At 42.8% G+C, this 72,089-nt stretch overlaps 1 protein-coding gene across 1 annotated transcript; it reads right to left on the bottom strand.

Moving 5' to 3' along the window:
* Positions 1-48,869: 48,869 nt before the first annotated feature.
* Positions 48,870-65,441, bottom strand: LOC137544036 (aquaporin-2-like). The gene is made up of 4 exons (XM_068265105.1): positions 65,073-65,441; positions 59,209-59,373; positions 52,363-52,443; positions 48,870-49,145 (listed from the first exon to the last, which is right to left on the bottom strand). The coding sequence occupies exons 1-4, from the start codon at positions 65,439-65,441 to the stop codon at positions 48,924-48,926; spliced, it is 837 nt and encodes a 278-aa protein (XP_068121206.1). The 3' UTR covers positions 48,870-48,923.
* Between the last annotated feature and the right edge of the window lie 6,648 nt (positions 65,442-72,089).

Genomic DNA, 72,089 nt, shown 5'->3' with positions numbered 1-72,089 from the left:
CAAAACACATTATACTACTTTTCCTGAGTACGGCGGTACCACATGTGTGACACTTTTTTGCAGCCTAGGTGCGCTAAGGGGCCCAACGTCCTATTCACAGGTCATTTTGAGGCATTTGTTTTCTAGACTACTCCTCGCGGTTTAGGGCCCCTAAAATGCCAGGGCAGTATAGGAACCCCACAAGTGACCCCATTTTAGAAAGAAGACACCCCAAGGTATTCCGTTAGGTGTATGGCGAGTTCATAGAAGATTTTATTTTTTGTCACAAGTTAGTGGAAAATGACACTTTGTGAAAAAAAAACAATAAAAATCAATTTCCGCTAACTTTTGACAAAAAATAAAATCTTCTATGAACTCGTCATACACCTAACAGAATACCTTGGGGTGTCTTTTTTTTTAAAATGGGGTCACTTGTGGGGTTCCTATACCGCCCTGGCATTTTACGGGCCCAAAACCGTGAGTAGTCTGGAAACCAAATGTCTCAAAATGACTGTTCAGGGGTATAAGCATCTGCAAATTTTGATGACAGGTGGTCTATGAGGGGGCGAATTTTGTGGAACCGGTCATAAGCAGGGTGGCCTTTTAGATGACAGGTTGTATTGGGCCTGATCTGATGGATAGGAGTGCTAGGGGGGTGACAGGAGGTGATTTATGGTTGTCTCAGGGGGTGGTTAGAGGGGAAAATAGATGCAATCAATGCACTGGGGAGGTGATCGGAAGGGGGTCTGAGGGGGATCTGAGGGTTTGGCCGAGTGATCAGGAGCCCACACGGGGCAAATTAGGGCCTGATCTGATGGGTAGGTGTGTTAGGGGGTGACAGGAGGTGATTGATGGGTGTCTCAAGGTGTGATTAGAGGGGGGAATAGATGCAAGCAATGCACTGGCGAGGTGATCAGGGCTGGGGTCTGAGAGCATTCTGAGGGTGTGGGCGGGTGATTGAGTGCCCTAGGGGCAGATAGGGGTCTAATCTGATAGGTAGCAGTGACAGGGGGTGATTGATGGGTAATTAGTGGGTGTTTAGGGTAGAGAACAGATGTAAACACTGCACTTGGGAGGTGATCGGACGTCGGATCTGCGGGCGATCTATTGGTGTGGGTGGGTGATCAGATTGCCCGCAAGGGGCAGGTTAGGGGCTGATTGATGGGTGGCAGTGACAGCGGGTGATTGATGAGTGGCAGTGACAGGGGGTGATTGATGGGTGGCAGTGACAGGGGGTGATTGATGGGTGGCAGTGACAGGGGGTGATTGATGGGTGATTGATAGGTGATTGACAGGTGATTGACAGGTAATCAGTGGGTTATTACAGGGGAGAACAGATGTAAATATTGCACTGGCGAATTGATGAGGGGGGTCTGAGGGCAATCTGAGCGTGTAGGCGGGTGATTGGGTGCCCGCAAGGGGCAGATTAGGGTCTGATCTGATGGGTAACAGTGACAGGTGGTGATAGGGGGTGATTGATGGGTGATTGATGGGTAATTAGTGGGTGTTTAGAGGAGAGAAGAGATGTAAACACTGCACTTGGGAGGTGATCTGATGTCGGATCTGCGGGCGATCTATTGGTGTGGGTGGGTGATCAGATTGCCCGCAAGGGGCAGGTTAGGGGCTGATTGATGGGTGGCAGTGACAGGGGGTGATTGATGGGTGATTGACAGGTGATTGACAGGTGATTGACAGGTGATCAGGGGGGATAGATGCATACAGTACATGGGGTGGGGGGGGGGGGTCTGGGGGGGGTCTGGGGAGAATCTGACGGGTGGGGGGGGTGATCAGGAGGGAGAAGGGGGCAGGGGGGGGGGATAAAAAAAAATAGCGTTGACAGATAGTAGTTGTCCTTTAAATATATACCTATCCTGATGTTTAACCATGTCATCTTTGGTTTTTTAACAAAAATGTTCATGTTTGTATATTGGCTATGCCATTTTATATACATATTGTATGTATTTCTTTAAGAGCCAAGGCCATGCCCATTGTGGGCCGGCACTTGACTACTTATACCTGTGATGATCATGTTATTGCTGGCTATGATTAAGGAGCCTTGAGCTCCGATACGCGTCAGCCTTTTCTACTGATGTGCTAATAAAATTGAAGAATACTTTTTACCCACCCATGGTGCAGCGGGATTTTTTCTTTTGCCTGAACGTTGACAGATAGTGACAGGGAGTGATTGATGGGTGATTAGGGGGGTGATTGGGTGCAAACAGGGGTCTGGGGGGTGGGCAGGGGGGGGTCTGATGGGTGCTGTGGGTGATCTGGGGCAGGGGGGGGGGAATCAGTGTGCTTGGTGCAGACTAGGGTGGCTGCAGCCTGCCCTGGTGGTCCCTCGGACACTGAGACCACCAGGGCAGGAGGCAGCCTGTATAATACACTTTGTAAACATTACAAAGTGTATTATACACTTTGTATGCGGCGATCGTCGGGTTAACATCCCGCCGGCGCTTCCGTATGGCCGTCGGGATGTTGCGGCGGGTGAGCGACGCCAGGCGGAGGATCGCGTCACTGATGACGCGATCGCTCCGCCCATGCCCCTACAAGGACCGCCGCCATTTGTCAATACGGCTGTCCTTGTGGGGTCCACCTCCCGGCCGCCAATTGTATATACGGCGGTCGGGAAGTGGTTAAAACTTTATTGCGGCGCTTTCCCAGGGGCGCACGCCTGCTTTATCAAGCATATGTTTGATAAAGCAGGGGTGCTTGCCTGGGATACACATCGCAAAAAAAGTTTTAAAACACAACCTTTGCATATCTTTGTGGCAAACACCGCCTTGCTTTGCTAGTTATCTTTATGTCCTACTTCACTCATAGCCGGGGAATCAGGCTCGTAACGGCCGAGCGCAGAAAATTTTTTACACGCCCACCGCAGCGTGTTCCAAATAACCACCATGGAATCCCGACCAGATCACCATCCAAGACTGTGAGGATATCCGTGCAAGCCAGGTCCCCGGCATAAGAGGGACACAAGCGTGACAGCTGGTAAACTTATATATGTTTCTCCAGACTCAACAGGCAGGTGAGACCTTTCCTATTGGGCCTAGAACCCTTATTGTACAGTGACTGTACAGTGTTTTAAACTTTTATGTATCTATGTCATGTTTTTGTTTTGTACTATGTACAGCACTATGGAAAATGTTGGCACTATACAAATAAAAAATATTAACGTGGTTACTATGTAGCCAAACTTCTTAACCACTAACTTAGGGCCTGGATTAATTACCGCTAATTGTCCACCACTAACTGGCGTTAAAAAGTAGCCTAACTCTGGCACTGGGTTCCCCGACACTACCTCACACTTATCTGATAACTCCGCCCCCCCAACCTCTGCCAGCTCCACTGCAACCACTAACTGGAGTTCTCTTGGCACCAATATTATTCGTCCTCCCCTCTTTCTCTCCATAGACCAGAGAATGCTGCTCTGAGACATTCTACAGCTGTGCTACATCATTCTATTGCAACAATGGAAGATGGTACTGTATCTTCTGTTTGTCTAGTTCCCATAGCATCTGCAATGAAACCAGTCTGAAGTATCGGTGGTGAGAGGAGTGGAAATTCTGTTCTCCTTTATGGCCACCTCTACTGTTAAAAAATATCCATGTTTGTCACACACCTATGCAGCAAGCATCGGCTGGAGGCATAATACTGCTGCCCAGGCTTTGAGAAATACAGATATGTACTCCCTTTTAAGTTTTGTTACCTGAAACAATCTTTACAGACCATTTCATGTGACAGCTGTTGCAATCATTGCTGTACAGATTCTAGCAGTGTGTCCTCTCTGTGGACGTGTGTGGAGAGAAATCCACTGGACTGCTAGAAGAAAGGCCAACAGCATCATGGGATATCAGCACACATTAGACATTTTCTGCAAAAATACTAACAGAAGAAAATCTAAAAAGTGTGTAGTTTAGGGTATGGTGTTCAGAGAATGTTTGATACCTGCCCTGCAACTGAATATCCTAATGAAAGCACAAAATCATGAACTTCTTTTCTACATTGGACTGTGTTTTAGGTTACAAAGCATTACACAATGACTTAATAACAGATTCCTTTAAGAAGTGCTATTACACAAAGCCTGAGCTATCTCCTTGACAGTCTGGACATTCTCGTTTCCACAGAGAACAGAACAATAGAAACTTCATGGAGCGTGATTGCATCAGTCACTCTCATCATCCCAAAGAAGTGTGTCCCAACAAATGAACTGTTACTTAATGATCCACTATATCTTCAGAGCCAACACACTGCCAGAAATAACACATTAGCAAATGGGCAGGTTTTACCACAAGGTCTTTTCACTTGGTGCAGCACAGAAGCACGTAGGTACTTGAGCTGAGCATATGTATTCAGTGGAAACCTGTTAAGCATTTATACAGGTTTAGTGCTATTTCTTATGGAGAGTGAAACTGGGAAAGAGCAGCAAGAGATTTCCTCAATTTGGTCAGTTTTCTGGAAAGGCCACAAAGTCCCAGGCCTTGGGTGGCTGCAGCACAAGGGGGCAAGTGAACATAAAAGAGGAGTTGCTACATATGAAAGAAGAGGCTGAAAATGGGGAGGAACACATAAAAAAGGGAAACTGATGCCCAAGGGAGCTGTTCATGAAAGAGAGGGGCTACAGTACATGGATGTTACACATGGAAGAGGGGGCTTCACATGGAATGGGCAAAGTCTAGACAAGTCACAACATAGTTGGCCTAGGGGCACAAAAAGTGAAAATCCGTCCTTAATTCTGGTGCAACACAATACAAATCGGTAGAGCAAAATCCAACCTGATCAACCTCTATTCCTCCCACTCATTGTTAGAAAATAGGTGGTAAAGTTTGGGCTAAACACGTGTACAGACCAGGGATTCCAGGGAAGGCCAATGAGATGCAAATAATTTCGAAGTCATACAGGATTATACAGATTTTGTATGCAAATACATGCTGCTTGAAAATGGACCAATCAAATTCTACCTTGGTAGAATTTAATTGGCCCATTTTCAAGGTGCATAAATTTGCATATACAATTTGCATAATCCTATATGAACTCAAAGCAATTTGCATCTCATTGACAGTGCCTTGTAAAGACTTCCAATTGTTTCCACATCTGAAAAGTGCCACTATCTGTATGTCTATACCTAGTTAACACTTCAGTATCGCCAACTCCGACAGCTAAGTGAACCATGAGAGGAGTGGGGATTCCCTCACATTACATCTGTTAACCCTGTGTGTGAGAGAAAGCTCTCACTCCAGCTGCCTGTGTGTCTGAGAGCTGTCTGCAGAAAGCAGATGAAATATATCTTATGTGCAACATAAACATTTCAAATAGTATATGAAACCTGACACCAGAGGCATTTCATATAACTCTGCTTCAATGTTACACTGTTCTTAGCATGTCAGACTACAGAGATTCACCTATGCAAAGAAGACATTTCAAACGTAGCTAAAATCTACACACAGCGAATTACAGCTTTTGCCTCTGATATTTAACATGAAAAGTAGGAAAATGTTTACACAGCTACTTAGACATTATTTGCACGTTTTCATTTTAGAACACTTGGGGCCATATGCAATTCTCTTTTTCACCTGAGTTTTCTCCTAGGAGATAATTTTTTATCATTGATTTTAAATAACTTTCCTGCACTTTTCAACTAAAAAGGTACCAAAAAAATAAGTAAAAGAGTACTATCCAAATAGTTTTGAGCATTTTCTTGCTTTCTGGTGGCTTAAACGGCATTTTATTGACAACAAGTTTAAAAATATCACCTAGGAGAAAACTCAGGAGAAAAAGTGAATTGCATATGGACCTTGGTTTGATAATGTTCCTTTAACTACTTTGGCCTCCTGGACATACTAGCTACGCCCAGGACGCCATGTGCGCGTCCGCGCGCTCCCGTGGCCGATCACGCGTGTGCACGCGCACTCCCGGCCCGCGGTTCATTAGCTAGGCAATCAGTGAATCGGGCTATGGTGCCCGATCACTGATTGCTCTCCCCGCAGAAAAAGCGACAGCTTCTCTCAGAAGCTTTGCTTTTTCTGGCTGTTGCGTCCCCCACGCTATCCCTCTAAGCGTATGTCATGTAAACAAACTCATGGCCGCCATCTTGTGGCCAAAAAGTAAAACTACAACTAAAAGTAAAAAAAATAAAACTCAACACACATTTACAATATAAAACAGCTGTTTACATCCCACCCTCCCAAAAATACCCAAATAAAATGTTTATTATAAAAACAAAAAAAATTACAATAAAAAAAACATGTAAATATCTACCTAAGGGTCTAAACTTTTTAAATATCAATGTAAAGATGAAATATTTCTATATTTTTTTTTATTTTAAACTTGTAAATAGTGATAGATGCAAAACGGAAAAAATGCACCTTTATTTCCAAATAAAATATTGTCGCCATACATTGTTATAGGGACATAATTTTAACAGTGTAATAACCGGGACATATGGGCAAATACAATATGTGAGTTTTAATTATGGAGGCATGTATTATTTTAAAACTATAATGGCTGAAAACTGAGAAATAATGATTTTTTTCAGTTTTTTTTTAATTCTTCCTGTTAAAATGCATTTACAGTAAAGTGTCTCTTAGCAAAATGTACCACCCAAAGAAAGCCTAATTGGTGGCGGAAAAAACAAGATATAGATCAGTTCATTGTGATAAGTAGTGATAAAGTTATAGGCTAATGAATGGGAGGTGAAAATTGCTTGGATGCGTAAAGTGAAAACGACTGAAGGCTGAAGTGGTTAAGGAAAATGGATAAAGGAGGAACCTTTATTTTTTTCCCTATACGGTTATGTTCACATTATAAATCTCCAGCGATATTTCAAGAGCTGAGTGATTTATTGCTATTTTTTTAATCACCTTTCCCTGCGCTTTCTAAGCGCTTTTTTAAGCACTTTTGCAGAGCTTTTTTTTTTTTTTTTTAAGTCAGTCAGGAAGTGAACTCTTTCACCTGGAAATGAATAAATACAATGTACTTATTCATAGAAGCGCTTGGGAAATCGCTATACATGGCACTTTTTAAGCGCTTTGCGATTTCCCTATACCTTCCATTGAAGCAAAGCACTCAAAAAATGGTACAGGTAGCGCTTTTCAAGGCGGATCGGAATCGAACCGCTCCTACTCTCATAGGTAATCATTGCACAAGTGCTTTTAGGGCGATTTCTAAAATCGCCAGCGCTTAAATAAATACGGAAACGCTCATAGTGTGAACAAGCCCTAACTGTTGTTTTTTTCCCTCTAATTTTTGTTACCATAGCTTCCACTTGGCAATTATAAATTGCATCAATTAAATACAGCGGGGAAAATTATCGGATGCGTGTGTCTTCATTTTAGCTGCAAAACAGCAAACGTGAGGGTGTCTTTCCTTTACATGCCCACTGTACAGAGATCTTTCAGATGATTAGATGTACAAATACCACATTACTGAGATGGAGAGGTAGAATTGTCTGTTCCCCCAAATATTGTTATTATGATTTATACAGCACAATCATCTTCAGTAGGGGTGCTCATTCGGATTTCGCGGAATTGAAATCTCGGCATTCAATTTCCAAACTCGGAAAACAGAACTCGGAATTCAGATTTCGCTGGAAATACTGCATTACCAAAACTCGTTAACTTTAGCTCAATCACAGAACTCAGAAGCATTGGACCAATCAGAGAACGCAGAGTCAACTCGGAAGGATTTGGCAAATCAGAGAATGCTAAAAATGACCCAAAAAAGGCTACTTGAAAATCAGAGCTCAGAAATTAGAACTCGGAAATCAGAAATCAGCTGAATCGGTAATTGGCATTGGCGGAGATCGGATTTTCCACAGAATCGGAAATCGGTATTTCCGACCATACCTAATCTTCAGAGGTGTTGTACAAAATAAGATGAAAATGTGTCTATAATACAAAGAGAATATACAGCATAAGGTCCCTATATTCATTGCCTATATATTCTAAAGAAATCTGATGCCATCTTAAGCAGTAGCATTACAAAATGATTGGCTGTTTTTAATACGCAGAGGTATAGGGGCTCTAATAAACCCTTTATTCTGTCTATTTTAGCAGGACAGTGGTACAGATGCACATTTCCCTACCCCTTCTGTGTCTGATGCTTGAGAGGACTATCTCCACTATCACTCTTAAGAACTTTGGGTTTTGCATTTTAAGACTTTGAGGGGCCTTTCACACTTGTGCGGTGCGGTGGGTCATTTTACTGCACCTCACTGCTATGCCAATGAAAGCATATGGGTGCTTTCATACAGCATATAGTGCTGTGCGGTGCGCTGGAAGTCGCCGATCTACCGTATACGCATACCTACGTTGCTGCATGACCTCTGTGGTGATGTGCGGTGGACTGGAAGTCATGTAAGTCTATGACAATGCAGGGATTTAAATAATGATGGCGGTGTGGCATGCGGAATGTATTTTTACAATACGCTTCCGTGCACTTCCGTATTTCCAAAACAGGAAGTGAGTGCAAATGAGCGTCACTTCCTGTTTGGCTGTAAGCTGGAAGAGGATTACTGCGTACTAACGTGGTAATCCACGAAGGCCTGTTTTTGACGGCTCGGTGCAGCCCCAAGGCTGCACCACATACCGGTTTTCAGTGTGAAACTGGACTGAACTTAGAATTTAAAAAGTACATGAAACAATAATTAATGTGCTACAGCTTGGAATTCTATTACTACCACTGTCCGTCTTCCTCATCATTCAGCCAGCCTAGGAATCCTACAATACAAACATAGTTTTAAGTGGATTCTTAAATTATTTCACTCTGTGAATAACAATTCAGCACCTTTCTCTCCAATTTCCTCGCACGTTCTTCCCAACAATTATACAGCATTCAGAAATTAGGAGTCATAGCATGCATCTTTAACCACAGAGAGAACAATTAACATTCTGAGCTTAATTATCTAAATGCTCCGTCGGAACGAACTGGAAATGATCCATCCCTAAAGGGTATTTCTCTTAAACATCTACAGCTAGTTTACTAAAGTCATTTAACTTAATGTAGTCTTTTGGTTGTTATGCAGCTGTTCTTTCATTTCTCAGTATTATTAAAGTCTTTTTTTATTAGATCACTAATTGACTTTATTGCATCCCTCTTGGCTATTCATGTCACAAATGATACAACATCCATTTTTATGTTTTGCGCTAATCAGTATTTGCATCTATTATCCTTGATCACGTGGACAAATCTATTTTTTAAACTAAGTCATGCCAAATGTTATATAGGTCTGTAAGTTTCTGTGTAACTGATAGCCCGGCTCTTTTTGTGGGCCAAGCTATTACCCAGAGTGCAGGGGTGTAACTACAGGAGAGCAGCCCCTGTGACTGTAGGGGGGCACAGAGGTGTGTAGGGGGGGCCAAACTACTAAACTTCCCTCCCTCCAATGCTCCAGATCAGGTGTTTTTGTGCATAAACATGCTATGTGTGTGAAGATACTGATGGTGACACTTGTTTTATAAGATGGACTCCCATGTTGTGAGGGTCACCAAGGGAAGGCAAGGGAAAGGTTGTGAACATTAACCACTCTGGCGTTCTATTAAATGCGCCAGGGTGGCTGCGCAGCGCTATTTTTAATTTTTTTTTTTTAAATCATGTAGCTAGCCTAGCGCTAGCTACATGATAGCCGCTGTGCAGCCGCATCCCCGCGCCCCTTCCAATCGCCTCTGGGGCTCAGAGCAAACAGGAAATCCCGTTCACAACGGAATTTCCTGTTTGGCTTCCCCCATCGCCATGGCGATGATCGGGATGTCGTCAACCACATCATGGCGTCGGAGGGAGTCCCAATCCACCCCTTAGCGATGCCTGGCACTGATTGGCCAGGCTGCGCTCGGGGTCTCGGGGGGGGGGGGCCTGTTACGCGGCGGGTAGCGGTGCATCAGCGGCGTGCAGCGGCGATCAGTACAAACACACAGCTAGCAAAGTGCTAGCTGCGTGTTTGAAAAAAAAATTTGAAAATCGGCCCACCAGGGCCTGAGAAATCCAGCGCAGTGGTCATGGACGAGCTGAGCTCGTCCATACCGCTAAGCTGGTTAAGGGGAACTCATCAAATGTTTGTTGAGGGGCCTCATGATTTGTAGTAACGCCCTACCAGAGTGCTAATTTTATTACAAATCTGGAGGAGGGGCACTGAAGATCCCCCTCCCCTTTGCAGCGTTCGCAGCTATGAATGCCCACACCTATTTAACTCCTTCCTTAGGGTGTTAACAGCCTTACCAAGTCTTCCTTTAGCATCTCTTCTACTCCAGTCCCAATGTCATGTGATACAGGGAAGGATGAGCGAAGCAGATGAGATATTGAAGATCCAGGCCAGGACTTGGAAGGTGATAGATAGCATGCAAACAGGAGCAGGGGAGTGATGTAAATATAATACCTACCAGCATGCTCTGCTGCAGGTTCTTTCAATGGGAAACAGACACTAAAAGAGCAGGTACTATAGCAGAGACCGATACAGGTGCTGGAGAACACTTGTTGGAAGAGAACATTTAAGGGGGAACTAACAGGAAGCTCTATAGTAGCGGTCGCTATAAGGTGAACACTAATCTTGAATCACTGTAGTAGAGGGCAATAGGAGGGAAACACTATGGCAAATGATACTACAATAAGAAGTAGCACTACAGAAGAAGACACTATAAAAGTACGAACTCCAGTGTAAAGCACTATAAGGTTGATACTATAGAGGAGGGCATTATAACTGTCACTACTTTAGTGACTATAAAAGATACACTGTAAGTGCAGTACTATAGCAAAGGGAACGGTAAAGGAAAGCTCTATAGCAAAGGGCATGATAAAGAAAAGCATTATTATAGTGGAATTGCGCTATTTGGGATTACACTATAGCAGGGCAGTATCATGGGGGGTACTGTAAATGAGGAGACTTTGGAGGGATGGGGTAAGACATACTATAGGGGGAGAAATAAGAGCCACATTTGTTATATGAGTTATTTTTGTTATTTTATTCATGCTCATTGACTTCAATGCATTTGGCAACACGCACCCTTATTCAATCCTCTTTCTCCTAGGAAATAATTGTATATCTTCTGTAACTTTTCAGCCCTCTGCAATTGAAAAAGTACCAAAAAGTAGGTGAAGAATTACTGTCAAAAGTATTTTCTTGCTTGCTGGTTTCTCAAAGGGTATTTTATTGATAAGGGCCCCTATGCAATTCATGGTTTCACCAGAGTTTTCTCCAAGGTGATATTTTCAAACTTGTCAATTAAATGTCTTTTAAGCCATTAGCAAGCAAGAAATTACTCAAAATAATTTTAATAATTTACCTACTTTTTGGTATTTTTTCAAGTGCAGAGTGCTGAAAAGTTATTGTAAATAGAAGATGAAAATGTATCTCTTGGGAGAAAAGTCAGGAGAAAAAGTGAATTGCATATGGGCCCAGGTATGACAATATCACCTAGGAGAAAACGTATGAGAAAAGGGGAATTGAATACGGGACAATGTATTCTCATCTATGCAAAATGTATTTTCTCAGGCACAAATATTTCCTCAAATATTCCCATTTTTAAAAAAATTTGAAATTTTCACAAATATTTTGTCAAAAAGAAAATGGCCATATTTACTTGTCACTACAGGCCTGCAGCCAAACCCTTCTATATTCTTGCCGGGTACCCTTCTGGACTCTTCTCTAAAGCAACTGCACAACTGTCACCTGAGAGTCTGTCAATAGAAAAAAATGAGCACAACTAGTAGATCTTTGTTGGGCCTCTTGCACACTACATGCGATTCCGATTTTCTATACGATCCGATTTTTTATTCCAATTGAAAAATATAGATTGCATGCAGAGCTTTTCAAGAATCAGATTGTATAAAAAAAATCGGAATCGCATGTAGTGTGCAAGAGGCCTCAGAGTGCTCGCAGTACACGGTGGATGACTCTACTTTCCTTGGAAGGGGACTTTACAATCTCCCCAACCTTGGAAAGTTCCATATAAGTAATACCTTAACACTGTTATATATGATTCAAAATAAAGGAAAGCACATCATTTCATTGCAATTCACAACATCAAATACGAGCAATTGTATCAGTGCCGATAAACCACTTTTTAAAATAGGAGTAATGCTTGGTTCACACTTGATCTAAAAAAATTGGCATTTTTGCCCGTTTTACAGTTAGGAAAAGGGACTTGTCGATGGATCCTATGATATTAATAGGATTCATTCACACGAGTGATCAGCGGAATGCAAAGTCGTAGGCCTCTTGCACACTGCACACGATTCCGATTCAGATTCCGCTTTTTAATCAGTTTTTACATCCGATTCACATTCCGATTTGCAGTGTGCAGGGAGAAAACTGCAAATCAGAATCTGAATCGGATGTAAAAACTGATTAAAAAGCGGAATCTGAATCAGAATCGCGTGCAGTGTGCAAGAGGCCTCAACCTGCACGATTCTTCTGGACAAGCTGATGTATTTATTATCATAGAAGCCTAGGTTGAAAATGCATCCACCTCCAGATTCCAAATGGACCACCAGAGGGGATACTGCACTGTCCGCTCCAGCTGGCTGTTGGAGATCCATCACAAGTGTGATCCGAGCCTAATTCACATTACACCAATTAGCTACAGGATTTTATCCTTAGAAGAAATATTGTTCTATTTCTGTGACAAGAGCTTACTTTCTATACTTCAAGGATCCTGTGATTAGAGATGGCCCGAACCTCCGATTTTAGGTTCGCGAACCTTCGCCAAACGTTCGATTTGCGCGAACTTTCGCGAACGCAATAAACTTGAATGGGGAGGCGAACTTTAAAAACTAGAAACACTTATGCTGGTCACAAAAGTAATGGAAAAGATGTTTCAAGGGGTTTAACATCTGAGTTTTTGCATGGATGAGTGGGATAGACGCCAAAAGTCCCGGGGAAAAAAATCTGGATTTGACACAAAGTGGGTGCACAGTGAACACCAGGTAGGTATATGCAGTGGGTATTACAATGTGCACCTGTCACACACAGATAGGTACCGGACAGGCACAGTGACACTGCGTGCGCTCACTTAGGTGGGTGGGTGCACAGTGAACAACAAGTAGGTATATGCAGTGGGTATTACAATGTGCACCTGTCACACACAGACAGGTACCGGACAGGCACAGTGACACTGCGTGTGCTCAGCTCACGTAGGTAGGCGGGTGCACTGTGAACAACAGGTAGGTATATGCAGTTGGTATTACAATGTGCACCTGTCACACACAGACAGGTACCGGACAGGCACAGTGACACTGCATGCGCTCACATAGGCGGGTAGGTACACAGTGAACAACAGGTAGGTATATGCAGTGGGTATTACAATGTGCACCTGTCACACACAGACAGGTACCAGACAGGCACAGTGACACTGCGTGCGCTCAGCTCACGTAGGTAGGTGGGTGCACTGTGAATAACAGGTAGGTATATGCAGTGGGTATTACAATGTGCACCTGTCACACACAGACAGGTAACGGACAGGCACAGTGACACTGTGTGCGCTCACGTAGGTAGGTGGGTGCACAGTGAACAACAGGTAGGTAGGTATATGCAGTTATGGGTATTACAATGTGCACCTGTCACACTCACAGGTAGTAGTCACTGAATGTGCTGGGCCTGGCAGTGGAACACACAGTAGGAATTAACAAGGCTTACTATGCACCACAAGTGTCAGTGGGACACACACACACAAAACAAAAATAGATCACAAGAACAAGATTAGCTCTCAAAATAGCTGTTGAGGGGTGCTTTTTTAGCAATAAGAATCAGCAAGGAGCAAGCTAAGAAGCCTACAAGAAGCAAAATAAACTTTCCCTATGAGAGTCTGCAGCAGCTCTCCGTTCTCTAATTATTGCAGGCACACGAGTGAGTCCAATGCCTGACGCTGCCTGCATTTTATAAGGGGGGAGGGCCTCCAGGAGGGAGTGTAGCCTGATTGGCTACAATGTGCCTGCTGACTGTGATGTAGAGGGTCAAAGTTGACGCTCATGATGCACTATGAGGGTGAATCAAACTTCCGGTAAAGTTCGCGGTTCTCCGCGATCGCGAACCCCTTAAGTTCGCCGGGAACCGTTCGCCGGCGAACCGTTCGGCCATCTCTACCTGTGACAAGTTCAAGGTCACTTAGTGTCCTATGATAGATTTTAGTGACGTGAAGAGGAACTTTAACCCAGGACTGAACTTCATTCCAGTCAGTAGCTGATACCTCCTTTTCCATGAGAAATTGTCACCTTTTCTCGAATAGATCATCAGGGGCATCAGTATTGCTGATATTATGGTGAAACTCCTCCCACTGTGTGGATGCTTGTGGAGTTTAATTTTGGATACGTCCAGTAATAAAGAAGCGTTACGGATAAGTGCGGACCTCCCTCTTTTTCGTTGTTGTTGCATGGGTGTTGCAGACCCAATCGAGCACTATCCTGGGATGGAGTGGGGTGAAGCAGTATCCACTTTTTTCATATACCTTCCACAGTGTGATTTCCAGCCTGTGGCCCTGACAGTTCACTGTCTGTAAACCTTGTTGCATTGTGGGAAATAATGGCTATTTCCAACTGCTAAGCAAGCCGTATCTCCCTCTGTGCATAGAGCTCTCAGTAAACAAACATACTGCAGAGATCACCTGTCAGAACTAAAGATGTGGCCACCTATGATACATTTCAGAATGTAAATCGGGGGGAGGAAAGATATTACAATAGGCAAACACTGACTAAATCACTTATAAATAAATCTTGTAAAAAAAATAATAAAAAAAATAGGCAATTTTATTAATTATGTTATTTTCCCTACAGTTCCTCTTTAAAGGGACTCCAAGCTCACGAAAAAAAGAAAAGTTGTACTCACCAGGGGCTTTCTCCAGCCCAGTGCTGGTCGGGAGGTCCCACGCCGGCGTCCTGGCTCCTCTCCTTCTCCCCGCTCCGGTATAGCTGACAGGCCGCAGCCCGGGCGACACTCGGTGGAGTGTCGGGCTGCAGCTTCCGCGTATGACGCGGATTACGTCACACGCCGGCCGCCTCGCGTCATCACGGCGGCCGGCGTGAAAGTACTGCGCATGCGCGCTTTAATCGCGCATGCGCAGTACTTTCACGCCGGCCGCCGTGATGACGCGAGGCGGCCGGCGTGTGACGTAATCCGCGTCATACGCGGAAGCTGCAGCCTGACACTCCACCGAGTGTCGCCCGGGCTGCGGCCTGTCAGCTATACCGGAGCGGGGAGAAGGAGAGGAGCCAGGACGCCGGCGTGGGACCTCCCGACCTGCACTGGGCTGGAGAAAGCCCCTGGTGAGTACAACTTTTCTTTTTTTCGTGAGCTCGGAGTCCCTTTAAAGCAGGATTGTCACCATAAAAATTAAATTTCATCAGCAACTGGTCTGAGTGTATTACGTGATAAAGATGCTAATCCTGCATTCAAATCTTTCAAAACTTTTTCTGCTGTTATGATTGGGGATTATCACATACTTAAGGAACACTGGCCCTTTAGTAGTCAGTGCCAAACAGTTGAATGCTGGGGGTTCTTTTTATGTATAATATATTCCTCCTCTTCCATTTATTTCCTTGCTTAGCTGCCTATCTGAAACAACGATCCCCTGCTCACTTGTGTTTACAAGCAAGGCTGAGGTGACTCAGCGATTGGAGGCGAAAAGTAAAAAAATAAAGGGCAGAAATGATATCAGGATTTAGCTTAAACCAGAGGTGGACAAAGGCCCATACAGGTTGTGCAACCGCACTGGGGCCCCATGTCCTCTAGGGCCCATGCAGCTGCACCACAGTTAGGGCCTGATTATTCTGTAGGCTCGTCTCTGTGTACTTTTCTCTAAAACCCAGTAGGAAAAAAGTGATATTTGCTTGTGGCCCAGTCATACACAAGCATGAAATGTGTGCTATTAACACAGTGCCTACAGAATGTAACCTAGATTCATGTACTTTTATGGTATCAACATTATTTGGATCTAACCGCAATCTGATTTGTTTATGGCCAATCACATAGGGCCCCTTCATTTATTCTGCACAGGGGCCACTGTTGGCTTTGTCCGCCACTGGCCTAAACTGTGGGCAAAACACATGGTTTCCACCAGGAACAGAATTCTCTTAATCTATATATATAATAGAGTAAGTGCCTCAACCTTTAAGCAAGAAGAAGACGTAGCGCCCTGCCCCCAGGGCCGGTCCAAGCAAGAAGAAGGGGTTGGTCCAAGCAAGAAGAAGAAGTAGTGTCATATTAAACCAAGGGCAAAGAGGGAAAATATGTATATTCAGTAGCAGTGCATTGTGGGTAACCACAAATGTTCACTTATAGCTGAATTATTGCAGATTTGCTTCTGTTTTATGAAGGAAAATTACACCAAGCTTTGCTTTTTTTAGTAGGAGGGATTTTTGGTCTCTTTTATCCCCCTATACATTCTGAGTGGTTTGGGTCACCCTGAGCTGCTTGGTTACTCTGTTGTACTGGTCCAAGCCCTATCTCATACAGCCGTATCAATCCCTGCCATGTACTGATGAAGACCAAAAGTCTGAACCAGGCTGTCTACATGTGGGTTTGATATGACTGTGTAAAATTTAAGCTATATGCTTGCTCTACACCAGCGGCTCTGGATGCTTGCTTGGCTTACCAAGGGGGGAAAGTGGTAATTTGCATATTTAGTAGCAGTGCATTATGGGTAACCCCAAATGTTCACTTATAGCTGAATTATTGCAGATTTCCTTCTGTTTTAAAAAGGCAAATTACACCAACACAGTGTGCGGCATTGCAGGATGTGACGACAGTGCAACGCACGATGGAACACGGAAGAGGTTAGTCATCCCCGCCCGCTGTCTCTTACTAATAGTGGTGGCTGCTACTGTGCTTAAGCAGGAGGGGGAGCGCACATGGGGGACCCAAGTGAGGGGAGGGGGGTTCCTGCTGAGCTTAAGCTGGAGGGGGAGTGCACATGGGGGACCCAGGTGACGGGGGGTTGTTCCTGCTGAGCTTAAGCTGGAGGAAGAGCACACATGGGGGACCCAGTTGAGGGGGGGTCCAACCCCCCTCCCCGCCGCTGTGCCCAATACCCCCTTCCTGCCCTCTACCCTCTTATTCGGCGTATGCTACGCCGCTGGTCGGCTAGTTTACTATATAACATTCACTGAAATCAAAATGTGGACAGTACAATACATGTGTTATGTAAGAAGATCAAGTATTTATCTACTTATATATATATGTTTTTTTCCCCTGGCATAGTATGGCTATTCCTACTGCTTTAAGATTTCTGTGACATGGCAGAATCTGTCATTCTTCTGTGGCTCAGAAGTGATCCATCAGTGTCCTGTAAAATAAACCTCTTTAATCAGGTTTAATTTCTCAGCATCAACCTGGGTTTACTAAAGACAGGTCCTGTTTGACTAACATGCTCAGCTTTTATGAGGTAGTGAATGCTAATATGGATATTGGGAATGCTGTAGATGTGATATACTTGGACTTTGCAAAGGCCTTCGACACTGTTCCCCACAGAAGTCTGGTGCAAAAGTTGAGGATGCAAGGACTGGGGAAGAGTTTGTGTGCATGGATAGGGAACTGGCTAATGGACAGAAAACAAAGAGTTGTGGTCAATGGATCGTACTCAAAATGGGAGACTGTTAGCAGTGGGGTCCCACAGGGGTCTGTACTGGGTCCAGTGCTCTTCAATTTATTTATTAATGACCTAGTAGATGCAGTAGTGAGCAATGTTGCTATTTTTGCAGATGATACAAAATTGAGCAGAATCATCAACTCTCAGGAAGATAGTGTCATATTGCAACAGGATCTGGATAGGATGGCTATATGGGCACATACATGGCAGATGAAATTCAATGTTGACAAATGTAAAGTCATGCATTTTGGTCGTACCAATGGTCTAGCACCATACAAAATAAATGGGATACAGTTGGGAACATCAAACTTGGAGAAGGACTTAGGAGTACTCATCGACAACAAGTTAAATAATCGTACTCAATGCCAAGCCGCTGCAGCTAAAGCGAACAAAATTTTGGGATGCATTAAAAGAGAAATAAAAACTCGAGATGTTAGCATAATATTGCCCCTGTTTAACTCTCTAGTAAGGCCACATCTGGAATATGGAATTCAGTTCTGGGCACCACATTACAAAAAAGATATTGCAGTTTTAGAGCAGGTGCAGAGACGAGCTACAAAATTGATACGTGGGATGGAAGGTCTCGCTTACCAAGAAAGGTTAGATAAACTGGGTTTATTTAGTCTAGAGAAAAGACGCCTTAGAGAAGATCTAATTAACATGTATAAATACATCAGAGGGCAATATAATAGCTTGGCGGATGAGCTTTTTGTCCCTAGGCCTTCTCAAAGGACTAGAGGACATGATCTGCGCATGGAGGAAAAACGTTTTAGCCATTTATTTAGGAAAGGGTTCTTTACAGTGATTAAGATGTGGAATGCATTGCCACAGGAAGTCGTTATGGCAAACTCTATACCTGCATTTAAAGGGGGCTTAGATGCTCTCTATGCGTTGAAAGACATCCATGGCTACAATTACTAGGTTATGCCTAATGATGTTGATCCAGGGATTTTATCTGATTGCCATCTGGAGTCAGGAAGGAATTTTTCCCTTTTGGGGCTAATTGGACCATGCCTTGTGGGGGTTTTTTCGCCTTCCTCTGGATCAACAGGGGTATGTGGGGGACGGGCTGGAGTTGTACTTTGTACTGGTTGAACTCGATGGACGTATGTCTTTTTTCAACCAAAATAACTATGTAACTATGTAACTATGTAACCATGAACATGAAAAGTGACAGTTAACCCCATAATGTTCATGGACACTTTAACTGTGAAAACAATGTAACAAAACAAAAAGCCACATAATGACAAACTATTCTTCAAAAGCTATGTAAGGCTGCTTCTGGAATATGGAATACAGTTCTGAGCACCACATTACAGGAAGGAAATTGCAGTTTTAGAGCAGGTGCAGAGACGAGCAACAAAATTGATACAAGTGATGGAAGGTCTCACTTATCAAGAATGGTTAGATCAATTGGGTTTATTTAGTCTGGAGAAAAGATGCCTTAGAGGAGATCATCAGAGGCCAATATAAAAGCTTGGCAGATGAGCATTTTGTCCCTAGGCTTGTACAAAGGACTAGGGGACATGATCTATGCATGGAGGACTAAAGTTTTAGCCATGTATTTAGGAAAGGGTTCTTTACGGTAAGAGTGATTAAAGGGACTCCGAGCAGTGCAGAAACTATGGAAAGATGCATATCATTTTAAAGCTCTCTTTCTCCTCTTTCCAATGATATATAAAGCGCCACCCTACGCCTTTTAGTTTTCGCGATTGATTGCCGCGGCCGCGATTTCGATCGCGAAAATAGAGAAAACTAAAAGGCGTAGGGCGACGATTTAGTCAGAAAGAGGAGAAAGAGAGCTTTCAAATTATATCCATCTTTCCATAGTTACATTGTATTACACAGGGCGACTTTTTCTGCTGAATGGAGCTGCTGACTTTGAGAAAAAGTCGCCCTGTGTAATACAATGTAACTATGGAAAGATGGATATCATTTTAAAGTTCTCTTTCTCCTCTTTCTGACGACACCTAAGTCGTCGCCCTACGCCTTTCAGTTTTCTCTATTTTCGCGATTGAAATCGCGGCCGCGGCAATTTCAATCGCGAAAAAAGCGAAAACTAAAAGGCGTAGGGCGGCGGGTTATATATCATTGGAAAGAGGAGAAAAGGAGCTTTAAAATGATATGCATCTTCCCATAGTTTCTGCACTGCTCGCAGTCCCTTTAAATGTGAAATGTATTACCACAGGAAGTAGTTATGGAAAATTCGATATCTGTGTTTAAAGAGGGCTTAGATGCTTTTCTTACGTTGAAAGACATCCATGTCTATAATTACTAGGTAATTCCCAGTGGTGTTGATCCAGGTATTATGGTATTTCTGATCACCATCTGGAGTTGGGAAGGAATTTTTCCCCTTTGGGGCTAATTGCCGTGTAAGGAATTTTTGCCTTCCTCTGGATAAACAGGGATATGAGAGGGTGCAGGTTAGTGTTATACCTTATTTATTGGTTGAACTTGATGGACATATGGTTTTATTTTTAACCCAAATAACTATGTAACTATTAAATACTTACAATAAAATTCATAAATATAATTTTTTTTCTGTTCTTATTCTGACCCTGAACGCTGGATTCACTCCAAGGACTTTCCACAGAAAGACATTGTTTTCCCTTCAGATTATTATTATTAGTGGCTAGTAACACAGCCGCCTCGGAAGATTTAGTAGAAGGATGTTCCCGAGCCGTACAGCGATGCTAATGTGTCTATTTAATTTGCTCATGAAGTAAACATGAAATATTGCATTGCCACTAAATCTGTCCCAGTGTTTTGATTTAGGTTGCAGCGTATCCATTTCCTTGTCATTCCCTTGTGTCTTACCTAATGAAATACGCTGAACAATATTTACTTTATTACTTCCCAGATCAGCCAATACAAATACATGATAATAAAAGCATATAACGTGCAGCTGAATTTTCACTCCTGACATATCATTGCATGTGTAGCCCACAAAACGGTGGCTTGCCGTGGGTTTACTATACCCATAACTGTGAAGTATAACAATATTAGCAGTTCCAGACAAATGTAATTGTATCATATTTGCTTCGTTGGCCATAAAACTAAGTAGAGATGTCGGCAAACGGTTTCCGAACCGTTCGCCGGCTAACTCCTCAATTGTACTACTTCCGGGTCGCTATGACCCAGAGTAGTACGGCTGCGCTGGCCCGGCGGTGCGCATCCTAGATCGCGCTCCTGTTGCCGGGCACTTTCTGCGCATGTGCGTGACGTCATGAGTGACATCACGCTCATGCGCAGAGAGTGCCCGGCAATGGGAGCACGATCAAAGACGCGCACCGCCGGGCCAGCGCAGCCGTACTACTCCGGGTCATAGCGACCCGGAAGTAGTACTGCCCCCATAGAGATTCGCCTGTGAACAGTTCGGGCCATCTCTATACCTCAGAACACACATCAGGGATGGAAAGGGATTAGGACAGGAGGTATTTCTTTCCTCATGTCTCTTCTATTTTCTTATTGCCCCTCCCTCTTACCTGATTCAGCCAGTGGATCCCTCCATAAAAACACAGAACTATCTAATTTGCACGATTGGTGCTAGACCACATGTAACTACCAAAGTTGCTGAGGAGCATTATCCATTTTTTTTCTAAAAAATGTATTTACTGCATATTCTGGCATATAAGATTACTTTTTAACCCTTGAAACTCTTCTGAAAAGTCAGGGGTCATCTTATACGCTGGGTGTCGTTGATGCTGGGTGATCCGCCCTATCATGTTACCGACTCTCAGATCTCACTGCTGAGGACTGTAGTGAAGCGGTGCAGGCGCACATGTGTGAGATCTGAGAGGCAAAGAAGGAGGTAAATAGGATACAAGGGTGGGCCAGAAGGGTGAAAGAGGCGTGTTTTATAGGCTCAGTGTGATCTATTCTTCCATACCGCTCTGATAAACAGGTAGACAAGGAGAGCTGACCAATCCACTTAGGGAGAGGGAGAGTTGACCAATCCAGTCCAGTCAATCGCCTGTATACTGTTATATACTGGGTAACACATACAGTACAGCACCAATATCTGTTCATACATAGGACCAGTATATGATTTTTTTATTTTTTTATTTGGTGTGTGTTGGAAGAGGGGTAGTCTTATACAGCGAGTATATCCCAAACTCTATATTTTAACTGGGAAATTTGGGGAGGTCGTCTTATATGCCCAGTCTTCTTCTATGCCAGAATATATGGTAATTAAGGTATTAATTTATTACTTATTATCACTATTTGGCCTCTTATCTGCTCTAAGCACTTAGCTCTCTTGCCAAAAATTGTTCCATGAAACTCAATCTTTTGACTTAAGGTGAACCCGAAGTGAAAATAAAGTGATGAGATAAACAATTATTTTTATCCTCCGACTCCTAAAAATGACTTCTTTAAAGAGGAACTGTCGCGGAAATCTTAAAATGTCACTTACAGTAGATAGTAGAAATCTGACTTTACTGACATGTTTTGGGTTACTCCATCTCTTCAAGGGGGATTCTCAGCATGGCCTTTATTCTTTATAAAGACTTATAAAACATTCCCTGAAAAAGCTTTATACAAAGATGCTGGCCAGCCTCTCTGCTCAACGTACACTTCTTTGGCAGTCAGTATTTTAAATTTTAAGATTTTCGCGACAGAGGTCCTGTAAGTATCTCAGGGTTTTCTTTTATATTTAAAGGGACTCCAAGCTCAAAATAAAAACGAAATCGGTACTCACCTGGGGCTTTCTGCAGCCCAGTGTAGGTCGGGAGGTCCCACGGCGTCCATCTGGCTCTTCTCCCAGGGACTGGCCAGAAATGGCTCCCCGGCGGCTCCCAGAGACACTGGCCCAGAGTGTCGGGCTCCTACTTCCTGAAATGTCACGTCTATCGTCACCACACTGGCCGCCTTGCATCATCACGGCGGCCGGCGTGACAGTACAGTACATGCGGCTGCCTCGCGTCATCATGACCGCCGGTGTGACAGTACGGCGCATGCACGATTAAATCGCGCATGCGCAGTACTGTCACGCCCAGCCGCCGTGATGACGCGAGGTGGCCAGAGTGGTGACAACAGGAAGAGGAGCCCGACACTCGTGCCTAGTGTCACCGGGAGCCGCTGAGGAGCCATTTCTGGCCAGGCCCTGGGTGAAGAGCCAGATGGACCCCGTGGGACCTCCCGACCTACACTGGGCTGCAGAAAGCCCCAGGTGAGTACAGATTTTGTTTTTATTTTAAACTCGGAGTCCCTTTAAACATTCACAAAGTATGTTGAATGCTTTACGTTCTCTTATTAGCGGCACCCTAAGTGTTCCAGAGTTAGAAAAAGGTCAATAGTTCATGTATTTTATCTCCCTCCTTCCTCCTCCCAGCAAAACTTTGATGGGGCCCCCAATGTTTACACTATTTGTCTTGCCAACCCCTTGTGACCCTCACAGCCTGGGGGGCCATCTAGCAAGCATCATAAAACAAGTGTGTGGCATCATGATTTTTACACCAATAACAAGTGTAGCCACAAAAGCACCTGATCTGAAGGATGGACCCATTTTTCAGAGGGAGTGAAGTAGTAGTTGGGCCCCCTTACAGCTCTGGGCCCCCTGCAGTCTCAGGGGCTGCTCCCCTCTAGTTACGGTCCTATAAACAGAGAGACATGGTGGTGATGACGATGGTGGTGTTGGTGATGAATATTATTATTATTATCAGTATTTGTATCATTATTAGGAAGCATGCGTGTGCAGCAGCAGCAGCAGCCATGTGGCATTTGCCAAGAGATATGATCAGGAGTGTTGTAGTAACAGATGTAGTGGCAGCTTTTACATTAAAACAATGTGTATTTTTATCCAGCGTTGACTTCATATAGAATAATGCTGCCAGTCTCAGGCATGTGTTTTTACAACAATGAATTGCAGGCCATATGGACGGCACGCTGAATGCTTATTTGCATATTAAGCTGGAAATAAAGCAGTATGGTAGAACAAAATGGGCTGCTATCTCTCCAACCAAAATATTCCACGCAAAGACGCCACTGAGGAATTCTCAAGTGAAGATACACATATCAAACTTCATTAAAGGGGGAAATAACTTTTACTTTTTTATGTTTCTTTTTTATTTCATTTTTTATTTTTACAATGTTCTTTATCAGAAAAATAAGTATTTATGTGATTAATGCAAATTGAACAGCTGTTGCACCCCTGCATATAAACTGAAGGCTTCTCCATCCTGCTCAGGGCCGGCGCTACCATTAAGGCAAAGGAGGCAGCTGCCCCAGGGCCCAGAGCTTGTAGGGGCCCCCAGTGGCTACGAGAGGAAAAAAAAAAATTCAAATCGGCCTTATAGTTTTTGAGAAAATCAATTTTAAAGTTTCAAAGGAAAAAAAATATACATTTAAAAACCTGACGACTTTAATGGTTAATAGCAAATCCACCATAAATGCTAGAAACCCTAAATTTGCAGGATATGTTAAGGAGATCATTAGGAATAAAAGGAAAAAACAATTATTCAAAAAGACCTTATAGTTTTTGAGAAAATCGATTTTAAAGTTTAGAAGGAAAAAAGTATACTTTTAAATGCGGTAAATGTCACTTTTAGTAGCAAACCTAACGGTAGTGTAATTTTACATGCATCAAATGAAAGCGCAATAAATTTCCTGACGGGGTTTCCAGGGGGTCAATACGCAGCCGCAGCGCTTTGGCCAGGGATTGCTATACAGCCGTAATATGGCTGTATGGAGATCCCTGGCATTTTTTCCTATTTTCCCATTTTTTTTTTTTTATGTTTAGAGTGTGGGAATTAAAAAAAAAAATTATGAAACTTTTTAACCCCTTGTCCCCCATGCAGGCTGAGATAGCCAGAATGTGGAGCTCTGACCGATTGGGACTTCACACCCTGACTATACCAACAACAACAACAACAACAAATAACATTTGTAAAGCGCTTTTCTCCCGTGGGACTCAAAGCGCATAAGCATGGCTCCGACCATCGTGGTACAGAGGAAGAATTTTATAAATCTGGAAATGCCAGGCTAAACAGGTGGCTTTTCAGTCTGGATTTGAATAGCTCCAGGGATGGTGCTGTCTTTACTGGGTGTGGTAGGGAGTTCCAAAGAGTAGGGGCAGCATGACAGAAGGCTCTGTCTCCAGATTTTTTGAGGTGCACTCTGGGAGTGACCAAGTTTATAGAACTTGCTGATCTGAGGTTGTGAGAGGTGTGGTGCAGCTTCAGCAAGTCCTTCATGTATCCAGGGCCCAGATTGTGCAGGGATTTGAATGTCAGCAGTCCAATCTTGAAGAGTATTCTCCATTCTACTGGTAGCCAGTGCAGTGAGCGAAGGATCGGTGTAATGTGACAGTGGCGAGGCTGGTTTGTTAGCAATCTGGCAGCAGGATTCTGCACTAATTGCAGGCGACGCAGGTCCTTTTTGGGGAGGCCAGCATAAAGGGCATTGCAGTAGTCCAGCCGTGATGTGATGAAGGCGTGGACTAGGGTTTGAAGATCCTCTGGGGGAATCAGATGTTTAATCTTTGCAATGTTCTTCAGGTGAAAGAAGGAAGATTTAACTACAGATGAAATTTGGTTTCTGAAACTCAATTCCCCATCGATTAGTACGCCAAGGCTGCGCAGTACTACCAGCTGCAAAAAAGGTCCCCTAATGCCGATTTTTGTTCCGGGGTATATGTTGGGGGGGGGGCCCCCAGGTTTATTTTGCCCTGGGGCCCCATTGTTGCTTAAACCGGCCCTGATCCTGCTGTTTCCTGTTTGAAGAGTTAGGGTCTTGTACCTGCTTCCTGTGAGCTTCAAAGTCTTCCCTCCTCACGTTGGCCCTACCATAATATAGTGATTGTGAGACACGGCAATTTTTGGCCATTTTTGTACCCCAAGAAAGACACTTTTTAACAACCCCCATTCCTCATCTTGGAGAAGACCATAGCCTACATGTATTAATTTTGCAGACAACAACAATAATAAACTGTTAGGTTATATATAGGAATTATATTCGTTCTCAAAATAAGTCTATAGACGATACACAAATTATTATTAGACCAGATACACCTCACCAGCCTAAACTCACTGGACCCACATAAAAAAAAAATCTATAATTGTCATGTTGTGTAGCCACTTCATAAAAATATACTAGTTATGTATGGAAGAGCTGCAACTTTAAATGCAGATACAATTCTGAAACAATTACATTTTAATTAGCACCTGCCAAACATTGTTATGCTGGCCAGGCCTCCTTTGTTATACTAATCAGCATGCCCATTTAAGTGTTCAAATTCCTAATGGAATAACCAATTGTCTGTAAGAATTCCATAAAGCACAGCGCGCTAAGCTCTGTGGTGCCCTCTTCTGAGGGTGTCACTCCAGACACCTGCCTGGTTTGTCAATGCCCAAAAAATAACCCTGGTGAGAAATGTAGCCTGGTAACCATTATTCTTCCTACTGAAATGAGGAGCTTATTTGGCTCATAAAAGAGTTATTTTCTCCAGCACTTTTCTTGGTGGCACTGTTCTTATTCATGTATAAACCTAATTACTATTAGAATTTACTTAGTTGAGCTTTAGATTAATGAAACTATTAGTCCTTGCATCAATCAGTCTACAACGAGATCCAAAAACGGTTTCTTTAGATGAGTGAGAACTTGATAAACCCATAAGGAGGCACATATATGATTAGACTTCTAAGGAGGCAGATATATGATTAGACTTCTAAGGAGACAGATATATGATTAGACTTATAAGGAGGCAGATATATGATTAGAGTTATAAGGAGGCAGATATATGATTAGACTTGTAAGGAGGCAGATATATGATTAGACTTATAAGGAGGCAGATATATGATTACACTTATAAGAAGGCAGATATATGCTTGCACTTATAAGAAGGCAGATATATGATTAGACGTATAAGGAGGCAGATATATGATTAAACTTATAAGAAGGCAGATATATGATTAGACTTATACGGAGACAGACATATGATGAGATTTACAAGGAAAGAGGCACATATATGGTGAAATCTATAAGCAGGCAGATACAGTATATGTTGAGACTTATAAAGTGCACAGCAGGCACTAGACAGAAATATCATCAGCACTGAGCCCAGGCAAAAGTGTCAATAAACGTCTGCCAATGATTTCGCCGGGACAGCTTGCATTTGTATCCGGCTGGAGGTTTTAGCAGATTCCTGTAATGAAAATGGTACCCTTGAGCTGCAGACTAGAATAATCTACTAATGATGCCAGAGAATGCATTGCTAGGGCCAGAAAAAGGACTTTGATTGGATTATCTTTTATACTTACATAGCCATGAAGGTATACACTTCACCAGACCTAAATGCTTAGTCTAAAGCATTGCGACTTACTTTTAAAGGTATGAAACTCAAAATTAAATTTTTGCTCTAAAACCTTTAACATAAAAAATAAAAATTAGAAAACATAAAAATATTACTCTAATGTCATTCGAATGCATATTTACACTTCACTTAAGCTAAATGATAAAATTGCTGGTTGCAGAACAAATCATTAAATTATCTTGCAATTAAGTAATTGCTGTGCAAACAAAAAAGAGAAAGGTTTCTGCAAGCTTATCAATTAGCTTATGGGTTTTTGAAGATAAACCTTTCCAGTTGCTTCAAAACCATGTATATCTTTTTGGTAGACATCCAGAAGAAAGGCGCAGGCACCTACCATTGACACAACAATGTGAGTTTATTGTAACAGATTCTCAATCACCAGATATCAATCAGATTGCCACGGCTGGTGGTGCTGCTGGTGATGGCTCCTGCCATGTCTGGCGAGAAAAGTGGAGGTGGGTGCATGGGCACAAAAAGGACCTAAAGATGACCGTTTCCCATTTCTGTAGGACGCTTGGTCACATTGTTGTCACCGACTAGGGTGTGGAAGTGCATTGCAGAGTTAAACAGACTGAGGCTGCGCCCCCTGTCTTCTGTAGCTGCTGTAGTGATTGGAGTTGCTAAGTGTGGGAGTGACATCACTGAAGTGTGGGCGAGGGAGTAAGCATGAGTCCAGCTATGCAGGCACAAATAGGCATATATTATTCAAAGCTTAAATCCCAATGTGCACAAGAGATGGACAAATTGCACACACACATTTGAGTGCTGCTCATATTCGTTTTATTTGCATTTTCAATTTTCACACATGTACACACACTTTTTTTTGTCTTTCACATGCTTAGAATGCAACAAACTAAATAATGTTTTACTATTTTAATAGTTTATATACAACTCTGTATTACAGTTACATATTTATATACAGTGTATGTCAGCTGTGTGCGTGTAGATCTATATTTATGCCATATTTCTGATACTGTATGACCTATTTTCAGCATCATCATTATAAATAAAAATGATATATTTAATTTGTCTGGTGCATAGTTACACGCTTTGGGGTTGATTCATTATAACAAATAGCATTCCTTATCAGAGTTAACATGCCTTATTAGAGTTAGCATGTCTTATCAGAGTTAGCATGCCTTATCAGAGTAGCATAGCGATCGCCACAAACGTATACCTGGTAATTGGCAATGACGAGAGCTCACTTTAAAGGACATTATCCCCACACTTTGATTGGACCAATAGGCTGCCTGTCACTTGAAAGGAAACTTGACAGGCAGCCTATTGGGCCAATCAAAGTGCAGGAATAATGTCTTTAAAAGTGATTGGACCCGCAGGGGCTCATGGCAGGACGATTGGAGCTCTTGTCATTGCCAATTAGCAGGCATAAGTTTGTAGCGATCGCTATGCTACTCTCATAAGGCATACTGACTCTGATAAGGCATGCTAACTCTGATAAGGCATGCTATTTATTATAGTGAATCAACTCCTAAGACACTTTGAATGTTGTGTAGGTCCTTGGCCTTTGCTTGGAGAATATGCGTATCATGTTTTTATTTCTTCTCTAGCTAATGTCTGATACAGAAATATAATGTTTGGCAAATTAACCCAAAAATTTCTTTAGGTCAGGGGTGCCCATTAGGTAGATCGCAATCTACTGGTAGATCGCGAAGGACTTCTTGGTAGATCGCGACCCCACTACATTTTCCATTCTGTATATACAAGTGTGCCCCTTAAACTGTACATAGGTACATCATTTTGACTTGCTAATTTTTCAAAGTAGCTCACAAGCCAAGAAAGTGTGGGCACCTCTGCTTTAGGTAATATAACTAACATTGTGTGTGTTACTTATGCAGATCTGAATTATGCCTGAAGAAGAAACTTGGGTTTTGAATGCCTGCAGAAAAACTCTAACCATCACACCCTACCTCATCTAAAAGCAGGAAAGGGACTCGGTATCCTGAATGAATTTCCTATTTACCTGTCTAACCACATGTACAGATAACTCTACTCAAAATTTTAATGCACAAGACAAAAGCATTAATGAAAAGTGACAAGAAAAGGTTGTTATTATTATCTAGTATTTATATAGTGCAGGGCTGTTTCTTGGGCAGTACGGACAGGGTGACCGCCCTGGGCGCAGACCAGCAAGTAGAAGAAGGGGGGCGCAGGCAGAACAGAAGTACATAACTGATAGGGAGCTGGTGACGTGCGGTGCAGCCAAATGGAAGAAGAAAGATTACCAGCATGATCACCTTCCTTGACTCCTCATGGGCTGCCTGCGTCAGATGTCAAGTCATCATCACGTCACCATTGCGTGATGACACCTGATGTCCTGTAGAGGTACTGCAGGCTGTCAGTGTTTGGCGCCCATAGAGGAGTCGGCTTTCCGGGCTCTCTTCACCTGTGTGTTTTCCTGGTCACTGCTTCCTCCTGGATGAGCAACTGGTCACTAGTAAGTAGGCAGATCTACTTGTGACCTGTGGCTGTGTGACTGTGCCTAAAGAATAAGGGTTCGTGAGTCCATGGGGGGGGGAGCAATTTTTACACCCTTGCCCTGGGTGCAATTTAACCTAGAAACTGCCCTGATATAGTGCCAAATTATTATTAGTTAGTATATATATATATATATATATATATATATATATATATATATATATATATATAGCGCCAACATCTTCCGCAGCACTATGTAACATATATATCATCTTGTCCCTTAACTGTCCCTCAGAGGGGCTCACAATCTAATTCCTACCAAAGTCATATGTCTATGTATGTATCGTGTAGTGCATGTATCATAGTTTAGGGTCAATTTAGGGGTAAGCAAATTAACTTCTCTGTTTGTGTTTGGGATGCAAGAGGAAACCTGGATGCTCGAGGGAAATCCACAACAACACAGGGAAAACGTACATACTCTGTGCAAATAGTGCTTTGGCTGGGGTTCAAACCAGGAACTCCAGTGCTGCAAGATGAGAGTACTAGCCACCGTCCTGCCAAAACTTAAAGCATTCCTAGTGCCATTGTACACCTTCTTTAGATATGCTTAAAATAAACATGTGTTCAAAAAAGCATATTTGTGAACACATTAAACATGTTGCCTGCCTATGACTGGGCTAAGGTAGGGTGGCATCATCCATCCCCATAAAACTTGTGCATTACATGATTGATATATATATTTATAAGCACTTGTGATTGTTGCCCTTAGCAACCCGCCATATTTTTTATGTAATTTGCAAATCAGGGGTGGAAAATGGGGTGGAAACAGGAGAAACATTTCAGGGGAACCAACAATCACTCTCACATACACAGAGCAAGACAAATGTAGGGCACAGTGCCACAGACTTTCTGTTCCCCTGTGAGAGACTGAAAACACATACAAGCAAGTTCTTATTATCACCTATTTCTCTGTGCAGGTATTCCACTTATTAAGTTCATTTTTTTGACACGGGTTTTGCTTTTAAACCGTTTTCTTTTCACCTCTTCTAGTAAACAGCTCAAGCAGTTTCATTCAGACTTCAATTCATTTTCCATTCTTCTTTTTCTCGCTCCATCTTTACTGATCATTGCGCAAAACTAGAAGAGAAAAACTAAAGATAAGTTGAAAATAGAATGAAAATATAATTCCCACAGACCGCGGACTACAGCCTCAAATGTGAAATGCAGCTACATTGAAATTGCAACAGCTGTAATTTGGAACTGAGGAAAACCATCTGCAGATACCCAATGTCAACACTTCCAGCGCAAATCCAAAATAAGGGATTTATTCTTAGCATAAGATCAGTGGCCAAAGCCTTGTAAGCCATTCCTCTCTAGGCACCTGCTGGCCAACTGTCCATCTGGAACTGCTGCCTCATAATACAAACAAAGCTTATGGGCAGTTGTCCATAATTTGCCAGGGGAGATTCCCTCACTAATTTATCAGTTTTACTCCAATGAGCCATTTTTCATATCAATTATGCTGAAGCAGATAAAAAACGGTGCTGTGCAAATTTAAATAAACAGCTCTCTAAATTTCAAAGTGGAACTAAACTCAGAACTTCTTCTCTGCTATAAAAGATTAGTCACAGCATGATAACCTTTATGGAGAAAACACGTTTTTAATTAAAATGTATTAATATCCTGAAAAACTGAAATTTAATTTGGTTTCATTCTTACAGAAGGCACTGAAAGGGTTAAGCCTGAGTATTTCCTATATGGAAGCTGCCTAGGCAGAGCTCTCCTGCAGTCTATTTACAGTTGCTGATAAGAACTATAAGATGGTTTGGTGAGGCAGGGTGGATGGGCATTCATCATTCCTCATGGCTATGGCGTATCTCCGAGGCCGCATGGTCAGTCTTGAGTGCCGGGTGATGGAGACTCTCATCATATGCTCTCCGGCGCCGCCTGTAGGTGATTGGCCTACCTTAGGCCAATCACCTAGGTAGGCACTTCTCTATTGGCTTGGCTGGTGGGATGCTAGAGAGCCTGATTGACTTGCAGGGTATTTATACCCTGAAGGTGCATTTTGTCATTGGCTGTGATAGTGTTAAGGCGCTAAAGTTAGCTGCTGGGTTAACTAGTGTTACCTTGTCATTCTTGACTCCTGCTATACTCCTCTTTGACTATTACCTGGATCTCGACTATTCTGTCTGCTGCCTGGATTGACCTTAGCTCACGTTCTCAAGCACCACTATGGACAGGGTAGTATGTCTTGTTTTAATTAAGAAGTTTTCAGTCAGTATGATGCCATTTATCAGCTAAGTTAATAGAATAAGAGTAAGCAATATTTAAGCTGTGCAGTCTTCATCAGACGTAAATCCTGTTTTTTAATTAATAAAATAGTCTTAAATAAAAAATGGTGCAGAAAGTACCACTCGGAGTCGGATGGGCAATATGTTGTATCACCTGGATAAAGCAGGTGATAAGTTTAGCACTCATCCCATTATTGCCATGGAACATTACCTCTCTATACCTACAACAACTAATTGAATCAGTGAAAAAGAACTGGGAATAGGGAAAAAGCATCCAAATGAGTTCCTATCTGAATTGCTGGGCAAGTGGGCACATGATTTGAAAATCACATGATTTTAACATTTGCAGACAGTAGTTATTATTATTTATTTTATTTATAAAGCGCCAACATATTACTCAGCGCTGCACAATAGATAAATGGGTTAACATACAAGGTAGGACATACAGGAAACTCACAACAAAACAAGATCATGCAAATGTTTGATAACAGTACAGTGTCATGTCAAAATAGAAACTGTTCTAGTCCACAAGAGGGGTGATTGACAGCAGGATTGCATAATCAAGCTGGAAACACTAAGGGAGAAGTCCCTGCCAGAGGCTTACAATCTAAAGAGTAGGGGTGGAGACAATAGGTGCATCTGTTGAGAGGATGTCTAACAGAAGGTATTATGGTGCTGGTGTAGGGGGGTATGCAAGCATGAAAAGGTGAGTCTTGAGAGCTTGTTTGAAGGTATTAAAGGTGGGGGGAGTCTGATGGCTGGTGGGAGCGAGTTCCAGAGAGTGGGGGCAGCACTAGTAAAGTCCTGTAATCGTGCAAGTGACTGAGATATGCGTGGAGAGACTAGGCGCAGATCTTTGGAGGATCGGAGGGGGCGGGATGGTATGTGCTTTTGGACCAGATCAGAGATGTAGGTCAGGCAGGTCTTGTGCACTGATTTGTAGGCCAAGCACAGGATTTTGTAATTGATCCTAAAGCTGATGGGAAGCCAGTGTAGGGCTTTACAGAGCTAAGTCGTAGAGACGCTGCGATGAGAAGAATGTATCAGTCTGGCTGCCGCATTCATTACCAATTGAAGTGGGGCAGTACGGTTAGAGGGGAGGCCAGACAAAAGATAATTGCAGTAGTCTCAGCGGGAGATGACAAGGGCGTGGATGAGGAGTTTAGTGGTGTCAGGGGACCGGTAGGAATGGATCTTGGAGATGTTGTGGAGGTGGAAGTTGCAGGATCAGGTAAGGTAATGCCTTGGATATGGGGTAAAAAAGAAAAGTGCAGAGTCCAGGGTAACACCCAGACAGCGGGCTTGGGAGGTAGGGCGGATGGTAGTATTTTTGATAGTGATGTGTAGATCTGGGCGGGCTGCAGCTGTGCGGGGTGGGAATATTAGGAGCTCAGTCTTGTCCAAATTAAGCTTCAGGAGTTAACTCTGGTGAGGATTTAGAACTGAATCAGGACCATGTTATGATAGTGCTATGACAAATGTGCCTAGATATGCACTGTGGAATAGTAGATCTAAGATTATATTTAGTCTTTAATCACATATTGGGCCATATGCAATTGACCTTTTCTCCTGCGTTTTCTCCTAAGTGATAGTTAAAACTTCGTCAATAAAATGCCCTTTGAATTCCCAGCAAGCATGGAAATACTTACATAGCTTTGATAGTACTTCACATACTTTTTGATACTTTTTCAATTGCAAAGCGTGTAAAAGTTATTTTAAATTATAACAGGATTTGAATCTACTGCGGACTCTCTGGATTTCTGGACTCTTGCCCCCCCCCCCCCCCCCCTTTGGTTGGACTGTTCCGTTTTTTTTCCCCCTATCCCGGTCTTTTAGACAGGGAGATCTATAGAGATATCACTTGTTGCATGGATTGATGTACCGTATATACTCGCAAGCAAGCCGAATTTTTGACCCCCCCCAAAAGTGGGCCAAAAGTTGGGGGGTCGGCTTGCTTGCGAGTCACATTGGTTGTTGGTCGTAGCCACCCCCAACCCCCCCCCTCCCGAGGCCGCCGCTGCTATTAGCTTACCCTGCGGCTTCCAATAGTTCCCTCTCCGTCTCCCGGGGCATGTAATTAATTCACAGCAGCTCGCTCCACGGCGGCTGCTGCGTGACGACAGGAAGCTGTAGGCAAAGCGGTTTCCATATTAACGGCGATACACATCGCCGTTACAGGAAGCCGCTCTGCCTACAGCGTCCTCTGTCATTACGCAGCAGCCGCCGTGGAGCGAGCTGCTGTGAATTATTTACATGCCCCAGGAGACGGAGAGGGGACTATTGGAAGCCGCAGGGTAAGCTAGCCGTGGGGGGGTTGGGTGAGGTGGGGGGCACTGTCTACCTATACTGGGCACTATACTAGTTAGTTGGGCACTATACTGGCTATACCTAGCACTATACTAGCTATACTGAGCACTATACTAGCTGTACTGGGCACTATACTAGCTATACTTGGGCACTATACTAGCTATACTGGGCACTATACTAGCTATACTGGGGCACTATACTAGCTATACCGAGCACTATACTACCTATACTGTGCACTATACTAGCTATACTGAGCACTACCTACCCATACTGGGCACTATACTAGGGCACTATACTAGCTATACTGGGCACTATATTAGCTATACTGAGCACTATACTAGCTATACTGGGCACTTTACTAGCTGTACTGGGCACTGTACTGGGCACTATACTAGCTATACTGGGCACTATACTAGCTATACTGGGCACTTCACTAGCTATACTGGGCACTACCTACCCATACTGGGCACTATACTAACTATACTGGGACACACTGGGGGGATCACACGGCCAGCATTTCCTACCCCCGGCTTATATGAGGGTCAATCATTTTTCCCTGTTTTTTCAGGAAAAAGTTGGGGGTCGGCTTATATGCGGGTCTGTTTGCTTGCGAGTATATACGGTATTTGTAATAATAATATTGCACTTTTTTCCCCTATGCACAGGTTAGATCAGGCTGAGAAATTCAATGATAGTGTTATTGTATAGCTGTTACATCTATAAGTCTGGCTATTCATTTGTATAACATGTATACATACTTACTTCCTGTTTGCGTTTCAGCGTGGTCTCTTCCGGCCTCTTACTCCCTCTCCGTCCGGCCTACTGCGGCGTGATTGGGCGGCCGGGTCGCGTGACGCATATGCGTCACGCGTACACGTGACCTCCGCCTTTCTCACTATAAAGCTTGGCGTCTTTCGCCATTAAGACTAAGGAGATCCCCCTGCTCTTGATAAAGCAGCGTAATTGCCGCAGAGCCGGTGGAGATATCCGCCCGGGGTCCTCTCTCTTTCCCTACCTGCCTGCTGCCTGCGCCCCAATCCAGATAAGTATATTGCCTCTTTTTCACTGTTTCACTAGTGCAGTATGCGGTATCATAGTCACAGTCTCCAGTTAAGAATGTCTCAGCCTCACAGGTTTATCTTGCACTTTGTATTGATCATATTGCATCTTTTTATTTGTATTGCATCATATTGATGGCACACCTTTGATTTCACTTTGGGTTGTTATGATAAATGTCATTTGGTATAATAAACACTCTAATCACTATCTATAACTATATACTGAAACCTGGGTTCAAACCCTGTAGGTAGCTTTTTATTGAGCACCTCTGGGTGTACTTACTCATTAATGATTTATTGGTGATATTGGGCGCTCACTACTCATGCAAATATTCTCATGCTACTAATTATTTCTCATGCTACAGGCGGTATGATTGTTTTAATTGTCTTTATGGTTCTATAGTGATGTTTAATTATTGATTAATAAATATTTGCATATATTTTGAATACTATATATGTGTGGTGCTGCTTCTTAACCACTTGAGGACCGTGGGCTTTACACCCCTTAAGGACCGGCCACTTTTTTTCCATTCAGACCACTGCAGCTTTCACGGTTTATTGCTCGCTCATACAACCTACCACCTAAATGAATTTTGGCTCCTTTTCTTGTCACTAATAAAGCTTTCTTTTGGTGCTATTTGATTGCTCCTGCGATTTTTACTTTTTATTATATTCATCAAAAAAGACATGAATTTTGGCAAAAAAATGATTTTTTTTTTACTTTCTGTGCTGACATTTTTCAAATAAAGTAAAATTTCTGTATACATGCAGCGCGAAAAATGTGGACAAACATGTTTTTGATTAAAAAAAACCCATTCAGTGTATATTTATTGGTTTGGGTAAAAGTTATAGCGTTTACAAACTATGGTGCAAAAAGCATCTATGACTTTTCTGACCCCCTGTCATGTTTCATGAGGGGCTAGAATTCCAGGATAGTATAAATACCCCCCAAATGACCCCATTTTGGACAGAAGACATCCCAAAGTATTCACTGAGAGGCATAGTGAGTTCATAGAAGATATTATTTTTTGTCACAAGTAAGCTGAAAATGACACTTTGTGACCAAAAAAATGAAATCTGCCACGGACTCACCATGCCCCTCTCTGAATACCTTGAAGTGTCTACTTTCCAAAATGGGGTCATTTGTGGGGTGTGTTTACTGTCCTGACATTTTGGGGGTGCTAAATTGTAAGCACCCCTGTAAAGCCTAAAGGTGCTCATTGGACTTTGGACCCCTTAGCGCAGTTAGGCTGCAAAAAAGTGCCACACATGTGGTATTGTCGTACTCAGGAGAAGTAGTATAATGTGTTTTGGGGTGTATTTTTACACATACCCATGCTGGGTGGGAGAAATATTGCTGTAAATGACAATTTGTTAATTTTTTTACACACAATTGTCCATTTACAGAGATCTTTCTCCCACTCAGCATGGGTATGTGTACAAATACACCTCAAAACACATTATACTACTTCTCCTGAGTACGGCGATACCACATGTGTGGCACTTTTTTGCACCCTAACTGTGCTAAGGGGCCCAAAGTCCAATGAGTACCTTTAGGATTTCACAGGTCATTTTGAGAAATTTCGTTTCAAGACTACTCCTCATGGTTTAGGGCCCCTAAAATGCCAGGACAGTATAGGAACCCCACAAATGACCCCATTTTAGAAAGAAGACACCCCAAGGTATTCCGTTAGGAGTATGGTGAGTTCATAGAAGATTTTATTTTTTGTCACAAGTTAGCGGAAAATGACACTTTGTGAAAAAACACAATTAAAATCAATTTCCGCTAACTTGTGACAAAAAATAAAATCTTATATGAACTCGCCATACTACTAACGGAATACCTTGGGGTGTCTTCTTTCTAAAATGGAGTCATTTGTGGGGTTCCTATACTGTCCTGGCATTTTAGGGGCCCTAAACCGCGAGGAGTAGTTTGAAACAAAATTTCTCAAAATGACCTGTGAAATCCTAAAGGTACTCTTTGGACTGACTTTGGGCCCCTTAGCGCAGTTAGGGTGCAAAAAAGTGCCACACATGTGGTATCGCCATACTCGGGAGAAGTAGTAAAATGTGTTTTGGGGTGTATTTTTACTCATACCCATGCTGGGTGGGAGAAATAACTCTGTAAATGGACAACTGTGTGTAAAAAAATCAAAAGATTGTCATTTACAGAGGTATTTCTCCCACCCAGCATGGGTATGTGTAAAAATACACCACAAAACACATTATACTACTTCTCCCGAGTACGGCAATACCACATGTGTGGCACTTTTTTGCACCCTAACTGCGCTAAGGGGCCCAAAGTCCAATGAGTACCTTTAGGATTTCACAGGTCATTTTGAGAAATTTCGTTTCAAGACTACTCCTCACGGTTTAGGGCCCCTAAAATGCCAGGGCAGTATAGGAACCCCACAAATGACCCCATTTTAAAAAGAAGACACCCCAAGGTATTCCGTTAGGAGTATGGTGAGTTCATAGAAGATTTTATTTTTTGTCACAAGTTAGCGGAAAATGACACTTTGTGAAAAAAAACCAATAAAAATATATTTCCGCTAACTTGTGAAAAAAATAAAATCTTCTATGAAGTCACCGTACTACTAACGGAATACCTTGGGGTGTCTTCTTTCTAAAATGGAGTCATTTGTGGGGTTCCTATACTGTCCTGGCATTTTAGGGGCCCTAAACCGTGAGGAGTAGTCTTGAAACAAAATTTCTCAAAATGACCTGTGAAATCCTAAAGGTACTCATTGGACTTTGGGCCCTTTAGCGCAGTTAGGGTGCAAAAAAGTGCCACACATGTGGTATCGCCGTACTCGGGAGAAGTAGTACAATGTGTTTTGGGGTGTATTTTTACACATACCCATGCTGGGTGGGAGAAATAACTCTGTAAATGGACAATTGTGTGTAAAAAAATCAAGAGATTGTTATTTACAGAGGTATTTCTCCCACCCAGCATGGGTATGTGTAAAAATACACCCCAAAACACATTGTACTACTTCTCCCGAGTACGGCGATACCACATGTGTGGCACTTTTTTGCACCCTAACTGCGCTAAGGGGCCCAGAGTCTAATGAGTACCTTTAGGCTTTACAGGGGTGCTCAAAATTTAGCACCCCGCCCACTTGCCAGGACAGTTAACAAACCCCACAAATGACCCCATTTTGGAAAGAATACACAACAAGGTATTCCATGAGGGGAATGGTGAGGTCATTGAAAATTTTATTTTTTGTCACAAGTTAACGGAAAATGACACTTTGTTAAAAAAAAATAATAATAATTCTGCTAACTTGTGACAAAAACTAAAATCTTTTATGAAGTCACTGTGCACCTCACATAATACTTTAGGCATGGGCGTCCGCAGAAAATTTTCCAGGGGGGGGGGGCAAAAAGTGGGCGCCGCAAATCTGGGTTGGTGAAATGGAGCGCCGCACCGGAAAATGGGTGTGGTCATGAACCAGAATGTGGGTGTGGTCGTGGGTGGAGACAAGTTTACATGAACTAAGCAATGGTGGGACATTAGATTAGGACAGTGGTGGCGAACCTTTTGGAGGTCGAGTGTCCAAACTGCAAAGTCACTTTACTATCACAAAGTGCCAACCGCAATTTAAACTAAATACAAACGTTTTAACTCATACATGAACATTATGGAAAATTAAGTTGAAAATAAACTGTGAAGATAAACAATTTCATCCATCGTACTCCTGAAAAAATTATTCATTTTTTTAGAACCTCCCAGTTTCATTTTCTGTTTTAAAAAGCGGAAAAAGTAGGTTTAATGCTATTGTCTCATATGATGATGATTCAGCTTTTTCCATAGTCTCGCAGTTAGCAATCATGTGACCCCCAACAAGACAAATTCAGCAATTATGAGGCCCCCCCATCAAGACAAATTCAGCAATCATGAGGCCCCCAACATGACCAACTCAGCAATCATGAGGCCCCCAACAAGACAAATTCAGCAATCATGAGGCCCCCAACAAGACACATTCAGCAATCTTGAGGCTCCCAACAAATCATGAGGCCCCCAACAAGAAAAAGTCAGTAACCATGAGGCCCGCAACAAGACAAATTCAGCAGTCATGAGGCACATAAATAGACAGCTTTTCACATAAATAGGCAGAATGCCCCCTTAATATGTAGACACCTCTCACCTGGCAGCAGTTCCCCAAAATACACGCAATCTGACAGCAGTGGTTCCCCAAAAATAGGTAGCCCCAGGTCTATAGGTGTCCCCAGAATAGGTGGCCAGCAGTATAGATGTCCCCAGAACTGGTAGCCGGGGTAGAAATGTCCCCAGAACAGGTAGCCAGGGGTATATGTGCCCAGTATATGTAGGCAGGGGTATATGTGCCCAGTATATGTAGGCAGGGGTATATGTGCCCAGTATATGTAGGCAGGGGTATATGTCCCCAGTATATGTAGGCAGGGGTATATGTCCCAGTATATGTAGGCAGGGGTATATGTCCCAGTATATGTAGGCAGGTGTATATGTCCCAGTATATGTAGGCAGGGGTATATGTCCCAGTATATGTAGCCAGGGGGATATGTCCCAGTATATGTAGGCAGGGGGTATATGTCCCAGTATATGTAGGCAGGAGGTATATGTCCCAGTATATGTAGCCAGGGGGATATGTCCCAGTATATGTAGGGAGGGGTATATGTCCCAGTATATGTAGGCAGGGGTATATGTCCCAGTATATGTAGCCAGGGGGATATGTCCCAGTATATGTAGCCAGGGGGATATGTCCCAGTATATGTAGGCAGGGGGTATATGTCCCAGTATATGTAGGCAGGGGGTATATGTCCCAGTATATGTAGCCAGGGGGATATGTCCCAGTATATGTAGGCAGGGGTATATGTCCCCAGAAAAAGTAGTCAGGGGGATATGTCCCAGTATATGTAGGCAGGGGTATATGTCCCAGTATATGTAGGCAGGGGTATATGTCCCAGTATATGTAGGCAGGGGGTATATGTCCCAGTATATGTAGGCAGGGGGTATATGTCCCAGTATATGTAGCCAGGGGGATATGTCCCAGTATATGTAGGCAGGGGTATATGTCCCAGTATATGTAGCCAGGGGGATATGTCCCAGTATATGTAGCCAGGGGGATATGTCCCAGTATATGTAGGCAGGGGGTATATGTCCCAGTATATGTAGCCAGGGGGATATGTCCCAGTATATGTAGCCAGGGGGATATGTCCCAGTATATGTAGGCAGAGGTATATGTCCCAGTATATGTAGGCAGGGGTATATGTCCCAGTATATGTAGGCAGGGGTATATGTCCCAGTATATGTAGCCAGGGGGATATGTCCCAGTATATGTAGCCAGGGGGATATGTCCCAGTATATGTAGGCAGGGGGTATATGTCCCAGTATATGTAGGCAGGGGGTATATGTCCCAGTATATGTAGCCAAGGGGATATGTCCCAGTATATGTAGGCAGGGGTATATGTCCCCAGAAAAAGTAGCCAGGGGGATATGTCCCAGTATATGTAGGCAGGGGTATATGTCCCAGTATATGTAGGCAGGGGTATATGTCCCAGTATATGTAGGCAGGGGGTATATGTCCCAGTATATGTAGCCAGGGGGATATGTCCCAGTATATGTAGCCAGAGGGATATGTCCTGGTATATGTAGCCAGGGGGATATGTCCCAGTATATGTAGCCAGGGGTATATGTCCCCAGAAAAAGTGGCCATGTGTGCCCCAGCAGGAGGGGAGCAGCGCAGAGAAGAGGGAGAGCTATGGGCACTCACCTTAGGGGGCTCTCCCTCCCTCTCTCGCTCTCCCCTCCGGAGTCCGGAATGAAGTGTGCAGCGGCTGGGCAGCGGGCGGAACTTACCTTCTCTCATCGCACGCGCCAGATGGATTAGCCGCTACTCTGGTCTGATCCAGACCAGAGTGCGCCACCAGAACTTCCGGCGCAGGAGCGAGACGAGGTAAGTTCCGCCCGCTGCCCAGCCGCTGCACACTTCATTCCGGAGGGGACAGCGAGGGAGAGAGAGCCCCCTAAGGTGAGGGAAGGGGGGGAGACGTCCGCCCTTCCCCACTGTGCCCATAGCTCTCTCTCTTCTCTGCACTGCTCCCCTCCTTCTGGCTGCACGGGCACGTGGCCAGGGGGGGCAGCGGGCGGCCAGGCTCGGGCAGATGCCCGGTTTTGCGGTATGTGCGGACGCCCATGCTTTAGGGTGTCCTCTTTCCAAAATGGGGTCATTTGTGGAGTCTGTCCTGGCATTTTAGGGTCTCTGCACTCATTACATGTATGGCCAGTATTAGGAGTTTCTGCTATACTCCTTATATTGGGTTTACAAGTAATGCACTCTGGGCGGAAAGGAAAAATGAACGGCAAACATACCTTGCTCCACATCAATGGCAGATCTTCCTCCACATCAATGGCAGTGATAACCTCAGGAGAGAGACACCCCGTGCCACCCTGCACTCAGGGTGAGCCACCAAATTATGTGACTGGGCCTCAGAACTTTAGTATACAGCATTATGCCTGTAGGATACAGCAATATGCCTGCCAATAGAGATGACTCTGTGTGGCATTAAAGCATCATCATAGGCCCAAATCACATATAAACCGGGGGTGTCCACACTCAAGGGAAATTCAAACATGCCGTCTTATATCGCCAACCCAGGGCAGATCAGCAATATCAAACATGGAAACCGATCCTTCTTCCGACTTTTATGCTTACCCGTTTTTTTGGTTTTCAAGCTCACCTCTCCTCCACCTGGGACAATGTGCGAAAGACCACTGAGTGTGTGCCTACTCCTATGTCTGGAGTTCCCTAGGTTCTAATAGTGTACCTGCTCGTGGTACCTCTCAAAGCACTCCCCTACACATAGGCCAGGCTGGTCAGGACAGCGGGGACAATAAAAACTGGTGTCATTCCTTCTTCCAGTCCTGCTGCAGACACGACAACGTTTTCTTCGGATGCGTTGACCTGGGGCACACGGAATCTGATAGGCGTAATGCCTACCATGCAGTCGGCTAGTTGCATCTGGGGGGGGGGGGGGGGGGGGCTGGCACCTCCTGGATACAGGATGTCCAGAATGATCTGTTCCTGAAATTGGAGGAAAGATCCAGTTCTCCCAGCCTTACTGTAGAGAACAAAGCTGTTGTAAACTGCCAATTGAATCAGATAAAAAGACACTTTCTTATACCAGCATCTTGGTCATTGGTCATTGAAGTCCACCCCTCCCATGTTGACATTATATTCGTGGACGACAAGGGGCTTTTCAATGACCTTAGTTGCCCGTTGAATTTGGACTGTCGTGTCTGTGTGAATGGTGGACAGAAAGTAAACGTCCCTCTTGTCCCTCCATTTCACCGCGAGCAGGTCTTCAGTACGCAAGGCAGCCCTCTGCCCCCGTTCAAGTCTGGTGGTAACGAGCCGTTGGGGGAAGCCCTGGCGACTAGGCCACGCAGTGCCACAGCATCGGATTCCTTCTAACTTTAAGTGCTGAAAGAGGGCCACACTTGTGTAATAAGTGTCCACAAAAAGATGGTACCCCTTCTGGAACAAGGCTGACACCAAGTCCCACACAACCTTTCCACTGCTCCCCAGGTAGTCAGGGCATCCGACCGGCTCCAATTTTGAGTCTTTTCCCTCATAGACCCTAAAATGACATGTATAGCCTGTGGCCCTTTCACAGAGCTTATACAGTTTCACCCCATACCGGGCGCGCTTGCTTGGGATGTACTGTTTGATGCCAAGGCGCCCGGTAAAGCGTAAGAGGGACTCGTCTACGCAGATGTGCTGTTCAGGGATATAAGCATCTGCAAATGTTGATGACAGGTGGTCTATGAGGGGCCGAATTTTGTGGAGCCGGTCATAAGCAAGGTGGCCCCTTTCATGACAGGTTTCGTCGTCGTTGAAGTGCAGGAAGCGCAGGATGGACTCAAATCGTGTCCTGGACATGGCAGCAGGGTACAAGGGAACATGATGTACTGGGTTCGTAGACCAATACGACCGCAATACATTCTGTTTCATTAGTCCCAAGTGAAGGATAAGGGCCAAAAAGATTTTAATGTCGGAAACTTGGACTGGTTTCCACCCGAAAGGCTGGGCATACATGCTCTCCGGGTGCTCGGTGATGAATTGTGTGGCTTTACGGTTGGTCTCAACCACAATTAAGTCCAAGAGAACCTGGGTAATGAACAGCTGCAAAAAGTCTAGGGCCGTTCCTAGATGAGCTGTCGCTACCTGGACTCCAGACTGGGCGGTGAAAGGGGGCACTACGGGTGCGGCGGAATCAGGGGATTGCCAATCTGGTTGTGCCAGCACCTCTGGGAGTATATGGGTATTACGGGCCCGTCTTCTTCTTGGTGGCTGCGACGGGGGTACTACTGCACTTGCCACCGTACCAGTTTCAACTTCCATGCTGACGCTCACCACTTCGCCAGGGTCTACAGAAGTACTGGTACCAAGTCCAGGAGATGCTGCGCAGCTGGTGCCTGCCTCACCAAGAAAACTATCATCAGCGCTAGCACTACTCTGCTGCCCTTGAGGCGGATCCTGCGCCACCTGCGGTTTAACGACATGGGGTCTGGTACGCCTGGCTCTAGCCGGGACCAAAGCCTCGTCATCACTTTCGGTCAGGGAACCACTGCTTTCTACAGGTTCAAATTCGGACCCGGAAGATTCGACGGATGATTCTTCCCAAAAGAACTCATCCGACTGGTCCATGTACCTGTATACCTCGTCATCGGAAAGCCCCCTTCTTGCCATTGTGGATTGCTAAATTTATGGGGTTTTCCTCCGAGACTATCCAGAAAAAAAGAGCACCTACCTAGCAAAAAGGGAGTATTTGAGAGGTATTGGGGTTGGTGGGAAGTGGGGTCTCAGAGGCAATCAAACAATCACGGGACAATCAAATACAATTACAGCACAATCGACTCCAATCACAGCACAAGCAAATCTGATGCACTGATGCTGATCTGATGATGTGGTGGGGGGGGGGGGGTTTCGGGGGGGTTGGGTGTGGCGGGAAGTGGGGTCTCAGAGGAAATCAAACAATCACGGGACAATCGAAGCCGATCACGGGACAATCAAATACAATCGCAGCACAATCGAATACAAGCGCAGCACAATCAAATCTGATGCACTCGGAAGGTGATGGGGGGTGGTGGTGGGGTGGGGGTTGGTGGGAAGTGGGGTCTCAGAGGCAATCAAACAATCACGAGACAATCGAAGCCGATCACGGGACAATCAAATACAATCGCAGCACAATCGAACACAAGTGCAGCACAATCAAATCTGATGCACTGGGAAGGTGATGGGGGGTGGGGGTGGGGTGGGGGTTGGTGGGAAGTGGGGTCTCAGAGGCAATCAAACAATCACGGGACAATCGAAGCCGATCACGGGACAATCAAATACAATCGCAGCACAATCGAATACAAGCGCAGCACAATCAAATCTGATGCACTCGGAAGGTGATGGGGGGGGGGGGGGGGGGGTTGTTGGGAAGTGGGGTCTCAGAGGCAATCAAACAATCACGGGACAATCGAAGCAGATCACGGGACAATCAAATACAATCGCAGCACAATCGAATACAAGCGCAGCACAATCGATACAATCACAGCACAGTCAAATACAATGCACTTGGACGGTGATTAGGGGGGGGGTCTGAGGGCGATTTGAGGGGGTGGGGGGGTTGATCAGGAGCCCGCACGGGGCAGACTGAGTCCTGATCTGATGAGAGGCAGACACAGGGGGTTACTGATCGCAGATCAGTTAGTGATTGCTGGGGAGGACAGATGTAAACAAAGAGCAGGGGATGTAATCAGGAGGGGGGTATGAGGGCAATCGAGGGCCTGGGCAGGTGATCGGTTACCCCCGCGGGGCAGTTAGGGTCTGCTCTGATGGGTGGGGGTGCTGAGGGGTGATGGACAGGTGATAGACAGGTGATCAGAGGGGGATCAGGGGGTAAGGTAGCTGTATACAGATGTATACAGTATACAGGGGGGTAGTCTGGGATGGGGTCTGGGGGTGATCTAAAGGTAGGGGGGGGGATCAGGGGTGACTAGGAGGCAGTTAGGGACCTAAACTAAGGGACAGCGTCGCTAGTTAGTGGCAGGTGGGGGGATGGGGGTTTTATAGGGGTGCAAGGGTGCTGGGCAGGGGTCTGCTGGGGTGATCAGGGGGGGTATGAGGCCTGGGGTGGGTGATCAGGGAGGCTGAGGGCAAAAAAAAGCTGTGTGCTGAATAGACTTACGAGTGGTTCCTCCTCGCTGGTGGTCTCTGCAACAATGAGACCACGAGGCGAGGAGGAAGCATGTATAAGGCACTTTGTTTACCTAACAAAGTGCCTTATACATCCTGATTGGCTGATTTAACGGATTCCTCCGCTCGCCGGCTCTGCTAAGTGGCCGGCGAGCAGAGGCAAAATGCCAGGCTTCCGAACCCCGGCGGAGGATCGCGTCACGGATGACGCGATCGCTCCGCCCATGCCCCTACAAGGACCGCCGCCATTTGTCTATACGGCGGTCCTTGCGGGGTCCACTTCCCGGCCGCCATTTGTCAATACGGCGGTCGGGAAGTGGTTAAGGGCCTAGTTCTCTCTTCCTTGCAAATGGTTCTACATTGGTCCTAGCACACACATTTGATAGCGTTGCTGAGATACTGCTATTGATTCTTACTAAATAGAAGATGAAAAATTATCTCCTAGGAGAAAACTCAGGAGAAAAGGTTAATTGAATATGGGCCATTGTGTAATAATGTGATTTTATTTGATTTTTACTTATTCAAGACTTGATGATCTGGTTTTGTATCTAAAAATTATTATGTCTTGCATTTTATATAATGGGATTTTATTGTTTTGTAAAATCAATTGGGCAGTCACCGTTTGCGCTGAATATTTGGTCTCTTTTGGCCTAGGTTCCATTTAGATCCATGCCTGGTACTGTGATAGAAAGATCATAACTAAGAATTAAAATTTGTAGGGTCCTTATTTGGAGGAAAACAAACTAAAAGTACTCAATATATTTTGATAACGAAACAACTTCATAGATTGTTTGCATTCCAATGTAAGATATCAATTCTGTCTTTTTTCCTTTGTGCAGTATATTTAATTATCATGTGAGAGGCTTAGTATTTTATAATCACTTTGTTTTGTATTTGTTTTGTTTAATGGCAATGTTATTTGACTTATAAAAAACAAAGCCAGATTTGATCTTCTTTGTCTATACTCTCCGCCCCAAAAAAAGCCCGCTACACACCATTGCATACCAAAAAATGTCTTCTTTTATTGTGCAAATCATCAGTGACAGAAAGGCTTACATGTTTCAGGCAGCAGTCTGGCCCCTAGTCATAGTCAAAATAGATGAAGTAAACATATATATACTCTTAACTCCTCCCCAATCAGGAACTGGTGCTTCAATTACGTAAAACCAACAACACACATATAAAACTGTACATACATGTTGAATGGAGAGACATCTCAAGGGCTTTATTATATATGCCAGAAAGAGGCATGAGTGGATTGTTTATATATATATATATATATATATATATATATACACCATATTTTTCGGACTATAAGACGCGCCTGACCATAAGACCCACCTAGGTTTAGAGGACAAAAACCAGATATATACTATACAAATATATACAAAACCTGGTGCATCCATGGTGAAGGTGCATCTTGTAGATTATGCCCCCATTGTATCTCATGCCCCCTTGTACCTCTTGTGTCTCCCTGTGTCCTCCTCTGTCCCCCTTGTGTCCTCTTGTGTCCCACATGTGACCACTCCATCCTCTGTCCTCCTTGTGTCCTCCTCTATGCCCCTTTGTGTCTCTCTTGTGTCCTCCTCTGTAAACCCCCTCCCCACCCCTTTGGTAACAATACCCTCTCTGGAGCCTGAGAAGAGAACCCTTCTACATTGCCATTGTGCACATTAAACTGGGATAAAACTCTGACATAACATTGAACAAAAATGTGTTTTCCTACTTTTTATAGTTACGATTTTTGCTTTTGTGCACAAGTATTATTGTCCATTTGCAAATTAGACTGGTAGACTTTAAACTAAGTCAGGATGCAGTAGGTTGGGATGGAGAACTTTCAGTAATGACGGTATACTAAAGTATACTAAAATGACGGTATACTATACTATATCTGAATTAAACAATTTACAAAAAAACACGAATATGTTAATAATGGAAAAAACTGTGATTTGGTGATTTTCTTTTTTTGTACTGAGTGAGTACAGTACAGTATATCTCGTTAAAGAGGAACTCCAGTGAAAATAATGTAATAAAAAAGTGCTTCATTTTTACAATAATTAGGTATAAATGATTTAGTCAGTGTTTGCCCATTGTAAAATCTTTCCTCTCCCTGATTTACATTCTCACATTTATCATATGGTTACATTTTTACTGCTGACAGGTGATGTCAGTGGAAGTAGCTGTTGCTTGCTTTTTTGGCAGTTGGAAACAGCTGTAAACAGCTATTTCCCACAACACAACAAGGTTCACAGACAGGAAACTGCCAGGACCATGGTCCTCACAATTTCCTGTGGGAGGGGTTTCACCACAATATTAGCCATACAGAGTCCCCTGATGATCCGTTTGTGAAAAGGAATAGATTTCTCATGTAAAAGGGGGTATCAGCTACTGATTGGGATGAAGTTCAATTCTTGGTCACGGTTTCTCTTTAAGACATGCTCTAAGGATTAGAGATTGGTTATGGTTATGTGCACTCACTCATTAAGTAGTTACACTATACTTTCCTGGAAACAGTTACATAATGCAGTTAAACTGTATATACTGTATATATCATGTTTATGTATACAGTCATTTGCTTGCTGTTCTATTTAAGTTGCAACATGATAACAGTCACTAAGTTATGATATGATGATATATGATTAGAACTGTGTGGACTGTTTCCTGGTTGTTTGTTTTATGAAAGTGAATGGCTTAGAGCAGAATGTCACTCAGGACTATATAATGATGTGGGTGGAGATAAGTATTGCCCTGAACCATAGCGGAAGCTGCCGCAGGATCCCTGAAATTGAAATTGCTGCGTCGTTGACTTTTGCATGTGTTGTGCAAGTTCATTCCATTTTCTGCACCTGCTGCGAGCTGTTCTGCCACTTTCTGCACCTGCTGGGAGCTGCTCTGCCACCCTCATGCCCATGCTGGGAGCTCTCCTGCAATTTTCTGCATCTGATGAGCGCTCTCCTGGCACCGGTCTGGACCTCCTGGGAGCAATCCTGCCACTTTCTGCATCTGACGAGTCTCTTGTGCACCTGCTGGGACCTCTCCTGCCACACTTCTGCACCTGCTGGGAGCTCTTATGTCTGTCAGTTTCTGCATCTGACATGTGCTCTACTGCCGCTTTCTGCATTTGGCGAGTGCTCTCCTGTCACACTTCTGCACCTCCTGGGAACTCTCCTGCCACTTTCTGCATCTGATGAGTGCTCTCCTGCCACATTCTGCATCTGACCAGTGCTCTGATGCCACACTTCTGCACCTGCTGGGTAAGTTTTAAATTGCACTTTTGTTGGTCCCTATTATTAATCATGCTAAATCATGACTGCAACATGCTTGTGTATACTTCTCTAGGCTGTTCTGTCTGGGCATCTCCACCTAACAACTGCTAATAAACATGAGTGGCAAAGGATCTCTTTGGATCTGAAATGGATTGTTGCCATCACATTCATTATCTTTGATTTAGACTTTCAGTGGCTTCATTTGTATTTATATAAAATGTGTGATGGACTGCAGTGTTGCAATCATGATTTACTAAATTATGGACCAATAAAAACATGAGTTATTCTACTAAGTCTTATTCAGACCAGCACAAACAGGAAGAGCGGTGGGTGTGTGCAACAGCAATTTAAACTTCACGGAAGCTGTGACGGACTCTTTTAGGGTGCCCAGCAAACACACAGTCCTCTCCACCTATGGCATCATATAGCACTGTGTAGAGTTCTATTTTACAATTCTTATCTTCTAGGTTTTTTGGTTCAGACTTTCTCTGTCATACCAATTTTTGGCATAGTCTGCGGTGAATGTAATTCCACTGATTGTCTTCTACGAATGTCTCTTTCTTCCCACTCTTCTTCAAGCTCCAGCTCTCCTCGTAGGATTGCCAATTTCTCTGAAAAGGTCTTGGTGTTTGGGATTAGGACATAATGGTAGAGCAAAGATCCTAAGACAGCCCCAAACATTGGTCCTAGCCAGAAGACCTGTAATAAAATGTGATCTTTGTAAATAAATCCAGGAAAAGAAGATAATTTACTAAATGGCTCTTTATATGACTATTTAAAGAGACACTGAATGCACTTAAAAAACGGTTTTTTACCTTTTATTTATGTTAGGCATTTTTGCCCCTGTTAAAACGTCGCTATCCCGCACAGCAGAACGAGGATTCCCCCCCCCCTCAAATCCCCTGTGCAAAATCCACGACTTTCTTGGTCGTGGATTTTGCTGCCCAGGGAGGCAGAGCTTTCGGCTGTAGCTCTGCCTCCATGCGCGTCAATCAGCGCTGATCACCGCCTCTCCCCACCCCTCTCAGTGAAGGAAGAATGAGAGGGGTGGGGAGAGGTGGTGATCCATGCTGATGGACGTGAGTAGATGCAGAGCTGCAGCCAAAAGCTCTGCCTCTAACGGAAGCAAACCTCGCAATGTGCCCCAGGGGATTTGGGGAATAAAAAACCTACATACTGCCGTGGGATAGCAGCGTTTTAACAGGGGCAAACATGCCTAACATAAATAAAAGGTAAAAAGTCGTTTTTAAATTGGCTTCAGAGCAGGGATGCTCGGATAGTACTTTTTAAAATCCGAATTGATCCGGATCCGGATATCCAAATATCCGGATCCGGTTCGGATATCCGAATCCAACCTTTTAGATATCCGCGTGAACGTGGATATCCGAACGCATTATCCGTGCATATCCGACCTATTCAGATATCCGGATAGACAAACCGAAAGTGCCTTTGAAAATGCTTTAAAAACGTTTTTACACATTAAAAAAACCTCCTTCCCTCTTCCTCCTTCCCCCCTTCTCTCTCTCTCTCTCTCTGATTTTGTCTTCCAGGGATTTGTAGGATATCAAAAGCAAGCTCACATACATTGGCCAGGAATCGAACCCAGGTCAACTGCTTGGAAGGCAGCTATGCTCACCACTATACTATCATTGGCCAGGAATCGAACCCAGGTCAACTAACATTACAGGCTGAAGCCAGCCATTTCACTCATCTCTTTAACTACAAGAAAGGCCCAGGAGTAGTCTTAGCTACCGTAATCCATCAACCTCTGGGTTATGGGCCCAGCACACTTCTGCTGCACCACTCTGCAGTCTGCTTACATTTGTATACAGTCAACTTTAAGAAGGGTACACACACCTGATCTGTAGAATCAGAGGAAAGGAAGGTTAATAGTTCCCCTCCATACACACACACACCTCTGGGCCTGCCTACAGTCACGGGGGCTACTTCCCTGTAGTTGTGCCCCTGCGTGTATTGCCTGCTTTAGGAAGAAAGGTTTGGGAGAGGAGCAACATTCACATAGAGCAACAATAAGAAAAACGTGATTAGTAAATTTTTTTCAGTTAGCCTTGTTTTCAGGTAGCCACTAATGATACAATTTGCTGAACAATCGATTATGAATGATTCTTTGTATGAACAATCATAAATGATCGTTCATACGAATGGACATCTGGTTCATATGGATGGTGTAATGGACAAAAATCTCATATCCAATTTGATCAGATTGAAGGGATCAAACTGAAAATTGGATTGATTTCATTAATCTGATTGGATTGGTTATGATATTTTTGTCTATTAGTTGTCAACTATAATTTACGATTGTTCATACGAAGGCCTGCTATGCCCCTATTCACACAACATAAACACGCAAACTGGCCCTGTCATTCCCTACAGCCCAGCAACAGTCAGAAAAAACATTATTCCAGGTTTAGAACAGGAATGGTTCAGTGGATTTTAGCGCAATTGTTATGTATGCCCAGCTCAGCTGACACCAATAAATTATATTTGAGTGCTCTTTCATGCTTGAAAACACCTGGGAATATTATATAGGAACTTGCCCTATGTGTCTTCTGTGCATTGTCTCAGTTCAGCAAACAGCAGAGTATTCCTGACAGACTGCTGCATGTAAAAATTTGCTCATACTGGTATATCTGGAGCGGTACCTCCTACACATCCTCTTTATATTACATTACAGGCTACAGAAGAACTTTCTTTACAAAGACTACATTAGCAATGGATGCTTTTATTGTCAGTGTCTACCTGGCTTGGCCCTTTTTGACACTGGCATAAAGACAATGTGCTAGTCAACATTGCAATAAAAAGTTATAGCGGTTTTATTGTAGTGATGTTCATTCGTTTTATTTGTTTATATATTGCACAACTGACTGGTACCCAATGATAATCTTCACATGGATTCCATATTACATGCCAATTGAAATCACGCATTAAAGCGGTTTCAAACTTTTATAACCCATACAATTATCATATTTGCTTTTGTGCACAAGTATTAATTTAATATTCATTGAGATATTATAACTTCCTAAAGTTCAGTTAATTTACTTTGAAAGCTGCTGGTGCATTTTATTTAAAACTGTTGTCATTCAGAAATAACTGCTGGCAGCATTTACAACAGATCTGTTTTTCACTTCAGCACTCATCAGCTGAAGTCCTGCACAGCCAGAGAATGTTTACATAAATGTATCAAGTATAGAATGTGTACACAAGATAAGATTATAAGCAGTTCGGATGCGGATTCTCCCTGCAGAAGAGGCAGTCAGCCCTGTGATGTAACCCTTTGAATGCTGTTTTACTAAAAAAAAACATTGTGTTAGTACATTATATGCTGTAAATAATCGTTTAGAGCAAAGAAGAAATTCTGGGTTATATTCCGCTTTAAAGTGATACTGAAGCAAAAAAAAAAAAAAAAAAAACTCATGATATAATTAATTGGTTGTGTAGTACAGATAATTAATAGAACATTAGTAGCAAAGAAAATAGTGTCATATTTTTTCAGGTATATAGCTTTTTTTTATAACATTGCATCATTCTCTAATAATTGCAGCTTCCACAATACATGCAGCCTTTTAAATGATTTCACAGAGCAGGCTACTGACCCTTTGAACTTTTCTCTGTGGAAAAACCATAAACAAAGAAGAAACAATGAGAAACAGTTGAGGTAAGTGCTTCAAAAGACAGTGCTGTCCATGACTTTATAAAGTCGCAGAGCGCACAGAAGCTCTTTTGCATAGATAACAATTGAAGTTTCTTAACTCTTCCTATACTGGAAACAATATGAGACTCATATATGTGCGACTAATGTTTTACTTTTTAGCAGTACTACACATACAAATCATAATATCATAAGTTTATTTTCATTTCAGATTCCCTTTTTAACGAGACAGAGAATTAGTCTTACCCAGTGGTCTGTGAAGTTTCCAGTTAAAACTGCGGGTGCAAAAGATCTTGCTGGATTCATAGAGCAGCCAGTATAATGGATCTAGGAGAAAACAGTAGTTAAAGGACAACTATCAGGAATATTTGTATTATTTAAAGTAAATGGTTAACACTGTAATTGTTTATTTGTCCCCAAGTAAAACACACTACATTTGTTTTCCTATATAGCTAACAGATCTGACAGCTTTTGGTGTAGCCCATCTACCCATGGGGAGAGGGATTTTTATTTATTTTGAATTTTTTCAGAACTACACCCTCTAAAGCACCCTTACAATGGAAATAGAAAGTCAGTCGCCTCTTGTGCACAGGAATTCTTTTATTTCCAAACCCTCTTGCCCTCCATGCCCTCATCATTTCCCGCCTGGACTACTGCAACACTCTCCTATCAGGCCTCCCTCTGAACGCCCTCCTACAATCCACCATGAACCCAGCAGCCAGACTATTCTACTCCTCCCACTGTTTTGTCTTCACAACTCCATAATGCAAATGCTCTCTACTGGATCCCAATCCGCTTAAAGATCAGTTACAAATCCATATACAAATCCTGCCCAACCTACATCTCTGACCTGGTCAGCAGATACACACCTAGCCGCTCACTTCGCTCCTTCAACAGCCTCCTCCTAGTAACCACCACAATCATCTTATACTTCCATGTGCGACTACAGGACTTCACTAGAGCTGCCCAATCCTGTGGAACTCTTGCCCCTTCTCCTTTTCCCCTTCTTCCACACCTTCAAACAAGCCCTCAAAACTCACTTCTTCAAGAAGGCCTACCCTACCTCGGCCGAGAACCTTCTTGATGCAGCCCCCTCCTATTGTGTCCCAACCTCCTCCCTTTTAAGCCTTTGGCAGGACCCTCCCTTCTTGTGTATTATACTTGATCATGCACTCTGCCCACAGAAAAGTGTGATCTAGTATTATTGGGACCACTACTCCAGTGTATGATCTGGCATTGTGTCTCTTACTGCTTATTGTGTTATCTGTCACCCCTATTATCATTGTCTGCAACCTTATTTATTGTACATCGCTGCATAATATGCTGGCACTATATAAATCCAATAAATAATTATAATAATTTTTGAGATTCCCTAATGAGGAGAAATCTGTAAAATCTGTCACTTTTCTACTGGCTATTGCAAGTGACAGGAACATTGCAGAAAAGTATTTTATAGTGTTTTTTACTCTGAGGCAAAAGTACAACTAATGCACATGTATTTTACATTTTACTTGTGATAGTAGTCCTATAATCATAAGCCAAATTTAATTTATCTGCTTATGTCCACAGAGGCATAGCTAGAAATCTCTGGGCACCATATCACCGCCTAAAAAGTAAAGTATAAGGTATCCATTGTACTCCCATGTCCAGCCTCATCCCTCCCGCCTCCCCAGCAGATACCAGCATTAGATAACCTTTAGAATTTGCCAAACTTTTTTTCCCATAGGCTGAAGCTTGGGGATACAGCAGCATGAAGCTGTGGGATTGTGGGATAAAAAAGGATGCAGGGGGACATCGGAGGGCATGGGGGGAACTAGCAGGGCATATGGGGACATGGGACACAGGAGGACAGTGGATAGAGGAGCCCAGGTAAAGAGGGGGACACCAAGAGGACACTAAAGGTACAAGGGGGACACAGGGGCACACAAGAGGTGGATCCAGCAGAGGAAGAGCGCGGCACAGTGGAGAAGGCAGGTGGACACACCACACAGGAACTGGTGTGTTCATAAAAATGTAAGACATCCCCTGAAAATAAGCCCCAGCACATATTTTGGCTCAAAAAATTAATATAAGACACTCTTATTCAACTCGGAATTTACGTTGTCTCCCCATCACCAGAGTCTACTTTATGTTATGTTGAGGGAACTGTTGATCTTATCAATTTAGCCAGGATGCCTGGGAAAGCCTCCTGAGTAACAGTTAAGGCATCTAATTACATTTATGTTTGCTAAAGAATGTTTCTCCTCTGTATAAGTGTATATAAGCTGTGTTTTTCAGTTTTGGTCAGGAACCAGTCCGACAAAGGCTTTTTATAAGCCGAAAGCTCACTGTTTACTCATCTCTAAGTTAGCCAATAAATGGTATCATCCTGATTCAAAACTCCTTGCTCTTATTTTTGGGGAAATGCTAAATGAAAAAAAAAAGGAAACAAAACTTTGAAAATCTCTCATGAGAAACCTGTCGGTAAGAGGCTCAGATTAATAATGCTTGCAGTAAATGACAGATTCAGAGATAAAATAAATAAATACCGTATTTTTTGGACTATAAGATGCTCCGGACTATAAGACGCACCTAGGTTTAGAGGGCAAAAATCAGGAAAAAAAATACTACTAAACCTACTTGCATCCATACTGCAGGAGTGTCTTATGGACCCCCTTCCCATGTCTCTATCTAAGTAACTCTGCCCAGCTACACTAACCATAGCTGCCCCCACCAAATACACACTACACTACACTAACCCTGATGCCTCCCCCCTTCAGCTACACTACACTACACAAACCCCGCTTCTCCCCTTCCCCACCCCCCACCAGCTACATTAACTAACCAGTACAAGAATATTGCAGATCTCACCAGTCTGGGTGACAGCAGCTTCTTCCAAAAGTAGCTGGGTCCAGTGTGGGTATCCAGGCTGTAAATGCTAATGAGGTCCGCAGTGGACTCAAGCAGCCGGCATAGCAACAGCCATGGTAATGGCATAGCTTCGCTGGCTTTCTTTCCCTCCATCTGCCTGTGTCCCGCTTTAGCGCGATCCAAAGTTTCCTAGTTGCCGCCGTGACTTTGTCCCTTCATCAGCAGCACAATTCTGGCAGGGAAATACCATAGATCTTCAGCCGCTATAACGGCAATGTCCTCAGAGGCTTCCATACTGCTTTTACTGGCGCCCTCTCATGACCTGCCACGCACGTGCGCCAGGAACATGGAGTAACACCCAATACACAAAGACGGTATTTCCCTGCCAGAGCCGTGCTGCTGATGAAGGGATAAAGTCACGGCGATCATCACAACGGCAACTAGGAAACTTTGGATCGCACTAAAGCGGGGCAGATGCACGGGCAGATGGAGGGAAAGAAAGCCAGCGAAGCCATGCCGGTCATCACAGCGGCTCCTGCTATGAAGCTAGCAAACTTTGGATCGCGCTGATGAAGGGACAGAAAAACATCACAGTCACGCCGGTCATCACAGCGGCTCCTGCTATGCCCCTAGGAAACTTAAGATTGCGCTTATGCAGGGACAGAAAGCTATCACAGCCAGCCACAAGCATTGCCAGTCATTACCATGGCTGCTGCTATGCCGCTCAGAGACGCCACCGCGGACCTCATTAGGATTAATTACAGCTCAAAAAAGACAAGCGGCAGAATAGGTAAAACTGCTACATTCGGACGGCAAGACGAAGTAACTTTTTCTCCCTACTTTTGGGGGGGAAAAAGTGCGTCTTATAGTCCGAAAAATACGGTAAATAAAAAATAATTTATCACACATTTTACACTGAACAAGTGTATATCTATAAGTACTTTTTGTATTTTAAATGTTACAGGTTTTTCTCACAGTGGTTATTTAAATAGAGTTACACACTCTGTGGCTACTGTTAACAGTTTTCTCAGTAAATGCAAACAAAACCACATTCTATTTCCCTTGATACCACTATTCTTTCCAGCAAAACCTATTAAAATTCCGGTCTTTGAAGCAGTGTGCGCAAATAGGAGATATCCTGATTAACATGACTATTCTGTTCAGCAGTAATGATACCCTCAGAACAGCAGTCTGCAGTGATCAGCACTGATGAGTAAAATCTAGCATTTGCTTGCACAGTCACATAAAACAGAATATTTTGGCCATCTAGTGAATCCCAATTGGTGTGTTAGGAAATGTTAGGAGGCTCTAGGTTGTGTATAGACCAGAACCGGGATCCTATGTAAGGTGCACAGACATGACTTGGAATGATCAGTGATATGCAAACATTTGAGTTTATTCAAATATATGTACATTTTTATGCAAATATATGCAGCTTGAAAAGGGACCAATCAAGTCACACCCAGGTTTAAAATGATTGGGTTTCAAGCTGCATATTCACATAAAAATTTGCATAAACGCAAAAATATTTGCATATCATTAATCATCCCTAGACATGATATAATAGTTGGGTGTATTGTTGACTATTATGTTCAGTCTGCACAGCAATTCTTGCACAGACATACACTCTGCTCTACTGTTCTGTTACAGTGAACCTGAAGTGAAAGAAAAAGGGTTTTTTTTCTCAGTAAAGGGAAAGCTCTAGATAGTCTTTCCTGGTGCCTACTGGTCCGATGCTGGGTCCAGGGGCATAACAATAGCCCCCGCTGCCTTTTCCATTGAGGGGGGGGGGGACTAGCCCATTTTTGTATGTAATCCAGAGCAGCAGTGGCAGTAGAGGGTTATACATTACCTGCTCCCTGTAGCCTGAAAGGTCCTCTTCACTCCTTTCCAAGACAAGACAAGACAAATAACATTTATATTGCGCTTTTCTCCTTGCGGACTCAAAGAGCCAGAGCAGAGCAGCAGCCACTAGGGCGCGCTCTATTGGCAGTAGCAGTGTAAGGGAGACTTGCCAAAGGTCTCCTACTGAATTAGTGCTGGCTTACTGAACAGGCAGAGCCGAGATTCAAACCCTGGTCTCCTGTGTCAGAGGCAGAGCCCTTAACCATTACACCATCAGCCAACTGCTTTCCAGTTCAGCTCATCCCCACGCCATGCACCCAATCATCCTGTGGTGCCAGTCTTTGCATGTCATGTGACAGGGGCAGAAGCCACTTGGTGATTGGCTGCACAGCTCAGCGATGAGCTGCACTGAAGAAGATGGAAGAAAACCTGTCATGTTGCTAGGAACAGGCAATGTATAACGCTCCGCTGCCGCTGCTGCTGTGCGACGCTTTAGGCCACTGATTGACCACTGCTCAAGCCCCATCAACTTAAACTTAGGTCAAAATCTATTGGAAATTGATTGAAAAGGAATCATTTTGGAAATCTTATCAAATCTGCTGGGAAAATTGAGAAGAGTATGGGCACCTTTAGAGTATAAAAGGACAAGCAGACATAGAGAGGTACCTTCTTTACAAATTGTGTAATGTGTACATATGAAAACAGTGAACAAACAGTAACAATGCAAGTGTACCCTGTTTGTCTTTCTGTTTTGTTTTGTTTTTAATGCTTAAAAATATATATTTTAATTGTATTCACTCTCTTTTATGGCACTTATAGTGGAACTGACCCGGCCTTGTGATTGCTGTGAGCCAATCACAGTAATCACAGGGCAAAATAGGGAAAGGACGGCTCTGGTCCTTAAAGGTCAACTGAAGTGAGAAGACTATGGAGGCTGCCATATTTATTTCCTTTTAAACAATACCAGTTCCCCGGCAGCCCTGCTGGTCATTTTGGCTGCAGAAGTGTCTGAATAACACCAGAAACAAGCATGCAGCCAATCTGTCAGATCTGACAATAATGTCAGAAACAGCTGATCTGCTGCATGCTTGTTCAGGGTCTATGTTGAAAGTATTAGAGGCAGAGGGTCAGCAAGAAAGCCAGGAAACTGGTATTGCTTAAAAGGAAATGAATATGACAGCCTCCATATACCTCTCTCTTCAGTTGTCCTTTAAGGTACCAGAGCCAATCCAAGGTTTTACTGTTTTGTTGTTGTCAAGATGGCCAGATGCTGACCAGCTCAAGAATCAAACTCATTTTGAGTAGTATCTTCACCATAAGCAGGAACCATAATGTATCCTTAAGGTGTCAAATTATCCTATACACAGAAATATTTAAAAGTCAAAGTTGCAAACTACTAACCAATCCCATTCTTAAAACAACATCAGGTTCAAACTTTGGAATGAAGAAGCTAGCCTGGTTTTGCTGGCTTCTTCCTATATGTGGACATACTGCGAGAGGAACCCAAAGTAAAAAAACAGTACTAAAAGATATGTATCAGTAACAAGGTAAAATAATGGTAAGTTCTTAGTTTACCTTGAGTAATTCACTGAATGAAAAAGATTCAGACTTTTCATTCAGTGTAATAAAATTTGACAATGCATTTCACGGCCAACTGCCACTTGATCAGGCCAGTTACCAATGCAGTATTCGTAGATCTATACAATGAGCACCTAGCCTGAACTGTATAGGTCTATGGACACTGCACTGTTCACTGACCTGATGAAGCGGCAGGTGGCGGTGAAACGCGTTGTCAAATTTTATTGTGCTGAATAATGTCTGAATCTTTCATTCAGTGAACTACTTAAGGCAAGCTAAGAACTTACCATTATTTTTACCGTTTTTACTTTGGGCGCCCCTTGCAGTATCTCCACTAGTTACTACACCATTGAGGTTCAGAATTGTATTCATTTTTATGGTTTTTAAAATTCATATTTTGAGAGCCGTGACCAGACCTGACATTCGAAGGCCAAGTGGAGACCGTACTTCCCCACATGCCCAGTGGTTGCCGAACTTGCAACCCACCTTTGTGAGTATTCGATTATTGTATATACTGTCTGTGGTATATCTGACACAACATACTGCACCAGATTGGGCTCCTGGTTTTTTTTCCTCCAATCTCCAGTCTTACTATATGGGATGGCAGGCTTTGTGGCCTGGTAAAGAGGTCCAAAAAGACACCTCTGTTGGCCTACTTTTTGCAGGTATTATTACAATAGCAGAAATTACTGCACATCAAAAATATGCTAACAAGTGAACAACAATATGTGTTTCTTTTGCAGTCTTGAAAAATGCAAACATTCACAGAGCTAAAATAATTTTCCTTCACATCTGGTGAGGTATCCTTTTAATACTTACACCAAGTAGGTGTCCAAGGGACACAGAAAAGCCAATAGACAAAGCTGGTGAGCCCACATTATCTGTTCTTTTATCATCAGTGGAAGCAAAAATACAAAGAACCAGCTGAAGAGTTAGAAAAAGCTCTATAGCAAAAGCTTTTCCAGCGTCTGTATTATTGAATAGCTAAAGGAAAAATAAAAAAAAACATTATTAATGCATATTGTACTTAAAGAGGAACTCCAGTGAAAATAATGTAATAAAAAAAGTGCTTCATTTTTACAATAATTATGTATACATGATTTAGTCAGTGTTTGCTCATTGTAAAATCTTTCCTTTCCCAGATTCACATTCTGACTTGTATTACATGGTGACATTGTTACTGTGGGCAGATTATGGAGCTGTTTCTAGCTGGTCTGGCTTTAACAGACAGCTATTTCCTGTCTGAACATTGTTACATTGTGACAGTTTGCCCAGAGTACCGTACGGTACCAGAGCCTCTTGTGGGAGGGGTTTCAGCACAAAATCAGTCATACAGCGCCCCCTGATGGTCTGTTTGTGAAAATCATTATTTTTCTCATGTAAAAGTGGGTATCAGCTACTGATTGGGATAAAGTTCAATTCTTGGTTGGAGTTTCTCTTTAAATGAGTAATAGAACTCTAATAGGTGTCAGACTTTGATTAGAAATACAATATGAAAAGGTAATAACCATTTCTTCATTGTCTGCTTTTGGTGAGATTTTAAGCTATTACCCTTTTGAGAATTCTCTCAGTACTAAATGAAGATAAATGTGTCTTATTCTTATTTTAATGAAACATAATTTAGCCCATATTTCTCTATGCACTTGTCGATGTTCAGAGTAGTGCTACCACCAAACAAGTCCAGCACTTCTGAAATCCCTATACATCTAAGAAAAGGTTATTTTTCACATTTTAAAAGTTTCTATTTAACTTTTGTTTATATATATGTTACGGCCAGAACCCGAAGTTTGGCCACTTCGGGTTCTGGCCGGCCACTTCGGGTTCTGGCCGGCCAATGTGCAAAGTGGCCGCTGCGCTGCGGCCAATGTGAGGAATGGAATGATTCATGTAAAATGAATGTATCTTCTGGCCGCAGTGCAGCAGCCAAATGTATCGCAACCTAGTTCATTTAATGACATTAAGCCAGCGGCAATGAAACAGATGAAGCTGCCGACTTTTGCTCTGCCTCTCTCTCCTCCCCCCACCTCTCTCTCCTTTTCTTATGGCCAGCCGGCGGGGACACGCATGTCCGAGAGTCGTTCGTCGCGCCAGGGAAAGCAGAGCGGGGAGGCTGCAGACATTGCTTCTGCCAGCACCCGCTCTGAAACAACGGCAGGCTTCCCTGCCACGACGAACGACTCCGGAGGGGACACGCGTGTCCCCACCGGCTGCCAATAGTAAGAGAAGGAGAGAGAGGCAGAGCAAAGGCCGGCGGCTTCATCTATTTCATTGCCGCCGGCTTAATGTCATTAAATGAACTAGGTTGCGAAACATTTGGCCGCTGCGCTGCGGCCAGAAGATACATTCATGTTACATGAATCATTCCATTCCTCACATTGGCCGCAGCGCAATGGCCACTTCGCACATTGGCCGGCCAGAACCCGAAGTGGCCGGCCAGAACTAGAAGTGGCCAAACTTCGGGTTCTGGCCGTAACATATATAAACTACTCATGTTTTAAGGGTCCTGAACCTTTTGAACTTTACCTGGTGCAATAAGTAGTTTTTGAAGTTGAAGGTCTGTCTGTTTTGTTTTTATAATGTATATTGGTTGAACTTAAAGAGGAACTCCAGTGAAAATAATGTAGTAAAAAAAGTGCTTCATTTTTACAATAATTATGTATAAATGATTTAGTCAGTGTTTGCTCATTGTAAAATCTTTCCTCTCCCCGATTTACATTCTGACATGTATTACATGGGGACATTTTTACTGTGGGCAGGTTATGTAGCTGCTCCTAGCTGTTTTGGCTGTTAGAGACAGCTGTAAACAGCTAATTCCTGTCTGTGAACATTGTTACATTGTGGCAGTTTGCCCAGAGTACCGCGGTACGCAGAGCTTCTTGTGGGAGGGGTTTCAGCACAAAATCAGTCATACAGCGCCCCCTGGTTGTCTGTTTGTGAAAAGCATCATATTTCTCATGTAAAAGGGGGTATCAGCTACTGATTGGGATAAAGATCAATTCTAGGTTGCAGTTTCTCTTTAATGGTTACATAATATGTTTTCTTTTTCAAAATGAGTGCACACTCTCAACCTATCCTGAAAAGTCTACCAATGAACTAGGCTGCACCCTTTTAATCCCTAGGTTCTCAACACATGATATGTGTACCCCTGGGGTAACTTGGGAAGTCTCATAGTCAGCCTATGAGGTTTGAAGTGTAAAAAATGACAAATCCTGCATAAATGAGCTTGAATACATATTTTAGTTGTTTAACTGGTTCACATGCCATTGTTTTTACCCTTTAAAGGGAACCTAAACTGAGAAGGATATGGATTTTTCTTTTTCAATTAATATCAGTTGCCTGACTCTCCTGCTGATCCTCTGCCCCTAATACTTAACCACAGCCTCTCAACAATCATGCAGATCAGAAGCTCTAACTGCATGCTTGTTTCCGGTGTGTGATTCAGCCACTACTGCAACTAAAGAGATCAGCATCACTGACAAGCAACTGGCATTGTTTAAAAGGAAACATCCATATCCCTTTCACTTAAAGAAAACCTATACTGAAAATTAAAAGTCAAAATAAACATACACAAGTCGTACTTGCCTCCCGTGCAGTCTACTCCTCAATCTATTTTTCCTCTCCTGCGTCCTGTTTGTCCACTGTGATCAATAGAATTCTCCGTCCTCCATTTTGAAAAAAGGCCATTACCCCATAACAGCTTCCTGGTCAGCACACTGTTAAACTGTAACATCACCCACTTGAGCCATAGGGAAACATGGACACATCAGTTCTCCTCTCAGCTGTAACTGACAGCAACTGATATATAACTGGCAGCAACTGATATATTTTAGTTCTGACAAAATGTTGTCAGAACTGGAAGGGATCACTGTAAGAAGAAAATTGTGAGCTTCTGAAAGGAATTGATGGCAAGGTAACTATGTAATGTTCATTTGAAGTTACCTCATGTGTTTATTTTAAAAAAAAATTTACTCAGTACAGGTTCTCTTTAAGGTTCCCGTTAAGGTTCTCAACATTTTTGACACTTTAGTTGTGTCGTTTTGATTCAGCTGTAACTTTTTAATTACTTATACTATCTTAGTGATACATATCTTCTTTTCTCAGTACAATCTAGGATTCCTTTAGGTAATATTTTTCTCCTAAAACTATTTTATTTTATAGTCATTTTATGGGGAGAAATTAGGTTTAAATGCAGAAAATACTCATTTTTTTTTATTTTCCCCCCTTCCTAATTTTCACATGACACGTTCCACAGTTATAAAACACAGAACACAAAAAAATGAATTATTTGACCCTTCCGAATTAAAATGATACCCCATGCGCCATATTTTGTTACTAGCTGTGCATGTTGCGGACCTTTATGCGCGTTCACTAGGATGACAGTTCGGGGGCCAGAGTGCAGTACAAATACATAACTAGGCAATGGCAGAGCAATACATCTGTAGAGCATTGGGGCCCCAAACTTTCGCCCTAGCAATCACATTCGATCGCTTCACTGCAGGCAGCAGTCATTTAAATTTTATAAACAGGTTTAGGTACTGCAGGAGTTAATAATGTGTTAAGCTAGTTAAGCTAGGCTGGGGTTAAAAATTAACTGGAGATGAAAAAAAAAAAACTATTTTATTGGGATCATGGCACTTTAAAACATGTTTCAACTTTAAAACTTTTTTCCCCTGACTTTATTGAATGATTGTTGCTATTAGCTAGCAATATTCATTCACAGGAGCATGCACGGTCACTTGCACAACCGTGCATGGTCACTTGCACACACGGGAGCATGCACAATCACGTGCACGTGCAGGAGCGTGCATGCGTGGAACAGGCGGCGGTTTTCAATGCAGGACGTAGATACTACGTCCTACAACCTACAGCAGCACTAATTAGGACGTAGTATCTACATCCTGGGACAGCAATCAGTTAAAAGTCTAAACAGCATTTATACACAAACATGGACTACTCCCCCACTATATACGATATACGGTATGTCTAGTAAAGGGTGCTTGAGAGGATGTTATTCACAAATGGAGGTACGCCATCTTTCATAAAGGCGTACATGTTATAATAGTGTTGAGAAATACTTCTCTAATGTTATTGTTATTTACAAGCTGACATCTTCCACAGTACTTTACAGGGTATATAATCTTGTCACTTACTGTCCCTCAGATAGGCTCACACAATATAATCCATAGTCATATGTGCATTAAAGCCTGACTTGTGCTATTATTAAGGACCAATGTGAGTACAAACCATGTCGATTACCTAGTCATTTGGTTTTTAACCTGGATTAAATAAAGATGGATTTATACTTTTTGCAATGGAAATTTGTGCGGAACTTCTGCATTCTGTCCCATCGTAGCCAAGGGGCAATTTAGAGGGAAGCCATTTGACTTATCAGTATGTTTTTAGGAGATGGGAGAAAACCGTAGTGCCAAGAGGATATTCACCCAGACAAAGGCAGAACATACAAACTTTGTGCAGATAGTTCCCTATCTGGGATTCTAACCAGGGACCTAGCGCTGCAAGGCAGGAGTGCTATCAATTTATGCTATGCCAGCGTGCAGCCCTAATCTATCCATCTCTCCATCCTAAATGTTGCTGTTTAACTGAATAAGGGCCATAGTCTTTTGTAATAACTATACCTGGCACTAGGGCCAGGCTTTTGCAAAGACTACATAGCCAGGCAGTGTCCTAAGGGTGATGCAGCATATAAGGGTGCTGTGTGTGAAAAATAATGGATGGCTGCACATGTCTGGAAATAGGTGCCACTTCCCTGTCATTAGTCACAGAGGAATGATATACTGTTTATTTCTGCTCTACCCACACACACTGCTTTCTCACAGACCATATGAGCACAGCTGAGAGATTTTTCAACTACAAAAGAAAGGTTCTAAAGAGAAGGACCCTTACTTCCTGTTCTTGGATGTGTATACCCTCCATTCACAATGAGCTCTTCCTGGCATGAAGCAGAGACACATGAACAAGACACACAGAGCTGCAGCTGATGAGTTATTTACACACTATTTAAGTCGATGGCAACTGCGTCTGCGTGCCCCGAGCCACACGTATCTTTCTTTGCGTTCTCGCCCGCAGTAGCATCCTGTGCTGCATCTTATTAGCCTATCCTGCATCCAACTAGCATAGGATGCTATTGCGGGTGAGAACGCGAAGGAATATACGCATGGCCCGGGACGCTGAGACGCAGTTGCCGTCAACTTACAAGTCAACGGTACGACAGTAATGAAAATAGCTGGCGGCGGGAGAACGGAGGGCTGACAGGAAGGCTGCAAGGGGCTGGCAGAAGCCCCAGGTAATTGAAACACTTTGGGTTTTTTTACTATTCAGTTCCGCTTTAATGAAACTCATTTTTTAATGTTGTTTTTCAATCAACAGGACATACGATTAACTCTTGTATATACATATATGTTTACAGACTGTACATAATGTTGTAGACTACTATAAATATTAATCATGCACTTTATATTAAACCAGTTCTATACATGTGTAACATAAATTAAATATTTCTATTATCAACTCCCTGCAGGCTTAGCCTATTAGCTGACACGAAGAAAGACAAGCTGTGCTTTTCTGAATTGCTAATGAGAACGTCAGACCTTTGACGTGATGATGTCTCAGACCCGTTCAGTAGGATGACAGCAGAATACGGAACATCAGGCTGGACTACTTACCCCATTTATTGATAGGTTCCCTCTGGCTTCAAACGGAGTAAGCCCTTGAAGTATTGCTGCTCCAGAAACTGCTCCTAGCAGCTGGGCCCCAACATAAAACACGGCCCGCAGGAAGGAAATCTGAGAACCCACCATGAAAGCGAGAGTTACGGCTGGGTTAATATGGGCACCACTGACATGGCCAAAAGTCTGAACTAAGGTGCCTATCCCAAGGCCGAAGGCCAAAGCAACCTGTAGCACACTCGGACTTGCTCCTGGCCAGCTTAAAGCTGACCCCAATCCAAAAAGAACAAATATAAGAGTAGCAAAAAATTCTGCAAATATGGCCCGGGTAAATGCTACTGAACGCAGTTCCCACATCCTGATCATTCTATGGAACCACAATGCAGCACACATCTGGCCTTCTTTATTAAAAGGAGGATGTCAAGTGGATGTTGCCCCTTATATATGGTAGTTATAATCACAGAGCCAATGATAAGTTACACATTGCTGAAACAATTTTTTGTTATATAATAAAACTATAAAATTCTGGGGATTTTCTCTTCCCTCCTCTGAGAGTCACTGAGAGGGGAAAGCTTATCTCATATCTCACAAACACCCATTTGCATTGGTTAAGACTTTCCTAATCACTACAAAGCCTTGATAAACCTCACTGCTACTTGAAGCGTAAAACTACAGTAATCACTTGGCTGGTATGGCAATACATTTTAAATGACTTTGTATTTCTCACAAGCTTGTCCTGATCTTAGCTAAACTGATGCTGCAGTCCCCATTTTCATCAAACTGCTTCTTAACCATTTATAAGATTCATGTCTTCCAAAAATGTTAAACCATTTTTCTGTATTTGACTAACCAATAACTAGCAGTGGCTGGATGGTGTACTGGTTAAGGGCTCTGCCTCTGACATGGGAGACCTGGGTTCGAATCTCGGCTCTGCCTGTTCAGTAAGCCAGTAATTCAGTAAGGAGTTCATTGGGCAAGACTCCCTAACACTGCTACTGCCTACTGAGTGCGCTCTAGTGGCTGCCTCGCAAGCGCTTTGAGTCCGACAGGAGAAAGGCGCTATACAAATACTGCCATTATTATTATTATTATTATTATTAACTATTACCTAGCTGTGTGTCTGGATTTACAGGAAAGCCAAAATGCAAACTCAATTTTCTGGATACGTACTAGCATTTAAGGTGTACAACATATTCAATTTATTTTGTATGTTTTGTCTTTATTGTACTTACTAACAAACATTTAAAGTGGACCTGAACTCAGAACTTCTTCTCTTCTCTAAAAGATATGCAACAGCATAATAACCTTTAAAGAAAAACATTTCTTTGTTACAGCTGATACAAATCATGCAATAAATCTGCAGTGCGTCTGCTTCTTGCTTTCATGGAAGCAGACATATTGTTAAAATCCTGTGTTTACCTGTCATAGCTGAGGGATCAAATTACAATTTGTGATTTGGCACAGATGAGGGAAATTAGACAGGCTAAACTCTCTAAATACATACAGGGCACATTTCTATATGTTTTCCTTCTGTCCTGTGCAAGAGTTCAGGTCCACTTTAACCTCCCTGGCGTTCAATTTCCCCAGGATTTCTGTGCAAAAAGTGATAAAATTAATTTTTTTAACTTTTTTTTCCTGTAACTTGCCAAAATGTGTCAAGCAAGGGTCTAGTATACAGTGCAGCAGAGTATTGATGTGTATGCACGTTTATACTGTTCACAGCATGTTTTGTATGGACGTATAATCTGGCAATACCGCTAATATACATATGTATGTGCACATAGATTTGTCTCAGAGTAAATGTTAGGCATAGATAGGGGAGGGTTCTTGTTAGGCATATATAGGGGAGGGTTCTTGTTAGGCATAGATAGGGGAAGGTTCTTGTTAGGTATATATAGGGGAGGGTTCTTGTTAAGCATAGATAGGGGAGGGTTCTTGTTAGGCATAGATAGGGGAGGGTTCTTGTTAGGCATAGCTAGGGAAGGCTTCTTGTTAGGCATAGATAGGGGAGGGTTCTTGTTAGGCATAGATAGGGGAGGGTTCTTGTTAGGTATAAATAGGGGAGGGTTCTTGTTAGGTATAGATGGGGAGAGTTCTTGTTAGGCATAGATAGGGGAGGATTCTTGTTAGGTATAGATGGGGAGAGTTCTTGTTAGGCATAGATAGGGGAGGGTCCTTGTTAAGCAAAGATAGGGGAGGGTTCTTGTTAGGTGTAGATAGGGGAGGATTCTTGTTAGGTATAGATGGGGAGAGTTCTTGTTAGGCATAGATAGGGGAGGGTCCTTGTTAAGCAAAGATAGGGGAGGGTTCTTGTTAGGTGTAGATAGGGGAGGGTCCTTGTTAAGCATAGATAGGGGAGGGTTCTTGTTAGGCATAGATAAGAAAGGGTTATTGTTAGGCATAAATAGAGGAGGGTTCACATACATTTGTCTCAGTCAGAGTAAATGTTAGGCATAGATAGGGGAGGGTCCTTGTTAGGCATAGATAGGGGAGGGTTCTTATTAGGGATAGATAGGGGAGGGTTCTTGTTATGCATAGATAGGGGAGGTTTCTTTTTAGGCATAGATACGGGAGGGTTCTTGTTAGACATATTTTAACGATTGGTGTCAGCAAGAAACAGAATTCTGATTATTAGGTGATCTGCAGTATCACCTATAATGCAGATATATACCTGATTATATGATGATCTGCAGAATCACCAATAATCCAAGTATACAACCAGCTAATGTGATAGTACGGTTTAGTGCTTGGTGCAACAGTAGTACTGATAGGTTTAGCTATGCCACACCAGAGGAGCTGGTGGGCATTAACAGTACAAAACCCCTCACCAGAGACTAGGGCCCTCTTGTGAGAGTAGAGTGGTCAGACTAAACGAGTTGGCAACAGACTGGCAGATACGGTACAAAGTCAGAAGGCAAAGGCAAGAAGGTTTTAACAGGCAGAGTCAGCAACAAGATCAGATGGGCAGAAGTACAGAATCACTGAGAGTAAGAATAGTCGGAACGAGCAAGAGTCATATACAGATAATACAATATTCAATTATGATTATGGCTATCAAACAATCCTATCACTGTGTGAAATCCCCAGTTTCCTCCCGGATCAAAGCACACCGGATCTATCTAAGGTCTGAGCGCTAGCACAAAGTATTCGCAACAGCAGACAAAGAGCAACTGACAGCTCTCTGCTTTTATGCTGACAGGGACTCCCCGAGCCCTGCCCAACTAGCCAGACCAATCAGTGGCGAGAAGCACTCCCCGTGACGTCAGCCGACCCGCAGGTCAGCTGACACATATTCGGGAAGCGTAAAGGTCCCGCCACTGGGCGCGCGCACGCGTAGCTCTGAGCCTGTGTTCTGGCGAGAGCCCCGTGTGTGGCGTGCGACCCAGCTGAGCAGCGGGGATGGCAGCGGCGGTAACGCTGCTTTCCGTGATCTCCGCTTCTCCGCCGCTCGTTACACATACAGTATATAGTAGACAGTTCTTGTTAGGCATAAATAGAGGAGGGTTCTTGTTAGGCCTACATGGGGGAAGGTTATTGTTAGGCATCAATACGTAATGAAAATTATTGTTCATAGATAGGGGAGGGTTCTAGAAAGAGTTAGGGTACAGAGGGGCATAGTAGAATATTGGTAAAATTTCACACCCATTTTTCCTTGCGTCATTTTTGCATAGATGCCAATTGGAAAGTCAAAATAAAATAGAAATAACACTAATCAATGATTTCACTTTCTTTACAAGGAAGGAATTTCTAATTATAAAAACTCTAAAAATTACTTTTACAGTCTACAAATCAATGTATGTAGAAACGCATTCCTATTGCATTGTGTAGGCTAGAGGGTGCTTATGGGAATGAATCTTTTTACCTCACATCACCTTTGAAGTAGTGAAATGGAGGGGGTTGGTACTTTCAGAAAGCTCTTGAAGCAATAATTGGATTGTTTCACATAGGAACACAATTATAGTACTACTAGGGATAACCACATCTATTACATTTTAATTGCAATTGAATTTTGTATGTTTTAAAACTCCCATTCTCTCTTCAGTAATTTATTTTGTACTATGAATAAACAATGCATCTATATAACCAAAAAAAATGAGACTAGAAAAGAGCATTTTGTGAATTTTTATGAATATTATTTTCTTGCTATGTGACGGACTGGAACCTATTTTCACCAAGGGATGTATCTTCATGAATTTCCTTCTGTAAATTCACTTAAGCTTCATTCAGGAAATGAGAAATGACAGAAAAAAGTAGAAACATACTGGTTATCTTTTCCTCTCCAGGGAACTCTTTAGACTACCTGAGGTGACATGTGACATGATGAATTAGACTTGTGTATGTACAGTGCCTAGCACACAAATAACTATGCTATGTTCCTTTTCTTTCTCTGTCTGAAAGAGTTAAACATCAGGTATGTAAGTGGCAGTTCCTGTCTGAGTCAGGACTGGGTCAGACTACAGTGTGACCCTCACTGGTAAGAAATTACAACTATAAGACACTTTCCTAGCAGAAAATGGCTTCTTATGCTGGGCATACACGGACTGCTGGGAGGCTTATCAATTGAGCCTGATGGCTCGATTGATAATATCCGACATGTCCGATACCCCGCCGGATCAATACTGCACTTGATACCGGCGGGGAGGACAATTGCAAGAAATGAGCGGCTAATTAGCCGCTCCCGCGGGGATGAGTGGCAATCGATCCAAGCGCACGCGCAGATGAGCGGGATGCGCCAGCATCGAGCCGCTGGCTCGATCCGCCGCATAATTGCATTGAGAAACGTGCTGTGTATGCCCGGCATGAGAGCAGGAAAGAAATGAAAGGGGTCAATAGTTCATATATTTTAGCTCTGGCATACTTCTATGAATGTGTCATTGAGCAAAAACAATAAAACAGTCAAAACTTAAAAAGTAGATTTAAATATAAAATAAAACCAAGGAATATCTTTAAAAAGTCATTTTTAGGAGAAGGAGGATAGATACAATTGTTATTTAATTTATTTTCACCTCGAGTGGCCTTTACGGTCTCATGGAGTTCCCATTCATTTATCTATGTCCCCGTAAGAAAAACAGACAGCTTTTTTGAAAAGCCGCAATTTTTCTATGTCTTTCATCATCCCTTCAGTTCCTGTTAGTGAGAGCTCTCGCTTACAGGATGAAAAATTAAAAAAAACACTGTGACCATCTTGTGGCCAAATAGTAAAACTACATCTACATACATTTTTTTTAAATATACACAATAAATTACTTTTAAAATTACCTGTTTATCTCCCTACTCCGAAAACCCCCCAAATAACATTTTTAATTAAAAAAAAGTAAAAAAAAAATACAATAAATAAAAAAAACAACATAAATAGTTACCTAAGGGTCTGAACTTTTTTAATATGCATGTCAAGCGAGTATATTACTATAATTTTTTTTAAATTATAAGCTTGTAAATAGTGATGGACGCAAATTGAAAAAATGCACCTTTATTTCCAAATAAAATATTGACGACATACATTGTTATAGGGACAAAATTTAAATGGTGTAATGAAAAATAATCGGGACAAATGGGCAAATAAAATGTGTTGGTTTTAATTATGGTAGCATGTATTATTTTAAAGCTATAATGGCTGAAAAAAATAATTAATTTTTTTCAATTTTTTTTTAATATTCCCGTTAAAATGCATTTAGAAAAAAATAATTCTTAGCAAAATGTACCACCCAAAGAAAGCCTAACTGGTGGTGGGAAAAAACAAGATATAGATCAATTAATTGTGATAAGTAGTGATAAAGTTATTGGCGAATGAATGGGAGGTGGAAGTTGCTCGAATGCATAAGGTGAAGCGACACTGTAGGCTGAAGTGGTTAAACATTTAGAGAGTAGGTTTAATGTCCTACTGTCTTTAATCAGTGCTAGCCTATTAAGTGTCCCAGAGTTAGTAAAAAGTCAATAGTTTATATATTTTAGATCTCCCTGCCCTCAGAAGTTGGATTCTGTCAGGAACCTTTTTATTGCTGTAATTTGCTTATCAGTGATGTTTACTATATCCCCTACAAGGTACCAACAAAACATAATTAAAACAGCTTGGTTATTAACCACTTCAGGATCACAGGTTTTTTTCCCTTAAAAACCAAAACAACTTTCACATTTCAGCGCTCCTCCCATTCATTCAGCGATAACTTTATTGTTACTTATCACACTGAAATGATCTATATATTGTTTTTTTCACCACAAATTAGGCTTTCTTTGGGTGGTAGTTTTTGCTATGAATTATTTTATTTTATATGCATTGTGAAGGGAATAATAAGGAAAAAAAGAAAAAAAATGATTATTTCTCAGTTTTCAGCCATTATAGTTTTAAAATAAAACGTGCTTCGGTACATAAAACCCACACGTTTTAATTGCCCATTTGTCCCGGTTATTACAACGTTTAAATTGTTTCCCTAGTACAATGTATGGTGATAATATTTTATCTGGAAATAAAGGAACATTTTTCCATTTAGGGATTTTTAATACTTTTTCACTTATTACAAGACTTTTTTTTGCAAAATTAACAGTTATATACTCGCATGACATATATATTAGAAAAGTCCCTAAGGTAACTATTTATGTAAAAAAATAAATGATGTTATTTAAAAAAACCAAAATTTACAAGTGTTTTATTTCTGTAACTGTGGGGCAGAGATGAAGGGGTTAAAAGTAATAAAATAAAAAAAGAATAATAAACTTTGTATGTAAAACAGTATACTAGTATAAATAGGTGTATTTTACTTTTTGGCCACAAGATGGTGCTACTGAGACCGTGTTTTTATTAATAGAACACAGCCGAACACGGAAGTGTCGGGTCTGAGAGCTTGCGTGACATTTGCAAGCTATCGGAAGACACGGGAACAGTGATCGGGATTGAGAATCAAAAGATTCTCACATCCTGATCACAGATGGAGGGGGCTACGATGGTGGATCGACGTAAAACAGCGCGGGGATCGCGAACCCAACGGTAAGGCAGCAGTACGCATATCTACCCCCTGA

This window comes from Hyperolius riggenbachi, chromosome 2 (assembly GCF_040937935.1).
Source record: "Hyperolius riggenbachi isolate aHypRig1 chromosome 2, aHypRig1.pri, whole genome shotgun sequence".
In the NCBI taxonomy this organism is placed as follows: domain Eukaryota; kingdom Metazoa; phylum Chordata; class Amphibia; order Anura; family Hyperoliidae; genus Hyperolius; species Hyperolius riggenbachi.
Note: the sequence above shows the minus strand (reverse complement) of the source record. Positions and strands in the feature narration are given on the sequence as shown.

Bases quoted from the DNA above. Each gene is read 5' to 3' on its own strand.
- LOC137544036 (XM_068265105.1), bottom strand. From the start codon at position 65,441: ATGATCAGGATGTGGGAACTGCGTTCAGTAGCATTTACCCGGGCCATA. The intron at 59,374-65,072 runs GTAAGTAGTCCA...TTTTTCCTTTAG, and splicing joins GGAACCTATCAATAAATGGG to CTATTCAATAATACAGACGC. The intron at 49,146-52,362 runs GTAAGACTAATT...ATTTTATTACAG, and splicing joins GAAACTTCACAGACCACTGG to GTCTTCTGGCTAGGACCAAT.